Source organism: Eleutherodactylus coqui, chromosome 8 (genome assembly GCF_035609145.1).
Source record: "Eleutherodactylus coqui strain aEleCoq1 chromosome 8, aEleCoq1.hap1, whole genome shotgun sequence".
Taxonomy (NCBI): Eukaryota; Metazoa; Chordata; class Amphibia; order Anura; family Eleutherodactylidae; genus Eleutherodactylus; species Eleutherodactylus coqui.
In genome coordinates this window covers 116,667,698-116,739,525 of record NC_089844.1, presented here as the reverse complement: position 1 = coordinate 116,739,525, position 71,828 = coordinate 116,667,698, and the positions used below count along the sequence as shown (strand labels likewise).

General features: G+C 45.8%; 3 protein-coding genes across 4 annotated transcripts in view; 1 reads left to right on the top strand and 2 right to left on the bottom strand.

The window, feature by feature from the left end:
* RAC1 (Rac family small GTPase 1) overlaps positions 1–10,103 on the bottom strand; it is a 17,708-nt gene extending 7,605 nt beyond the window's left edge. Inside the window, exons 1-3 of one of the 2 annotated variants that reach the window (XM_066576267.1) lie at positions 9,807–10,103; positions 827–898; positions 13–130 (exon numbers count right to left, since the gene is read on the bottom strand). In XM_066576267.1, coding sequence (XP_066432364.1) covers positions 13–130; positions 827–898; positions 9,807–9,841 — 225 coding nt within the window. In that variant the 5' untranslated portion in view covers positions 9,842–10,103. The remainder of the gene's footprint in view (positions 1–12; positions 131–826; positions 899–9,806) is intronic. The other variant, XM_066576268.1, reaches the window with a different exon arrangement.
* An 18,324-nt stretch (positions 10,104–28,427) lies between these two features.
* SMIM10L3 (small integral membrane protein 10 like 3) lies at positions 28,428–34,160 on the top strand. Its single transcript, XM_066576266.1, has 2 exons — positions 28,428–28,725; positions 32,560–34,160. Exons 1-2 carry the CDS (start codon positions 28,543–28,545, stop codon positions 32,578–32,580), a joined length of 204 nt encoding a protein of 67 aa, XP_066432363.1. The 5' UTR covers positions 28,428–28,542; the 3' UTR covers positions 32,581–34,160.
* A 7,166-nt stretch (positions 34,161–41,326) lies between these two features.
* MCM5 (minichromosome maintenance complex component 5) lies at positions 41,327–53,391 on the bottom strand. The gene is made up of 15 exons (XM_066576265.1): positions 53,142–53,391; positions 48,980–49,106; positions 48,262–48,390; positions 47,831–48,003; positions 47,593–47,748; positions 47,321–47,487; positions 46,542–46,713; positions 45,853–45,964; positions 45,606–45,749; positions 44,688–44,930; positions 44,378–44,490; positions 44,158–44,286; positions 43,318–43,460; positions 43,099–43,226; positions 41,327–41,791 (listed from the first exon to the last, which is right to left on the bottom strand). Exons 1-15 carry the CDS (start codon positions 53,309–53,311, stop codon positions 41,690–41,692), a joined length of 2,208 nt encoding a protein of 735 aa, XP_066432362.1. The 5' UTR covers positions 53,312–53,391; the 3' UTR covers positions 41,327–41,689.
* Positions 53,392–71,828: the final 18,437 nt, after the last annotated feature.

Sequence of the window (71,828 nt, the reverse complement as noted above, 5' to 3'; positions counted from 1 at the left end):
GCTGATAGTTACCGTCTGTGGATAAGATAAAGGACGCAATCTATCGTAATCTTCTTGTCCAGCAGTATCCCATAATCCCAAGTTAACCGGTTTTCCATCCACCATTACATTGGCAGAATAGTTGTCAAATCTAAGTATCAGTGGATACATAAGAAAAGGCAGAAGTTAAAATCTTCATACTTACTACCAAAACTAACAGCTGTATAACTTGCATTAGAGTACTCTATAAAGGGGTTTTACCAGAACAAGTTATCCCGGGGTCTCACCGCTGACACCCACTGATATCAAGAACGGGACTCCTGTGTGCTGTTCCCTTGTTAGGGCATGGGTTGCCACTTCACCCGAATTGAGCTCTGGATGAGAATACACAGTCAGCGCGCCATTCATTTCAATGGGACTGCTGACATATCTAAGCAGCACCCATTCAGGCATTTTCGTCATTCCCATTGGAGTGATGTCACTGCTGAAGAAGCAACCTCTGCAGTGACAGGAGAACAGGACACAGGAGTCCCATTCTCAAGATCAGCAGGGGTCTCATTGCTGAGACCCCCACCGATCAGCAAGTTATCCCCTACCCTATGGATAGGGAATAACTTGTTATTCTAGTAAAAACCTCTTTAAGTTTACAACAGTGGTCTCTGGCTGTTGCAGCATGCTGGGAATTGTAGTTTCCTGACAAGCTGGAGACCACAGAATTAGTGTCACTAACATTTAATGATGACATTTAGATACTATTGAGAATTGCTCATTCAAAAGATATCAGAGCATATTCCTGTGAACACAGATAAGAGACATTCACTGGACATCGGGCCACGACGTTACTTACACAGTTGGGATGTATTCTCCTGGGAATGCATTTGTTGTGTAACTGATCAGCAAACAGGTTTTACCGACAGCTCTGGAATACAAGAAATACAAATCTGGATGAGCAAATACATACATTAAAGGACATTGCATATATTTCACCAATATGCCCTGGCAGACACCAACCTCTTACATTTCCCATAAAATTGTACCCTATGGCCATACTCTTAGTGGAGGACTTAAAGTTTAGGCAGGACAATACTCAACCAGTGCACCAGTAAGATAAGAAAAAAGTGGAAGAAAAAAAACTGAACTTGGAAAAAGAAAAATAGAAAAGTGGTCAAAACCGGTTTCAAAGACTATGCTCCGTAGACAAGGTACACATCCTTCCCCAGTGCACGGCACACAAGATAAGCATCACGTTGCCATCTGTACAGCCATTTCTGACTGTTTGCTCTAGTTTTGGAGGAGAGAAACTGCAATTAAAAAAAAAAAAAAAACGCAGTCCTAACGCAGGTGTGAAAGGAGCCCAGGGCTGGTCTCACTTCTGTGTAGGAGCACCCGGTCGGAGGTCCCATTGCAGCTCCGGCACAAAATCCCTAAAGAAAAAAGGTCTGCATGCAGTTTCTCTTTTGGTAAAAGGTTAGGCAGCCAAACTGTAATTGAACGGACCCACGGAGTCAATGGGATCCATTCGTCTCTGTTCGGTCCAGTCATAAGACGGAGCAGGAAAACAGAAGCACTGCCGCAGATGTGACACCACTCTAAGGCCTTATGTCCACGGGCGGATCGGATTCCGCATGCGGATTCCCAGTGTGTGACCTAGAGGAAGCCATTTGCGGGAAATCTCAGATGTAATTGTTTTTCCACTGCAGATCATCCGTGTGGAGGGAAAAAAAGAAAAACAACAAAACCCAGCAACCCCCACCTCCCCAATTGATTTTAACCTTCAAATCCACAGCGCATCCGCTATTGTATTTGCGGATGCACTGTGGATCGTCCGCACCCATTGACTTCTATTGAGCCCGTCTGCAAGGAATCCGTACTGAAATTGAGCATGATCACATTTGTTTTCCGCACCCAATGGTCCACAAATCACATCTGCATGCCTGAATTTAGTTGGATGACAATGCCTATGGGCACGTTGAATTGCAGATCTTCCGGGCGGGTCACCCACAAATCAACATCGGGCCTAAGGTTACCAATAAGCATAGAAGAACAAGGGAACAGTCTCAAATCAGATTCCAAAGTCCAATTGGTTGCAATAGGAGATCAAATTCCCGTCGCAGATTTTTCAACATATGTATTAAAAACCACACAGAATTGACCAAATTGTGAATAGCCTCAGTGAATGGGGATAATCCGTGTGCATTGCTAGCTACAGATCCATGGTAGAATTCCCAGGCTCAGCCATTTCTGCCACGGATTCTTTTGCAGATACTGTGTTCTTGTGTGAGAAAGCAGTGCCAACATACCCGGATGTTACCATGAATCCCACCTATTACCGGGGTTCTCCAGGAGCCCAAAGTTGCTGAGAACGTAGAGGACCAAATTAAGTGAGACCTGTCATTAGCGTTGGGGACAAGGGGCCACCAATACGCCTTCAGGCAGCTGAAATTTAGTTTTTTAAAGATACCCCTGTGGAAACTAGACATGTCGGGATTAGTAGAAAAAGCATGAATTCAGCTAATCGCAGAACAGACTGTTTTCGCAGGGACCTCTTTACACAGCTTAACAGCATGCTGGTGATTTAGTGGCCCCAAAACTTGTGACAGGCCCCCCTCTAAGGAAATGGATAGCTTGTACTACCAAAATAAGGTTTAATAACCTAGGAATAAAACACGCCAGTAACGACTAATCACAGGTACAAGTATATTAATGAGTACACAGGCCTGCCTACTGATCCTTTTACACCCAAGCCTGCAGTTGTGACAAGGTGGCATCATCTACATCTAGAGGAAAGAAGGTTTCACCAACATTATAGAGGGGCTTCTGTACTGTAAGAGCATTGAGAACTATCTGAAATAGTGTTGCTGGAGTTGGACCATTGATTTACCGATTTATCCTGATATATTTGGCAGGAATCCCCCACCTCAAATACACCGCAGAGCAATTAGCATCTGCTCACAGCAGATTTTTCTTCTGGATTAGCAAGGTAGGATTATAGGTTGGACATAAGGTTGAACACACACAATGCCAGTATCACACGCATGTAATACAGACGCACTTGAGCGCCCATATTAAGGCTGCAGTTCCCATCCTAACCTTGGGTCTAGTGTCCTGGCAACATCACAGACCTTTATAGGACAACACAGGCACTGCAGTCAATAACCGAGCTCAACCGGAGTGATGTGGGATACACCGAGAGGGGAGAGTATAAGCCTACTTGTTACTTTGTGGCAGAGGAGTTGGATTTCATGTAAACAATACATCTTGGAAAACCCCTTCAACACCCAGAAGTCCAACATTTCTCCAGGACAAACTTGTGCCACCATAGGGCTCTATAGTATGGCCACATACTATAGCTGCCAGCCAACAGCTATTCTCCCCGATCGCCCATACATATGCCCACTTGGGAAGGGAAGAAAGTCCCTGCGAGACACCTCTAGCGGCAGCCTCTCCCCGAGAACAAGAGGGCCAGGCAGGTTAAAAAGTCTAAATACCCAACACCTCTTTCCCCAGCATCCATCCTCGGAGGACAGTCAGAACACTGCTGCATACAGATAGTCGATCTACGCTCACTGAATGTGTATGGCCACCTTGCTTTACTAGAGTGGAAGGTCTGCTGGACATGCAACACAGTTTTGATGCTTTTTTGAGTCTAAGCCAGGAAATAAAAAGAGTATGGATGAACCACAAAAGTCTGTCCACTCCTAGCTTCAGCTTAAACCCCATAGATGTTAAATTGTGAGTGTGCCTGGTGGCGAGTGGCACTGCCAACAGAAGTCCACGGTGGCCAGATGTGCCCTTTAAAGGAAGGCTGGAGATTTATACTCCTCTCCAGTTTTCATGCTTCAAGACTTTTGGTGCCCGTCTCCATACAGACCATATTTTACTTTTGTTACCCTCTTCTCACTTTAGGCCATCCAACCAAGATCTGGTGACTTGTCTGTTGACAGACACCGGTCTTCTAATTCCCCTTCACTGGTGCTCACAGAAGCTCCAAGTATTAGGCGGGCTCACACGAGCGAGGGAGATATCCGCAGCGGAATGATCGCAGAAACAAATTGCATATGCATTCGGTTTTCCACGCGGATGGACAGCATATCGTCCGCATGGAAGACCGCAAGCAGGGAGTAACATCAGATAGTCCAACATCGCTCAGGTGTGTTCTCTGTCTCAAACTCCTGCCTTGTAGCCGGTCTTCTGCAAGCGAATTCGTGCCCGTATGCAATGTAATTGTGTATGCACCGTGGATCGCACGCATCCATAGGGATCAGTGGAGCTGATACACATGAGCTGATACACGTGGAACCCGCGGTAAAATAGAGCATGCTGCGATTTTTCCCCACTTGCGGTATCCGCAATTCCTACCAGCAAGTGTGAGTGCAACTTCGAGAGTCCATGCCTTTCAACGCCCACGTATTACCGCGTATCGTCTGTGCGAACATTGATTGTGGAATCCGCAGTTTAAATCCATTCGTGTGAGACCCCCCCCCAGCAGTGACTCGATAAAATTGCACAATTATGCTGTTTTGAAGAGCCGATTGTGTGAGAAAATATCCAGTTCCAGGCGCCATGGAAGAGATGGTTACTCTTGGAAAACACTCTTTCTAGTCCGGTATGACCCACAGTGCAGTGCCTCTCATTTTATTACAACTGGCCCAAAAATCAACGCTCTACTCTTCCAGTCCAGAGGTGCTTAATGTTTTAGGTTTTCCTGCAGTACCAGCTGGCACGGAGCTTTCTTCTTGTACTCTATTATGTGTTTTAAATACCATTACATACTTGGGCAATATCCCACCTGCGCTCCTGTAGGTTCATCCAATGTTACAGACATGTGACAGGATTAATACCACCAGTTTATGTGCAGAATTATCCAGCTTTTATGTGAAATTTGTTTCAAATCAGATTTGATAAAGAAAAAGAAAAGTTTAAAGTAAGTGAGAAAGATCCAATATTTTGCTGCAGTCCAACCTAAAATCATTCACTCTACCAATTACCGTATATACTGGCGTATAAGACGACTTTTGAACCCCGAAAAATCTGCTCTGAAGTCGCGGGTCGTCTGATACGTTGGTAATACAAAAAAAAAAAAAAAAAAAAGGGTAAAAAAAAAAATAAAAAAATTCATTACTCACCTCCCCCAGCGTTCTGCGGTGCTGCTGCAGGCTGTCGCTCCCTCCTGGTCCCTGGCAGAGCATTGCTTTCTGGACACAGGGCTTGAAATCCCCGCCTCCAGAAAGCTAATACTGTGATTAGCTAACACATGCCGTCAGCCAATCACAGCCATTCAATGACATCATTGAATGGCTGTGATTGGCTGAAGGCACGTGTGTTTTCTGGAGGCGGGGATTTCAAGCCCTGCGTCCAGAAAGCAATGCTCTGCCGGGGACCAGGAGGGAGCGACATCCTGCAGCAGCGCCGCAGAACGCCGGGGGAGGTGAGTAATTTTTGCTCCGCTGTATTCCCGGTGTATAAGGTGAAAGTTGGGGGGGGTCGTCTTATACGCCCCGTCGCCTTATACGCCGGTATATACGGTAATTGTGTGTAAAGTTATGCAAACTATTGGATCAGGTAAGAACTCCGTACAGATACATTTGATCACATCAAATGCAGAATATAAGCGGATCAGAAAACCCCGATGGACAATAGTGGGGTTTTATTTTTCCTATCCTTCTCTACTCCTGTGTCCCCATGGCAACACTTCCTGCCTTCTGCTCTACGGAGTTCAGTCTTGTCACAGCAAGGTCTACTGATGTGCTCGTACCTTACGAAAACCTACTGCACGGCCGCGATCGGATACATTTTTGCCAGATGTTACACTGCAGTGAAGGGGCTGCTCTTAGCCAGTTTTTTTAAAAGTATTTTATTAAACAAACTTAATTTGTAACACCTTTTGCACAAGACATACAATTTGCTGATTCTTGCCCCATATTTTAAAGGGAATCTGTCACTTACTTTTAGCCCTATAAGCCAAGCTTATGGCCTGAAGGTAGGTGACTTGCTGGGTCTGAGAATGCAAGTGTTACCTTCCCCATCGTTCCCCCGCTGCAGTTAGCTGAGCGGCGTGCCAAGTAGTCACCTGTTCTAACTTTATAATAGGCGGACTACTTAGCAGCGTCGGCTTTGAGCACTCACACAGGGGAAGGCAAGTATAACACTTACATCCCCGAACTCAGTGGGTCACCTGCTGTCAGCCCATAAGCTTAGTTTATAAGCTAAGAGGCGGTGATAAGAGTCTAACTGGAAAATGGTACAACTAAAAATGATTTGGGTTAAAAACCGTAAAATTGAAAAGTGCTTTTATAACCATTTGCTTATGAGAAATACCGATTCAGAGTATAAGCAAACAAGTGCTTCACCTTGTGTACATTCAACTATTTGCCACTGTGGGAAGTACTGCTGTATAAGACTAGAGCAAGTGAAAACGGAGGTAGTTACTAAGAGCAAGGACCACCCAAGTCTGTTATCTGATCTCTATGGCCATTGGCCCCAGTAGAGCTCCACTGGATACTGGACCTCATTCCTGTCCATGCCTACAGAGGTAGTGCACAGCTATGCAGATGTGTACATGACTGCTTGTACTGGCTTTGCTTACTTATGATAAGGGCTATCCCCAGATAGTTTATAACACATGACCCTATGTGCAGCCCATTGGCTAATGCTATACTGGGAAGGACCATGCACCTAACATAACTGAAGGCAGATGGCCACACAAGTCAGTCTGCATACCCAGAGCGAGCCACACACCGACCCTGATAAGAATGGCCAGGACTCGGCACAGGTTATACTGGAAGGAGATGCTACAAGTCTGGGTCACTAGATCCATGGAGTAAGAATTTGCCCAACATACACTTGGGTGAGAGTGGCCTTATTCAATGGGTGCATGATTTTTCTGATAGAACAGCAGTATTCAGTAAAACTGAGGCCATTGCAGGAGGATTGGGGTTTCAACCGCATACATTTACTGCAGTCTTAAAAGGAGGCAGTGCAGGACTGTGATATGGATGACCTATTCCAACATCTGCTCGGTAGATGTCTACTTGGGACTCCCACCAATCAGCTGTTCATTAAAGAGGCTGCGCGAGTAGGTGAAGCACTATGGCATCTTCACTGTGTACCCGACACAGAACCATACATATAGCGGCTTACTTCTATGGGACTGAGCTGCATTTTGGCCATGGCGCTCTCTCAAGCAGCTGATCGGTAGGGGGTCCCTGGCAGCAGACCCCCCACCAATCTGATATAGATGACCTATCCTGCTGACAGATCATCGATGTATTTGTTCTGGGAACCCCTTTAATGGTACGGATACAAATAATCCATCATTTAAAAGGGAAGGAGCACTTATAACCATATTCTGATTGAACATAGTCTGTGACCTGGGTAGAGCTCCGTGCCACTCTCGCCCAATGATAGAACGAAGCACCCAGAGCAGTGATCAGACCCTCCCAGAGCAGCCTACATACCTCACCCCACAACATGACTAACCCCATCAGACCGCTTTACATACATTAGTGAATATGGTAAACTCCCTCATTATTGTAATCGCAGAGGACTCCCGAAATAGAAAGATAAATTCCTCCTCACAGACTTGCAGGAGCTATAGGTGGCATGTACCCTCTAAAAGGGATAGCACCAGGCACGTCCGTATACCAGCCCCAAACTACTCCATGTAAGCTGTATACAGCCTCAACAAGCCTTCCAATCACGGCAACCGCTAATGATGTAATTCCATCATATCCCAATACTGGCGCTCCCGCCAAGACCTCCTTGTCAGCGTGGTGCGCCCCTGCCCTCAGCACCCTGATCTTAGGTGCTTTTAGACTTAACTGATTATCGTTGGGGGGGGGGGGGGGGGGGGGGGCGGAGTATAAACAAGCGAAGTGATCAAGCCAGCGACTAAACTATAATCGCTCATTTTTAATTCAACACTCATTTTCTTCAGGCGTAAAAATCCTTGTTTGCTTGTTCACTTATCGCCTGGCTTAACCAGCGCTCCTTCAGTCCTTAACACAGCAAGTGTGAGTCTGAACGAGCCAACAATGTATCTACCTGTCCGACAGGCTACTTCACACTTTCGCTGGGGAGTCTGCTTTTTTGTGCCGAGCAGAAAAGGGGAATCCCTGTGCCCGAATAGTTCCATCTCTAGACGGACCCATTAACTATAATGAGGTCCGCCCACTTTGCACCCAGCTGTCCGGTTTTAGGACAGAAGAAAAAGCGCTGCATGCAGCCCTTTTTCTTCCAGTATTTGCAGCTGAAATCTGCCAGATGTGAAGCCCCCCCCCCAAATTAACGATAAATAGGCTTGTCTAAAATAACTCTTAGGGGCAAATTCACACCTGCGTTCTTTTACCATTCCTTCCTAGCTGACCTGGGACTGACTGCGATCTGAACTAAAGCCGATGCGTCAGTTACAATGTAAATGGAGCCCTTTAAAAAGCACAGAAGTATCAGTTTGACTTCGGTTTGCAGTTATTAACCGCTGCCTTGCTGGTGGTCTTCTCCCTCTCTGTTCACCTGACATGTTTACCAGCGCTGTACGTGCATAAAAACTGATCCACTGAGAACCGAAGAAACTAAACGGATCGCTTTCTGTTTGCCATGGGCTTTGATACAAGACAGTTTTTAATTGGTTTCCTCGTTTTTTGGAGACCAGCTCCCTCCTGGTTCTGTTTTAATCAGTTTACTGCCATTTTTTCAGGGGAAGAAACAGAAGTTAATAATCGGACGCAGATGTGAATTTACCCCAAGGCCTCATCCCCACAGCCGAATGTGATGTGTGAAGCCTGAGCGCATTGCGTCCACTTCTCACATACAAGCGTTACCCTTTTTTCTACGCATTTAAAAAATAAGAAAGGAAGGTGGCGGCACATTAGGAGCCTCTTCTTTTCCGGATTTCTTTTTTCTCAAGGTGCCCAGTTACATGCATTAAAAACCAAATCGCATTATATGAGTGAAGTTTTTTTAATGCACCCCTTGACTTGAAGGGTCTAGGACTGGGCCTAGTCGGGCATGCTCAGTTTTTTTTTTACTTATACTACCCATCTAATTAAAAAAATAAATAAATTTGCTCATGTGACTAGAACCACTGAAATCTGTTCTATTTCTGTGAAGATTGTCCAACTCTCACGGTAGAATAAACCCTAAAGAGTATTTTCTAAGAAAAAAAAAAACAACTACCGATGACCCATCCTCAGGATAAGTCATCAGCAATTGACTGCCTGGGGTCCATCGCTCAGGGCCCTGGCCGATCAGCTGCCCCCTGTCAAAGCTGCAGGAGTTGAAGCAGTTGGCGCCACCCCTGGTGTAGTGGCCGGCACTTGTAACTGCACAGCCATTGATTTGAATGGGAGCTATGTCAGCAGTTAGAAGAAGCAGAGCAGCAAGATCCCCTCTGTGGCAGAGCTGACAGCAGGCACCAGATCAGCGGGGGTCCCGAGTGGCAGCCCCCAGCCAACTACTGATGCCCCATCCTAAACTCCTCAGCTACTAGTGTAACAAGTCTCCGGTCCGAGATCACTGGGATCCCCAGCAGAAGGGGATCTGGTTTGGATCCCCCTCAGGTAGAGAGATCTGGGCATGCAGCTCTCAGTGATGCCAGCTGTGCCAGGATCCGTGCCAGGCTCTGACTCACTTGTATTACTGCAGAGCTGCCGATGCATGGGGGAGCCATCAGTAGAGGATGCGTCCTCCTCCCAGCTGTGCTCCCCAGGGCCGCCATCCAGTGGGCGGAGGAGGCCACGGAGACACCATCCGGTGCCAGCTTCCTGGCCGGAGTGACATGCGGGGCACAGCCGGCATGCAGCCCCCCGTGCAGACGCTGCGGTACTCACCCGTCTCCCACCACCACACACTTGATGGCCTGCATGGCTGCTTCGCGTCGATGTGCCCGGTAGCGGGAAAGAGGAAAGAAAAAAAAAAAAAGGGCGGCGCCGAGGAGGCCGGACGGGGCGACTAGACCACCCGCTGAGCACGCTCCTGCCTCGGTGACACTGGCTGCTCCTCTGTGCACGGGGGAAGGATACAGCGAGGAACCGGAGGCTGCGGCCACCACCCAGAGCCCGGACCGAGGCACCTCAATAATAAGATACAGGAAGCGCGGCGCCCGCGTCACTACCGGCCGCGCCTCGAAACACCACGGGAGCGCGCTGGGTGCGCCCTGCAGGCCGGGAGCGCGCTCGGGGCTGACGTCATAGGGGAAAGCGCGGGCAAGGGGCGTCTCCCCTGGAACTTGTTACCTCAGGGGGCAGAGTGTGCGCCCCCTGGTGGCAGTACAGCACCGTCTGCATGTAGGAAAGCTAAATCTGCAGAAATGCACAATGAGCTGTAAATAACTGCATGTCTCTCCAACACAGGAGACACTTTAATTAAAAAAAGCGTATTTCTCATTAGGGCTCTCTCACATGAGCGTATGCTTACATGTATCACACACGGAATATCCGTTTTAATGAAAAACTTTTATCCAAGGGAACCTCTTTAAGATAATATCCTGACAATATCCGTAGTAATGCCGCTATTACCAGTTTCATAGAGTAATATTTGCCATAGCGCCAAATTACTTGTAATGCCCATAATGCCAGCTGCTGGGCTTCATCACACGGACATATTTGTGCGTGTTGCTGTGCACGGGAAATCTTCACGTGTTAAACACGGCATAGAACCCACTGATTACAGCAGGTTCATTCTCATTAACAGGTTTCACGTGTGTATTTTACACGTGAGGTAAAAAGTAGGATTTTTTCTGCGTTTAGCTCTCAGCAAAAGCCCCATAGAAGTGTATGAGAGCTGCAGAATTACTCAAGAGTGCGACCCTGTGGGGAAAAGTACACATCTGGACTTCATTAAATAGCCATTCTATCCACGGGAAGGGTGTGTCGCGTGTGAACTGGCCCTGCAGTACTATGTGCTGACACGCACACAAATCAACCTCTTCAAACCTCGTTCATGCGCGAACACGCTGCGTTGTGGTGAACTTTTTTTCGCGTGGCCTCGTATGAAGCCGCCCTTATAGTAAAGCACATTACACCTACCTCTCCTGAAATCCGTCCTTAGGGCTCTTTCACACGAGCGTATATCTGCTGCGTTTTCACGGTCGGCCGATATACGCTACCCATCTGATGCATTGGTTTCCAATGCCTCAGTTCAGATGGGCGTATTCCCGATGCGTAAAAACATCCAGCCGGCAAAGATAGCGCATTCGGTGCGCATTCCGAACGGACGTTTTCACGCTGGCCAGGAAAGGTAGTTCTGGAACTAGTTTCGGCTGGAATACGGCGGCCGCTGTCATAGACTCCTGTATGAGCTGCCGGAGAAGGGAGGTGGGAGGGAGTTTAGCAGCGCGACTGCTAAACTCCTTCCACCCCTCCGCCCCTGGCCGGCTGTCTGCAATGGGAGGGGGCAGGACGGGGCATGAGTTAGTGTGCTAAAGACCCGCACCTCGCCCTTAATGACAGCTCCCATAGGCTGGAGCTGAGAGGAGAGGGGACTAGCTCTGCTAAGCTCCTGCCCTCTTCACGTGTCGTAGGCCGGCAAGGGGCGAGAGGGGGGGAGTTTAGCTCTGCTAAACTCCCACCTTGGGCTGACAGTATCTCGGGGCCGCGGCGTATGTGCGCCACAGCCTCGGCCGCCTGAACGTGCGTTAAAAAAGGAGTTGCAGCCATGACTTGGTCCCTTGGTGGAGGTCTCAGCACCCATACTCTACTGATCAAAACTTCTGACAAATCACTATAACATGTCAGCTGCACCTCAAGAACATCGCAAAAATCTGCTCTTTTCTCACCGCAGATACGCTAAAAACACTTATTATTGCCCTCATCCACTCACGGCTTGATTATTGCACCTCGTTGCTGATCGGCCTCCCCTGCACCAGACTCTACCCTCTCCAATCCATCCTGAATGCGGCAGCCAGGCTTATCTTCTGTCCAGCCGCTACTCGGATGCCTCTGCCCTGTGCCAGTCACTGCACTGGCTGCACGTTAAATACAGAATTCAATTTAAACTTGCTACCTTCATCCACAAAGCCCTCCACAGTGCAGCGCCCCCCTATATCGCCTCCCTCATCTCAATCCATCACCCAGCCCGGGCTCTCCGCTCTGCAAACGAAACTAGACTGCGCACGCCTCTAATTCGAACTTCCCATTCCAGCCTCCAAGACTTCTCCAGAGCAGCACTGGTCCTCTGGAACGCATTACCAAAGGTTATCCGGGCAATCCAGGACTCACAGAACTTCAGGCATGCCCTAAAAATGCACTTCTTCAGGCAGTCATGCCACATCCCTTAAACAAACTCCTTTGTACGCCGTCTGATAACATGCTCCCTGACCTACTGACTGCAATCCCTGCTATCCATAATAAACCGCTCCTGCAGTCATACCGATTCTGCCGTCACACGGCCAAATGTCTGACCATTGTCTATGTGTATAGAATCCCTCACTCTCCACCTCGCCATACCGTGCACATCTCCAGCCCCTTTACCTTCTGTATCACCCTATTATCTGTAGTATGTAAGCTCGTTGGAGCAGGACCCTCACCCCTATTGTTTTCATCAACTGATTACTATGTAACCGTGGTTCTGTAATTTTTGTATTTTTTGTCCTTCTGTATTCCCCCTGTCTATGTAAGCGTTGCGGAATATGTTGGTGCTATACAAATAATGATTATCATTAGTTACACTTTAAAAGTGGCCAGTTATCTTATATGAATAGCCAGCTGTATTAGTCATATGACTACTCAGTATATGATGAAATTAAAAACAGACATTCACTTTCTCTATATTGCAGGAGGGTGGATCCAAAGATTTCCTCTGCTGAGGAACCTTAGTCCAACATTGGCAACAGGAATGCAGTAATTTGGCCTGTAGGTGATGGATATTATCATGTACACACTGTGTAATGTGTAGTCTCAGTGGGCTACAACTGCATGTGTCTTCAGTGACCTCAGTTTATGGCTGCTTCCTGGATGAGAAATGGAGGTTTCTTTATTTTAGATGTTGAATCCTGCTGGGACAGTGATGGAATGCTTTGTAGCTGCAGGGAAAGCCCAACTATCCCCTAAGGACATGTCCACAAATCACAGCCTCTGCTAACTGATCACACCCAAGTCAGTAAATTCGAATCATTGGAAAGAATGATTCAGTCTCACAAGAATGAATGCATTGTAAAATACATATAGAAATTTAAACTTCTGCACATTTAGGATAAAAATGTGAATGTGTTTGTAGATTTACTTGATTTAGGGTGGTTTCACATCTGTGTTGGGACCTCCGTTTGGAGGTTCCGTTGTAGATCCGGCACAAAAAACTGGAAGAAAAAGTGCTTTTTCTTCCAGCTAAAAGTCAGGCAACTGAGCGGAAAGCGAACGGACCTCATTATAGTCAATAGGGTCCTCCGGCGCTGTTCAGTTCTGTAATAAGATGGAGCCATTTGGCCAAAGGGATTCCCCTTTCCTGTTATCGGAATGGAGCAGGAAACCAGGACCCTGAGCACAGAAGTGAAACCACCCTTACTTCATAACCTGCGTTACAGTGCTGAGCAACTGATGGATCAGGGGTCACAGGTGGTCCTCATCCTGCAGCTCTTTCATCTGTGTGCTGTTTCTTGCGTATTGTACCTGCTCTACTATCGTACATTTATACACTACGCTGTGAGTCATGTACATACTATAATGTATCATCTTAAAAGTTTTTAATTATTAAGCCCTTGCCTTTCTTTAAAATAGGACCTCCGGTGATACCAAGAACATTGGTCTCGGCCTATCCCGTTTCCAGTAGAGAGATGGCGGCACATGCGTCGTCTCCCTTTATTGTAGTGAACAGGGGATACGGAATGAGCTGAAAGCTGCTTCCTTTGCTGTTTCCTTATTTCCTATAAACTATAATGTTTAGTATTCACCTATATGCATCTTTCTCTCCACTCCAAATATGGGACATAGAACGATATATGCCCTTAGGTGGAGTGAATGCCCCTATAAAGTGCATAATTAGCATGAAGCACAAAGCTCCATAACAGGGGTGTCCAGCCCACGGGCTACTTACCGCCGAGGATGGCTAAGACTGTGGCCCAAGGGGGAAGGGGTCTGTGCAGGCTGAATCTTTAGGAGTCAAGGCGTAGGTGGTACCTGGTAGTGGCGAGCTGTGAGCCTATACTAATACATAGGCTCATACAGATGTGGCAATGGGCGGCACTCACAGCTCAGTGACTCTTTTAGTCACTCTGGGTCTAGCGCAGCGATTCTCCTTCCTGTCCTCCCGAATCTTGACTACTCCTATCCAGTATCAAGGTGAGGATGAGAGAGTATTGGTCTTATCATGGCCAGTCAACACTGGGTGTCCCTCCTGTAGTGTCAGAAATGGATTGAGCCTGGAAATCACGTTGATTTCAATGAGAGCCGTGCCTGCAGTTACAAGTGCTGGCCACTACACAGAGATTGGCGCAGAGACTTCCTCTCCGACCTTTGTGTATTTGTGACGTTGACAACATGCGCCCACTCTGCTGATCAGTCGGGGTCCCGAGCGACGGACCCTAGCTGCTCAACTATTGAGGAGAGGACCTATCCTGAGGATAGGCCATCAGTAGTATTCTCCCTGGAAACCCCTTTAATAGCATAATCCTAAATTTTGTATTGGTATACAGTATGTTTTAGTTGTATTTATCCAAACATTATTGGATTGCAGGCGCTGTTACTGTTGGTCTGCCCATAGAATCTTGGTGGTAAAATGCTCCAAATCCTTGTAGCTGCAATAGAACAAATGGTATAATGATTATGCTGTAGGACTGTGAGGGGAAAGCTGTATAATGTGGGTTACCAAACTTTTTGGTTCAGGAAGATGCAGATTTGGACTCCATAAAGCACAGCTGGATCCGACTATCATGGCCGCTGTGGATGCATATCAACAGAAAACAAACCCTCCAGTGGGAGACATAGAGGATTACCCCACCAGAGTCCTGGCAGAGAGCACAGCTCGAGCAAAGAGGACATCACGTAGGTAGGTTGGTGCAGAGTGACACCAGCACTACACACAGTGGGGGCAATGGCAGAACGGAGGGGTGACCCGTCTGTCTCCACATGGCACTGCATCCCATGGAGAGAGGAGATCGAATGACCACCTGCGTGATTACGCGGTCATGTGCAGTACAATTTTGCAGACGTACGCATGGTCACGGCCGGGCTCACAGCTGTAATCCTCTGCAGGAGATCCGCAGAGGATTCTGCTTATGGCTTTGTGAGCCCAGCCTTGGTCAGGGCCAGGATAGAACTTAAGTCTAAGACTAAAAATATTTACGTTTTAGAGACAGTTACAGGCGTTTTTTTTTTTTTTTAAACTTGTTTTTATTGAATCAGGACAAACTTTGACATTACAGATGCATTTGCCGTTCTGACTTCATAGATAAAGTTGTCGTCCTCATTCACTTTTATATAACATTTTTGTATAACTGGGAAAGTTGGGGAGGGGTATGAGGGGTCAGGGAGTCGAAACGAAAGGAAGGGAGGAAAAGGCACTCACAATAATAAACAAAACAAAACAAAAGAAAAACGGGGGGGGGGGTGGGTGGGGGAGGAGGGGGGGGGGTCGGTCCGTCAAGAAGGGACGGGGGGGGGGGGGGGGGGGGAGGGGAGAGAACATTTGCATTAAACCAAACTTTTGACCCACTTGGTATTTATGCACTTAGTCTTTTGAACTTCGTGCTGGAGATCTTCGAAAGGTATGGAGACCCCGCGCGACCACGGCACGACCAGTGATTCACCCTATATTGGTGTATCCCCCATTGCCGCCTGCTCCTGGAACCAATAGGTGTGGTGAAAGCAATTTTTTAGTTTTTCTTTTACTCTCTGTGGCATTAATTGGATGAAACTTCCCCATGTTTCGAAGAAAGTTTGTACCATTTTCTCCTTAAATAATGAAGTTTCCGCCCAGTCCATTTGAAATAGGAATGCGAGTTTTTCCAGGAACAGTCTGAATGGGGGGCCTGTTGGTTGCACCCAGGTCTGCAGGATGGCTTTTAGGCCTGCTGCTGCTATAAAATGTAGTAACTTTCTTACTCCCCTTGCACAATGATATGTCTTGGGGTCTAGATATCCAAATACTGCCCACGCTGGTTCTTGTGGGCAGAAGTTTGTCAGGTGTGTTGTGGTGTATTCGCTTATTCGGGACCAGAAGTTTTTTATCAGTGGGCATGTCCACAGGCTGTGGTATAGATTAGTGTTTGGTTCCTGGCATTTGAAACAGTTTGGGGTGTCGTAAATTCCCATGTAAAATCCCTTAATTGGGGTGAGGTATGATCTATGGACTATCTGTAGTCTCATCTCCAAAAACCTGGCTGATGGCAGGCATTTGTGGGCTGATACTAAGGATTCCTTAATTAATGTAGGTGTGAGGTCTGGGTTGTCCCGGGACCATTTCCCAACCCCTGGATCAGTGTCCTCTTCTTCCCTCATGTTCCTTATTGCTCTGTATATTTTTGATATCATTCCCCGTGCTCCCGTTATCTTAGAGATCCAAGTGTTTCCTGCCTGTGTCCAGTCATGTTCCTGGAACTGCGGTGTAAGGCCTGCGATATAGTGTCTAACCTGTAGGTATGAGAACAGTGGAATAGGAATTTCGGGGTATTTTTGTTTTGCTTCTGCATGCGTTAGGATTCTTCTTTCCTTTTTGTGCAGTAATTTATCTATTGAGTCCAACCCGTGCGCCTTCCATTCAAAAAAGATGTTGTGGGGTTTTCCATCCTGAAAATTGGGGTTGTTTATGAATGTCAAGTGTGGGGATATGTGTGGTGACGTTTGGCTGTCTCTACGTAGTTTGTTCCATGCTTTCCACGCTGCTAATATCAGAGGGTTATGTTTGATTTGCTTTGGCAGTTCTGAGTATGGTTGGTGGAGTATATTTTGTAATTGTGTTGGCTTAGCCATTGTTTGTTCGAGTGTCGTGTTTGTAAAGTGTGACTTGGAATAAATCCAGTCATGGATAAATCTCGCTTGTGCTGCTAGGTTATAGTCCCTTATATTTGGTAGGTTGGTGCCGCCATTGTCCTTGTGTTTGTGTAGGGTTTTAAGGGCAATGCGTGGTCTTCCCCCTCCCCAGATAAATTTTCTATATAGGTAGTTGATCTTCTTTATGTCTTTCAATTTTAGAAAAATGGGGAGTGAATGCAGGATATATAGCAGTCGTGGAAATTCTACCATTTTTAAGAGGTTGATTCTCCCCAGAAAGGAGACCGTGAAGTTCTTCCATACATTTAGGGTCGTTTCTAGTTTTTTGACATATGGTTCGATATTTGTGTTATAGAGTGCAGAAGGGTTTTTTGTGAGTTGAATCCCCAGATATTGTATGGACTGTTTTTCCCATTTAAATGGGTGTTGGTTTGCCCATGTGGGTTTCGCTGGTCCTCTAAGTAGCAGTGCTTCCGTTTTGTCCAGGTTCAGGGTGTAACCTGAGAGTTTGCCTATTCTTTCTATTTCCCGTAATAGGGGTGATAGTGTTTCCCTAGGGTTGTTGACTATGAGTAAGAGGTCGTCGGCAAATGCTTCTACCTTTATCCTCGTTTCTCCGTAGCACGCCCCTGTGTAAAGCGTGGTGTGTGTTAGGAATCTGAGTAGCGGGTCAATTGATATGTTAAACAGTAATGGTGAAAGGGGGCAGCCCTGTCGAGCTCCTCTAAAAAGGTCAATGTGGGGGGTATTGTGGCCATTGACTGTGAGGATTGTGGTGGCGTTTGTTTGTGTTGTGTATATATAGTTTGCAAAGGTCTGTCCAAACCCTCTTTTTTTCAGCAGTACGTTTAGGAATGGCCAGGCCATTTTGTCAAAAGCTTTCTCAGCGTCTAGGCTGAGAAGCATTGTTATGGGGTTTTCAGGGTTTTGTGCTGCCACAGTTGCCGCTATGGCGGCCCTGATGTTTTTTAGGGCACTACGTCCTTGCGTGAAGCCTTTTTGCGATGTGTCTAGTATGGACGGTAGGATGGTTTGGAGTCTGTCTGCTAGTATTTTGGATAAGAATTTATAGTCGCAGTTTAGTAGTGCGATCGGTCTGTATGATCGCGGGTCAGTCGGGTCTTTATTTTGTTTGGGGAGTAGAATTGTTCTAGAAGTGCCAAAATCCTCTATTTGGGTATCTTCCATGTATATTGCATTGTATAGTTGGGTCAGCACTGGTACTATGTCTGTTGTTAGTATTTTATAGTATTCTGTTGTGAGACCATCCGGTCCCGGCGTCTTTCCCCCTGCTGCCGCTGCGATTACGTCCCGAACCTCCTCCTCTCGTATGTCTGCATTCAGTACTGTTTTTTGTTCCTCTGTGAGTCTCGGCAAGCTCATAGTTTCTAAGAAATTGTGGATGTCCTGTATGTTTGCTGGTTCTGCCCGGTATAGATTTTCAAAATATTCGTATAGTGTTTGGGTTATCTCTTCCTGTTTTGTCATCAGGGTATTATCGTTGGTGTCCCTTAGGGTTAATATTGGTTTATGTGGCTGTCTTTGTTTGGTTAGGTTTGCCAACAGTCGTCCCGTCTTGTTGCCCCACCTATAAAATTTATTTTTTGTTAGTTGTGTTTGCCAATGTGCATGTGTGTGTACGAATTCATTTAGCAGGTGTTTTGCTGTGAGGAATATTTGATATGAGTTATCATCTTGAGCGTCTATGTGTTCTTTTTGTGTTGCCAAGAGAGAGCTGTGTAAGGCCTCAAATTCTGTTTGGAATTTTTTCCTTTTATGGGACACGTAGCTTATGATGTGACCTCTCATCACTGCCTTCGAGGCCTGCCAGAAAAGTGCTATGTTGTCTATGTGTTCGCTGTTGTCGTCTGCGTAGTTATTCCAGTGTAGTTTTATGTATTCTCTAAAGTCTTCCGATTCCCGTAGGTAGGAGGGGAAGCGCCACAGCCGTGACAGCCTCCGAGAGGGGACCATTTGTAACGTTATTGCGATCGGTGCGTGATCGCTTAATGATATCGGATGGATTATAGATTGCCGGTGGCAATCAAATATTTTGTTTGATATTAGGAAAAAGTCTATCCGGGAAAACGAGTGATGGGCGTTGGAGCAGCATGTATATTCTCTGCTGGTTGGGTTTGAAAGTCGCCACGGGTCGCACACGTGAAGTTGGTCTATTAGTGTGATTAGCGCTTGTGTGGTTGGGGTTGGTTGGGTGGAAGGTCCTGTTCTGTCAAGTGAGTCGTCTTGTATGCCATTAAAGTCTCCCCCCAGGATTATGTGGTCGTTTAGGTAAGGTTGTAGCTGTTCAGTTAGTATTGCATAGAATTTTGGTTGGTCTGTGTTGGGGGCGTATATGTTCACCAGGCAATATGTTTGTGAGTCTATGCTGACCCTCAGCACCAGGAATCTCCCTTGTGGGTCTGCTATGGTTTGTATCATCGTGTGTGGTATGTTTTTCCTTATCAGGATGGCTACTCCTCGTGATGCTGATGTATGTGAGGCTGTGTAACATGTTTCTATCCACGGTGCTCTCAGCTCGCCTTTTCCCTCCTTTTTCCAATGTGTTTCCTGCAGGAATACAATGTCTGGTTTGTGTCTCTTCAAGTGTGTTAGTACTTTTTTTCGCTTAATAGGTGTGTTAAGACCATCTACATTCCAGGATAGAATTTGTAGTGTTTTGGGTGTGTGGTATTCTGTAGTCTCTGTGTCTATAGGCATGTTAATGTTTGTGTTTTGGTCATATTTACCGTTGTGAGTGCCTTTCTGTCGTCGCGCCCCCCGGTCCCAGCGAGCCGTGGGTGCAACTGATTAGTGGTCGTGCCGTGTCGGCGGGGTCCTTCGATCTCCCTGTTGGGTTCCCTCCTAGAATTCAAATGGGTCATAGTGAAAAACATAGAAAAACTTATATAAACATAAAACATGTATGCAGTCTTTTCTTTTGCATTAGTGCTGCCACATCCGCATTATTTGGATCAGGGTCGTGTTGGGGGATCAGGGACCCAGTTCTCTTATTCTTTCTGTCTCATCCTCGTCCGTCTTCTTCTTCCAGTTGTAGGTGTCTCCTTGCGTCTTCGGGATTATTAAATATCAGAGTTCTATTGCCTTCTTGAACCCGAAGTTTTGCGGGATACAGCAGTTGGAAACGTGTGTTTTGTTCATGTAGGGCTTGACAAATTGGGGTGAATAATTTGCGTTTTTGAGAAACTGCAGCTGAGAAGTCCTGAAATATGAGGATTTTCATTCCTTGAATTATCAGTTCCTTTCGTCGTCTGTAGGCCTGTATAACCTCCTCTTTCGTTGCCCAATGCATGTATTTGGCTATCACTGGTCGTGGTCGGGTTCTGTTGTTGCGTCCGTCTCCTGGTGGGCCAACTCTATGGGCCCTTTCAATTATTAAGGGGTCATTTGGCATGTTGAGTTGGAGGGCTTGTGGTAGGTCTGTGGTTAGATATGTTAAGAGTTGGGCGTTAGTTACCGATTCCGGGATTCCCACAAAACGCAGATTATTGCGTCGATGTCTGTTCTCTAGGTCATCTATTTTTTCCCGGAGTGCTTCGGTTTCTAATCGGCTTCTTTGTAATGAGGCTTCTAAGGTGGCTATGGATTGGTCTGTGTTTTGGGACTTTGCTTCCAACTCTGTCAGTCTTTGGGTGTTGTCCGTAATTTGCGATAGAGCTGAATTTATAGATTTGTGCAATGTCTCTAGTCTGTTGTCAAATAATGGTAGTAAGATTTTTGAGACCTCTTGCGCCACCATTGTGGCCTGTGTCATTTCTGCGCTGTTATCCATCGGTGACGTGGCGGTTTGTGGAGGCGGAGTTTCAGGGTTTTGGTCGGATGTTGTTGTAGCTCGGGGTGAGGCGTTTCTTGAGGAGGGTATGGGCTGTTGAGTATTCTTGCTCTCTTTTTCTTTTGTACTTTTGGTCGGTCTGTTTTTCTGCTTTCCCCCTGAGTTTGATTTGTCTGTATCTATCTGGCGTGTTGCTCGTGTTGTAGTGTTTGAATTGCGTTCGTTTAGGTATTTGTCCATATTTCGGTTTTCGGTTCTGGTGAGTATGCAGACTTTGTGTACAAGGAGCTGCTATTTCCCTGTATCCAAGTTCGCTTTTGTTTTGTTGCTGGTTTTTTCGGTGCGGATGCGGCTTCTCGTTTAGTTATTATTCTTCCATTTTTGTTTGAGTGGTTCTATTGGGTTTTTCTGGTGGATTTTGTTCTTGTTATGTTTACTTTTGTCTCCCCTCTCGCCTCCACTCTATTCTGCAGGGTTGGGGGGTCTCTGTTTTGCGGGTGTTTTTCTTTTCCAGATCGTTTTCTTCCCCTTTTCTACCTCCCCCCCCCCCCTCTTGGGGCGCTCTCCTTTTCTTTAGGTGTGTTACCCTTCTGTGTTCCTCCTTACTTCTTCTCCCCCTCCCCTCAGGCCTTGTTTATGCCTTTGTTGTTTTCTTGGGGCACCGCCCCGGGCCACGGCCGGGTGGGGTTTGTTCACTGTTCGTGCGGGGGCTTTTATATGACTTCTGTTTTCCCCTTACTGCTTTTCCTGTGGCCTGTTTCTAGGGAGATGTGTGGGTGGGGGCTACTCAGTCTTCTGTGGGGGGGTTCTATATCATTCCCTTTACTTGCGGTTCGCTGATGCCACCTTCAGGGCCCCGTGTCGTAGCCCCTGGGTCTCGTCGGGCCGCGGCCCACCGATAGCCCCCTCCCCGTCGGGGCCGATGATTCGGGTGCCGCCGGGCCGCGGCGCGCTTCACCCAGAGAGGCCGGTCTCCCAAGCGCCGCTCCTGCGGCCTCCGTAGTGGGCGGGGCTTATCGCGAGTGTCGCCGCCAGGAATCCAGGCCGCGGCTTCTGCCGCTGCTAGGCCGCGGCGCTCCGGTCGCTCCGCGGGCGGCCGCAGCGCTCTGGAGAGACCCCCCGGGTCGCCCGGATACCTTAGGGGGTTCCTCCCCTCACGCCGCTCTGCTTGCCGGTTGTCGCGGCCGGGGGGCCGGATCGCGGCTCCCGCCTCCGCCTGGCCTCCGCTTCTCCGCCCTCACCCCGTAGGCTTGTGGTTCCCAGCGGGTCTTCCGGGCTCCCCCTGGGGTCCCTCTCGCTCCTCTCCGACCGGGGGATTTCTCGGCCCTCGCGACCGGAAGTTCAGGCCGCGGTCTCGGGTGCCTCCCAGGCCGCGGCACCCCGGGGAATCCTCGGCGCGTCCCAGGCGGCGGTCGGTGGTCCGGCTGGTCCCTCCGCAGGTAGGATCTCGGTGCGCCGCGTGCCCCGCGTTTTCTTTCTCCTCCCGCCCGTGTCCCGTTTGGCGGTTGCTTGGGTCGCGTTGCGGGGTCTCCCGGGGACTTCCCGGGTGTCTTTTAGATGTGGGGGGCTTCTGCCTCGCAAGCAGGGGAGGTGTTCGTCCCCGGCAGCTGCTTTTGTGGGACACCAGAGGGTCCCGGTGGCTCTGGGATGCTGTGTCTGCAGGAGCTCTGTAGGACACGTCCTGCTCCCTCTGTGTCTTGGGCGGAAGTCCTACAGGCGTTTTTATTATGAATATTCTAACAAAGCGGGAAGGTACCTGTCTCATTTAATACACCTGTGAGCTGCCCATCTTTTTTTTTTTTACTTTAATCTTTTATTAAAGATTTATGAGATCACAATAATAAAGAAAACAGCTTTTGTAATAAATTTTAGTTACGTTAGTAGAAAACAAATGCAAATGATTCTTACAGAAGAGCAAGTTATAGTAAAGTCCTCTTTTAAGTCCTGGAACAATCTTGGAATTGGACTGCTATGTGAAACAATCTGAGTACTGGCGGCCTGGCGGGGGAGCTGCGCATACTTACACTCCTAGGATCAAGAACTCGGTGGGGTTGGACACTCATAATCCCTCTGAGATCTTTAAAATGTTCCAGACTTACTACTCACAACTATACGACCTCAAGGGACAGTTTGCAGATATGCATCCATCCACTTTAACAGAGCGCATCTCTGGTTATATTGCGGAGACAGCCCTACTGACAGTAGACAATGACTCGAGAAAAGCATTAGAGACAGACCTCACAGAAGAGGAAAAAGATGAAAGAATTAAATCCACCCCAGTAGGAAAACTCCAGGACCCGATGGCTTTACGACATCTTTCTATAATATATTTAAGCAACAACTTACTCCATTATTAGCTAGGCTCTGCTCTGTAGTTTCGCAGAAATTCCCCTTAATGCGTCAGGCACTCTTGGAACGCGCACTAAAAAAACTTTCTTTATACGCTCCTAGAGACCTCTGTGGTTCACCCTTTAAATGGATGTGTTACCCAAATTTTATACATTTTCCAGGCGGTTCCTATTATACCACCTACTACTTTATTGGCTCACTGAGATCGGCTTTGATCAAATTTGTGTGGGACACGAGAGCACGCTTTAGAATCCATACCCTTTTCACACCAAGACAAATGGAGGTGCCAGCTGCCGAATTTATGTCCCGTTTAGACGGGATGACAGTCGAATAAATGTCTGCACAAGGGCTGATGTAGTGACCCGGAGGGTCCTACAGGGTAGTCAAAAGGGATAATAAGTCCTAAGGACTGCGTTATGAGCCCTCAGGGGTCATAGGAGGCCCCTGCAGGAGGAAGACACTGTCTTTCCCTGCATAACGGATTAAAAACTGACCTGCCTAGCAACAGCTAAATATCTGATTGGCTGCTTGCAATTTATTTTCTGATTGGTGGAGTGGGAGGAGTTGAGTGAAGCCCGGGAAAGTGAGCTGTAGGGAAAGGAAGTGAGTCAGCAAGAGCGGAAAAACAGCCAGGAAGTGGAGGCGTTAGGCGTCAGAGCGAGAAGGGAGAGTAGCTAGAGAGCGCTGGGAGAGTACCGGAGCGGAGTTCTGTTGACCTGACATCACCAAGGGCAGGTATGGTGTCTTCTTCGACCCTGCTGGAAGGAACCGGAGTCAAGGCATACCCCGCAGAGGCTGTATGGACAGTAGTCAACACAACCGTGAGTTCGATTTATTCCCGAGTAGTCAGAAGTCAGTGGGACCACGGTAACGCCTGCACTAATCCCTCCATTCCCCCACAAATAACCACCTAACCCCACAAGTACGTAATTTAGTCTGGCAGGCTTATCCTGCAAGTGAGAGAGGCCAGGAAACGTTATCTGTTATCACATATGCATGCGAAGGTTGTTGAAGTTCCTACTGCTCGCTTAGCTGCCAAGTGTGAACGTTGTATTTAATTTGTGTTATTCAGTAAACTGTGTGCCTTCTGTTGTACTGCAACCTATTTGGACTTGACTCTTCATTTCATGATCTTAACTCATTCAAAGGCACTGGCGTCACATTTGACATTGCTCATACCAATTGCTAGTAGTTGTCGCAATGAACCCTGTTGCAATCCACCTGCTGCACGAGCCATTATTACAGGCAGAATAACCATCACCATGACAAAGTTAGAATTGGCGTAACCGCTCGAGCTACCTTCCTGCCAACTTCTGCTCGCCGCACTGACGTCACCGCTCATGCAGAGCATGTAGGCGGGCAGATCCTCGCCTGCTTCTCATTTAGTGCTTCACAGTCTATGCTAGAGGATTGCTACTTCCCTGAAGTGGTGCCAGGCGTTTTTGACACAAAAACGTCTTGCATCTGCAGGAAAATCGTACGTTCCTGAGCGCAATATCAGGCCGAGTTTCATGGTCCAGTATCACGCACACCCATGTAAAATTAGCCTAAGAGAATGGTTATGTAAATCATTACTCCTTTTGTCCACTTAATAGCTCGATATCTTATAATTGTCATTGGGAGAAACAAGTTTGTGCTGGCTCCTAGTTTCTCTATCATCTTATATCTTCCTAAATGTCCTGTTTAAGGGCTTATTCAGACGACCGTATATCGGCCGGGTATTCACGCTGGCCGATATACGGCGTCCCTCTCTGCAGGGGGAGGAGGCTGGAAAAGCCGGGAGCAGTGCCCTGAGCTTCCGCCCCCCTTTCCGCCCCTCAGCATTATTTGCAATGAGAGGGGGGGCGGAGCTAAGTGGTGGAACTTAGGACCGCCCATGTCCCCGCCCCAGCTCTTCCACCCTCCTCCCCTTGCAGAGACGGACGCTGTATATCGGTCGTTTGCCCGCGTTTAAACTGAACAATTAATATTCAGTTTCGCTCATTTCAACGATTCTCTGAAATTAATTGCTCCGTCTAAACGGGGCATTAGTTTTGATGGTTGTTTATCTTTGGCTAATTAGTAGCAATAACACTCCTGATGTTCTGGTGTAGATTACTAGAAAAATAAGTTGAGCACTTAATGAATGAGAACAATTAATATAAGAGCAGTGTTATACAGAACTTGAGTTACCTAGTGAATAACTGAGGGCGAACAGGTGCAGAATTGTACTTGGGAACAATGAAGTACAGGCCTGCTGGAGTTACAGTCTATTATGGGAAAGTCTAGTACACATCCCCTTTATTTATTTTTGGCTGTGGAGTACAAGGGACTTTTCAACTAAAATGAAAGTGACTTTTCCTGGACTTTTTTTATGTCCAGTAGGCTGGGTATTGATATGCCATATTTGACTATGAAATAATAATTTCAGCATGTATAATTATTTTTAGTGCGCAAATGCAAATATGGTGAAGCTGCCCTAAGAGATGTTGTCCAAAGGTAGATTTCTGAGCAAAAGCTGTTCTGACATGATAAATTTTGCTTTATATTGCCTCGCTCCTAAAGGTGCTTTCAGACGTGGCAGAAGATTGTGCAACAGCAAAATATGCAGATTCAGCTGCAGAATTTGCAGGTACAAAATGAGGATTTTGTGGCAGGTTTGGCCGTGGTGGAATTTTTTGCCATGTGTGAGAGCACCCAAAGAGAGGTAATTAGATGTTTTTACTAAATCACATACGGTAAGTGGGTGCTTAAAATCATGCTTAATGCAAGTTAAAGTGCCTTTCAATCTGATTGGCCAAGAGGCCACATGTAATTGTGTCTGCAACGCCTTTCAGCAGTAAAATGCTATGGCCACTACCTTGTGGTGCCTCTCTGCCAATCCATTATATACAGTGAGTATCTAACACATGCCCTTTAGTTATTTATCAATATTTAACTGATTCTGCTGCAAATCGCTGCAATGGGAATCAGCCCCAATCACAGCCATTTGACGCAACATGAAGGCCAACAACCGAAGGCGTGCCCCCCTTGCAACTCACCATTTGCCTGCAATACAGAGCTTGAGAGACCAATGTTAGGCCTCATGCCCACGGCCGTGGCGAACTCCGCCAGCTGAATATCACAGCGGAGTCTGCCACGGCGTCCCCTAAAAACCACATACTCACCTCTTTAATACACTGCATGAATTCTGTCTGCCGGCCTGGTGCATACGCAGTATAGCGCATGACGCGCCGGCAGTGGGCAATGATGCGGCCGTCGGGGACGCGTATTCACGCGATGCTTCCACTGTGCTCACAGCGGAAGTATAGCGTGACGGCCGGCTTCCATTAACTACAATGGAAGCCGGACGCGCGTATTCCCATGGCAAATAGAGCATGCCGTGGAAATATAGCTGCGGGACACGGCAGAAATCCAGCCATGGGCATTAGCCCTTAAAAACACGGTATTCTGCAATACTGAAATATTGCAGTATAGTGTAGCAGAGATCAAAGAATTGCAAGTTCCCCAAAGGGGACTAAAGAGATGTACAATTAAGTAAAAAATTAGTTCATAAATTAAAAAAAATAACAAATATGAAAGGGAAATACTATTGATGACCTATCATCAGGATAGGTCGTCAATAGTTGATCAGCCGGGGTCCGTTGCTCAGGACCCTGACTGATCAGCTGAGCGAGCGCATGCTATCAGCGCCACAAATACACAGAGGTCTAAACGGAAGCCTCCGCACCAACCTCTGTGTAGTGGCCGGCGCTTGTAACAGCAGGCACAGCTCTAATTGAAATCAATGAATGGCTGAGTGCTGCCTGTGATTGGCTGAGCGCTCAGCCAATCAAACACAACCCTTTCAGCAGGCGGGTGTTTTGAAATCCCCACCTGATGAAAGCGCTTCAGAGCAGTTCCGGGGAGCCAAGTCGCAAGATGCGCCAGTGGTGGAGAGGTGAGTATATATTTTTTCTATTTTTTACACAAGCTAGGGAGGATTTTCAGGAAAGGGCTTATATTTCAAGTCCTTCCCCGAAAATCACTGCAGTGGTTGCCTGCATCCTATTGCTTTCAATGGGGCCGCCGGCAGCAGCAATTGCCACATTGAAAGCAATGGTAGAACACTGCTTTCCTTTGCCACAGCTGTGGCAGGGGATTCTTTACTCCCTGCTGCAGTACACTCATCACTGAACACTGGGTGGAAGGTGTCACAAATCCGTAGCATGCCTGTCTATACTGCAGGTTTAGGGCTCTTTCACACGAACGTCGTTTTAATGTGACCGAGTGTTAAATCGGGTGAAGGAATAGCAGTGGCGAGCACGTCGCCGCAGCTACCCTATTAGCGACTATGTTGCTCCCCCTCCGTTTGCCGAGTGGCTCCCATAGGAGTCTATGGGAACCGCCGGTGCTATGCCGTCAAAAGATAAGACATGTCCTATCTTTTGGCGGAGAGAAATGGTTCATCTGAAAGAACCCATAGGAAACCATGGGTTCTTTTAGAGGTGGGTTTTTTTTTAAACGCACCTATTCAGAGTCAAAACGACGTTCGAAAGAGCCCTTATGCTGTGGTTTCCAATCCTTGAATAAAAGGGTTAAACACGCAGATCTGCAACAATATAATTGGCAAATCCACAGCAGTGGGCCCCTTCACACGAGCGCATGCGTATGAAGCCTGAGCGCTGTGTATTTGCAGAATGAACGATGCCTTTTTTGGGTGGAATTACAAAGCGTATCACGCATCTCCTAGTGTATTGTGTGCGCATTTGCGCCCCCCACCACTGACCTCTGAGGAGACAGACCTTTGGTGCGCAAATGCACAGGGAAGTAGAGCATGCTGCATATTCTTTTGCGCAACCAAAGTGGCAGGAAAGATACACGCTTGTAAACGAACCTATTGAAATCAATGGTTTCCATTCTCTGCGAATTGTGAGCGAAATTTTGCGTGAGCAAATACATCCCTGTGATTCTAGGCTTTAGGCCACCTTTACATAAGCTATATCCACGGCGGGCTTTCCACAGCAGATACGCAGTCGCCATAGAAGTCACTGCGGTTTGCGCAAAAGTACTGTAAAACACGTCGATACGTGCACACAAAAAAAGCATTCTGCAAAAACACAAGCGTGCACAAATATGCTTACGCTTGTCTGAAGCCGGCCTAAGGCTACACAAGGTCACCATGCAGTGCAGCAATATTGCAATCTTTGGCTAGGAAACAAGTTCTGTAGCCAAAGTGGTTTTTTAGCCCTAGCCTTTTAAGCCCCCCATGTAGAAGCACTAGTTGCCCATAGCAACCAATGACATCGTTCTTTTCATCTTCTAACTCTGCCTTGGGACATGAGACGTGTCCTGTGATTGGTTGCTACGCGCATGCAGCGCACACGAGTGCCCGCTCCCTCTCGTCATCGCAAGCTGCCGGAGCGGAGGCGGCGCTCTGGGAGGCTCTTCCGGGTCAGCAGAGGGCTGTACGTACAATGGGCTCTACTGACATGCCCGTTCCCGGCTCTCCGCGCTGTCTTGCAGTGTGAGCGGCTCGGCGGGTGTATGGCGCCCCTGTCCCAGCTGGTAGTCTGGCTCTCCCAATCTGCCGCTGTGCGCTCCTATGGGGTCTTCTCCAAAGGCCTGACCCGCACCCTGCTCATCTTCTTCAACCTGGCCTGGAGGCTGCGCATCAAGTTCCCCTACCTGTATGTCATCGCCTCCATGATGCTAAACATCAGGCTGCAGGTATGGAGCAGGGGGTGTCCTGCAGGTGAGGGGCAGCGGGGGTCACTGGACAGGGGGCGTCCTGCAGGTGAGGGGCAGCGGGGGCCACTGGACAGGCGGCGTCCTGCAGGTGAGGGGCAGCGGGGGCCACTGGACAGGGGGCGTCCTGCAGGTGAGGGGCAGCGGGGTTCATGGGGCAGGGGGCGTCCTGCAGGTGAGGGGCAGCGGGGTTCATGGAGCAGGGGGTATCCTACAGGTGAGGGGCAGCGGGGGGGGGGGTCACAGGACAGGCGGCGTCCTGCAGGTGAGGGGCAGCGGGGGTCACTGGACAGGGGGCGTCCTGCAGGTAAGGGGCAGCGGGGGTCACTGGACAGGGGGCGTCCTGCAGGTAAGGGGCAGCGGGGGTCACTGGACAGGGGGTGTCCTGCAGGTGAGGGGCAGCAGGGGGGAGGGGGGGGGGGCGGAGTGTCAGGGGGCGGCCCTACAGGCTGTGCTTGGGGTATTACTGATGCATTCTTCCTCTGTCCGTATCCTAACTACCATACAGCGTCACTGCGGTCTCCGCTAAAGATGGGCTCCATCTAGCGCCACATCATGGCTAATTGCGCTGTCACATCTGATGTTTGTTGATGGGGTCACATTGCAACCCGTGATCTTATACAACAAACAGTCCAGCGCTTCTGGTCGCTAGTTGTGTGCAGCTGCACCAGCTAACGGTCCTTTTACTTGCGCCAGTTATCGGGTCTGTGCGTTCCTCCAAAGATTTGTTTGCTTATCAGCTGATAAGTGAGCAGACCCTCCTTTGCTGGCATGGTTAGGCTGGGTTCACACAGGGAGGAATCCCGCCGGAAATCTGGTTGTTTTGGCACAGCGGAAAACTGTGAGATTTCCGCTGGGAAAGCGCCGCTTCAAAACCCGCGGCACTTAGCTGGAGCGGCTTGTCCGCATGCTTTTCCATTGCGCCCGGCGCTCCCACAGAGGAGAGCGCGGCCGCAACAGAAAAAAATATATTGACGTGCTGTGGCCGGGGATTCTGCATCGCAGCGCCGGCTTTGCCGCGACAGATTGGCAATCCCATGTGGACAAGATTTTTGACAAATCTCGTCCACGTGGCTGCCCAACCCGGGATTAGCGGCCGCAGGCAGATCTGGCGCAGTGAAATTCTGGACGGAATTTTCGCAGCAAATCCGCCCTGTGTGAACCCAGCCTTATGCTAGTGTAAAAATGGCCGCTGATCGGTGCTGCATCTCCTTGTGTGAGCAAAAAACAACACGCCAAACTGCAAAATTAAAATCGCCACCCAACAGCACATTGCACAAATGATTTTGGTTTTGCGACTTGTCTAAAACTTGCTGTTGTGCAATCCAAGTCATCATGTAGAACTACACTTAAAGGGGATGTCCAGAGAAATTCACCTTTAAAATTTAGAACCAAAACCCTCAAAACAATAAGAGAAATGGGCACTTGCCCTCCTCAGCCCCAGCGATCTGTCCCTGTGGCAGGCAGTGTCCAGCTTGCTTCTATACGTCAAATCAGAGGCGGCATCACTGCCCGTTCTCCTGGCATCACTATTCACATTTTGGGTGCTATGATACCAGGAGTTCTGAGCGCTGATGCTGTTGCCTCTGATTGGCGGGCGGCGATCACCTGACTTCCGCTGTCGATAGAGACGAGGTGAATTACAGGGCTGCGGCGCTGGACCGTTGGGGCCTAGGGGATTAAGTATCAGTTTGTTTATTGTTTTAAGTGAATTTCTAACGGGACGAACCCTTTAATATACTGAGATCACCCCACCCCCCTTTGCCTACCTGTAAGGGCTCCTTCACACTGGCGAGAAAATCGTGCAAAATTTGTGCTTTGCGAGACGTACAAATATGAAACCCATTCTTTTCAATGGGTTCATTCACACTTGTGATGTTTCCCTGCATGGCACCACGTTGCGATGCAGGAAACTCATCGCAGCTTGTCCTATCTTTTTGTGACATTGCCCATTGTGTGCAATGGGGCCGGTGGCAGCAGCGCTGGACCCATTGATATCAATGGAAGATCATCATGATCCCCTGCTGTGGCTGTGACGGCTGTGGTGGGGGATGCCTTAAGCCCCGCAGGGAATGCGAAGGGGTCGCATTCAGGGGCTTCCACATGTTTGCAATGGGGTGGCAGCAGCAGCACTGCACCCATTGAAAACAATGAGAGAACATGGCTATCTCCTGCGGCAGCTGTTAGAGCCGCAGCGGAGATGAAGGGGACCCCATAGCAATATTCTTGTGCAAGTTATCAGAAAGTCGGTACAAAGTTTAAGGTATGCATGTATAACGAGTTAGATATTTTTTTACTCCGGAGTGTGGATTATAGGGCTCTAACCGTTCGCTAAAAAGCTCCTGCTGGAAGTTGGAGTTGCACTACGGGAAAATAGGATATTTTTGTCCTAAAAGGAATTCCTTTGATACCCTTTAATATAAATGTGCTCTTTGTCTTAGAAAGTATCAGTCTATATAAACGTGAAGTGTTAGTCTGGCTTCAACCAGGCAGAAGCGCAATTGCGCGCGCCTCAGTGCAACGTTTTTGTACCATCAGAGTATTTTACTGTGCCGTTTTCTGCCCATAGGGCATGTTCGTATGCCAAGGCAAAGAAACACAAAGGTTTAGTTCCAGGTGTGTTTCCAGTGGGATTACAGTGTTGAATGCATCTCCTTGCGTAATGCGTATTGTGCACGTTTCCATTGACTTCTATGGGCACCTTTGGTGTGCAAATATGCATAAAGATAAAACATGCTCCCTTTTTTTTTTTTTTGCTGGGCTGAAATAAAAAATAAATCAATGGTTCGATTTAGGCCGCCTGCAGACGGGCGGAAATTCCGCAGCGGGATTCCCCGCAGAATTTCCGCCTGTACACGCCTGCATAGGATTGCATTACAATATGCAATCCTATGCAGACGGCCGCGGTTTGTCTGCGCGAAGTCACGTGCAGAAAACAAACCGCGGCATGCTCTAATTCGAGCCCCGCACAGAAACGTCACTCGCCGGCTCCGGTCTGCGGATGCACCGGCAGCCAGCACATGAAAGAGCCAGAGCTGCGGGAGTGGGTGAGTTCCACGCAGCTCTCTGTAGGCGCTCGGCTCCCGCTGCGAGAATTCTCGCAGCCGGATCTGACCCGCCTGTCTGCAGGCTGTCTTACTGCGACTTGCGCACGGTATCTCACGGTATATACATCCACGGTATATCCATATACAGTATCAATGCTGTAGATTCTTCTCAGCATTTTACAATAGAAGCAATGTGGACGAGATTTGAAGACCTCTCATGCTGTGGGAAAGTAAATTAAATTGCGTAAATTAACCCTCAGTGTGGATTTTCATAGGGAATTTCCAAACTGGCTGCAAATCTGCAGGATCTTCTTACCAAAGCGTGTCACAAACAGCTGTGTAATTTTGCTGTTTGTCATATGTAGAAGATCCACAGCAAGTCTGACCCAAAAAACGTTTCCAAGCATCTTGCAGTGCTATAAAATAAGCAATACTCACATTAACAACCCCATACCGCTGCTGCACTGATGCTTCCCTGCCAACCTCCGTTCACTGGACTCTAGTGATGGCGCTGGGTGCCAATACCATTGAGATGATTGCACTGGCCGGCTATTGGGCGCAGTGGTCGCGTTAAGACGACTGAGCTGGAGCCGGTTTAGCCTGCTTTATACTCTGAGGGTGTCACTACTTCCAATTTAAGAATAGCCGTTCTTAGCATTTCGAGCACTGGGGTCCTCTCAAACACACATTCCCCTTTTTTTTTAAAAAAAAAAAAGTATAAAAATTTTTTTTTTAATTTTTTTAAAATTCCGATTCAATTCTCTTTCAGGTCCACATAGAAATCCACTAGTCCCCTCCACAGTGACAGCAGAGCCAACTATGAACCGGTTATGGTCTTGTCCTTCAAGAAGCCAAGAAGACACCAGTGCCACTTGCCATGAAGCAACGGATCCGTTATTGCAAGATGTGAACCGAGACGTCCTGGAAACCTCTGCTGCATGCAAGTCGTTGGCATCTATTTCTGCCAGTTTACATAAAGACATTATTCATCTGACTCTCAGGAACGGTGAAGCCCATGCAATGCCTGATAGCTGCAGCCGCTATTCCTTACGGACACAACCTGTTGTCTTTTGGGACGTTTTAAGGGACTTGTACTTATTTATGGCTCTATTTTGCTGGACGGCCCCTGGGTATAGGGAGAAGCTGTGGTGCTTGTCCAGGGAGCTGCCGGTATTGTAGGAGATAACTTGACCTATTTAATCCCTAATTTAAGGTTGGGGCTGGTATAGGCCTTCGCCATCCTAACTTTTGTGTGTTTAGTCCGAGACCCTCGCAGAATCTCATCACTATTACGTTTTTTCAATAGGTTAAAGGAGGGACTATTGTGAAAATAACATAATTGAGTGCCAATCCAGATTTTTTGTTTTCTTTTTAACTCCTGAACTTTTATTTGTTTTTTAAGGAAAATTGCGGCATGTTAGCAAAAGTAGATGAGAATGCTAGAGCGACTATTGGTCTGATAAAGAAAACAAAATGTTTAACTCTTTTGTGCATGTGACCATTTTAAAATTTTGCAAATGAAATAATAGGGATAGTTTTTTTTTTTTTTTCCCTTTATTTATTTTTTTTAGATTTTATACCAAATCTGGTCTGAATGTTTAAGATCATCGGGCACAAATTCATTGGGGAATCATTACAAAACATCAATTTTAAAAGGATTCTTCATTAAGGACTTGCAATAAAACCATAGGGTTCTGCTATGAAACTTCTTATATTAATGCATCCTCCCTAGATACAGACATATCTCTACAAGGCACACTTGTAAAGGCATCCAATAGTTCACTTCAGAGGTCTGGAAGCCCCAATACTGGAGAACTCCTCAACAAACTGCGCTGGAATTACCAATATGAGAAAATGCTGTAACTGAATTTCGAGGTGACCCGTTGCACAGTTGCCTTGTTCTCAGGTGACCGCCAAGTTGAAGATTACCCTCACTTGGTATTTTTATGGAAAACCTGACAACTACTACTACTTTTATGCTTTTTAATTGTATAGATGCTGATCATTTCTCACTGCCACTGGATCCTGTTCAACTAGCCGTCATGAAAGGTCGAGGAAACCATTGACACCGTTCCAGTAATACGTGCGTGCGGTCATTTTAATAAGCTACTTTTCGTCTGTGAATGTCCCAATGAACAGAGGAGGTGCCTTTTTATGAGGGGAGATGGAGGTAGCTTTATAAACCAATGTGCCTGAATTGGCTCCCTCTGTCAAATGTAGTCACGGACAGCTAGGGTTCGGAAAGGGTTACAGTCGCTGCTGCTATCAATGTATGACAGAGAAACGCAGTTATGGAATCTCATGGGCTAAATACTAGCACAGCAAAAAGTTTACACCATCCAATAAATTGTTTGTTCAGTAATTACAAAACATGTGGCTTGGGTTTTATTTTTATACATTTATTCTGCTATTCATTTACATCATTGTACATCCAGAACCTTGTGTGGGGCAGAGTGTTAAGGCAGCAGAAATGTAATCTTAAGCTCTCGCTCATGACCTGAAGGTTGTGGTTTTAATCTCTGCATGGTTCAGGTAGCCAACTCAAGGTTGACTCCTCCTTCGGAGGTTGGTAAAATGAGTACCCAGCTTGCTGGGGGGGGGGGGGGGGGGTTAAAAGATGACTGGGGAAAGCAATGGCAAACCGTTCTGCAAAAAACGTCTGCCAAGAAAACGTCACAATGTAACGTCACCCAAGGAGTCCGTTATGATTTGATGCTTGCACCAGGAGACTTTACCTTTACCCTACATCCAGAATGGTGTTATATTCTATTGGGGTATTAAGGTGCCTTTACACTGGGAGATGAACGCCGGAATAATAGCTGGAAACGGTGAATTTGGGTGGTAGTTGTCCTGTGGCCACTGACATTGTACTGAGCGAGAAATGGTGTTAACTTGTCGGAGTCACTTGGTTTTTAGCTCTCCTAAAAACCAAGCGTCTATCGGACAGACCGTGTAAATAAGCAGGTGTTTCTGTCTGAGCAACTGTCTCTTTGCAGTAAATGGGGAATGGCGACTGAACAAGATCTCCGGTGCGTTCCACCTCCACGCTCTTAACTATAGCTCTTGTGTGAAAGCCCAGGAGGGAGTCTGTGGGACGGCTGCTACGTGCTTATGAAGAACTACAGTTATCCCGCGTCAAGTACCTATAGGCAGCAGTCACACTGCGTTTTCTGCGTATGTTAAATGTAAAAATTAATTTATACATCACAAAAGTGTAAAAACACTTGGAAAGGTATACTTCATTTGTAGTTTACATCTTAATTTTAAAAAAAGTTACGTCAGAAGCTGAGCCTGCGCCATCCTGCAGCAGAAGTTGGCTGTTGCTGATCTCTATCCACGCCATTGCAGAGGGAGGCCAGCTAAGAACAGTGAGCCCTGCTGTTAGCCCCCCCTACATGCCTCCATCCATGTAGATCGCATGTAAAGGGTTCACAGAGGGAGCGTGCTCCCTCTGTGATGTCATTGGCGCTCCGTGATGCACTGCATTATCATAACTGTTATGGTTCAAGTCCCCTACAGGAACATAATTTTTTTTTTTTTCTTTAGCGACTCTTTCCTTATTTGTATACAAAAAAACTCCCACATATTTGGTATCCCTGTATCCGTAATACCCTGTACAATAAATTGAACGTGCTATTTATACTGCATGGCAAAAACTGACAGAAACAAAATGCTTGTTTTGTTGGTTTTTGCCTCCCAAAAAAACACAATAAAAGTGATCAGGAATGTACCAATAAAAACTACAGCTCATCGTGTAAAAGACAAGCCGGCCATGTTGTCGCAAAAATAAGAAAGTTATGGCTTTTGAAAAGCAGAGATGAAAATCCCGCAAAAATAGACGCTTCTTTGTGTGCAAAATACAACGTGCTTTTAAGGGGTTAAATAAAGTTTTTAATGAAGAACATAGAGGAGAATCTTGGAAAATTTTCTAGTTTGTTGATTTTCCTGTCTGTTTAAATTGTATATGTGTTAGAGGGAGAAATGAATTGTAGAATACGTCAGGCTATAGGAAAACCGAAAAAAAAGTATATACAAACCCGTAGTATTTGGGCGAGATGCAATAACGTAATCGGCTACATTACATTGTACTGCAGGATAAATGAATTGGAGCGCAACCCTGTGATACACAAATGTAGACCGCAGATCAGTCTGCTTTTCCTGTAAAAGGCAGCATTCGCACTGTTTTCAGTGTATAATAAAAATACCCGTTTTACACCGTTCACTCTAAATGTATACTTTGATGTATAGAGCTTTATAGGAACGTCTATGAATATATGGTATACCGTCATCTATGGTTAACAGGTCTGCGCTGCAGTTTGTTTATACTGCATTATGCTGAAGCACGGTTGGCTCTTATTTGTCTCGCAAAAAATGTACGTTTAGGCTAGGGTCACACAGGGCGGATTTGTTGCGGTTTTGCAGTGGTTTTTCCGTTGCGGTTTTGACGCAGAAGAACTGCTTCTGCGGCAAAACCGCTTCAAAGGTTAATTTGGGTTTGCGGCTTTTGCTGCGATTTTTATTTTGGTGCGGAAAAATCCGCAAACGTTTTTTCCGCAGCGCTTTTTTACTTTTGTCGTGTATTTGGTGCGGTTTTGGCTGTGTCCATAGAGGTCTATGGACAAAAAAGCGCTGCGGAAACAACCAAAGAATGAACATGCTGCATCTTTTAAAACCGCGATGCAGTTGCATTTCCGCACTGCGGCTGTGCGGAAAAAATCCGTCCTGTGAGAAGAGCTTTTTGACAAATCTCATTTATGCTGCATTGCACTGCAAACGCAGCGGTTTTGCCGCAGTGCGGATATGCAACGGCAATCCGCGGCAAATCCGCCTTGTGTGACCCCAGCCTTACTTTCCTCCCCCCACCCCTCTACTATCTTCTATGTATTTGTTAATGTCTGTTGGACAAATTTTGCACACAGTATAATCTCACCCCGGAGAAGGTTATAGGCTAAAATAAAAAATCAGAAATGTTGCCTCAGCAACCTTCTTTGCATATTTTTGAATTTTTATGCAGGAACCCCCAAATTTGCTTTTACCACTTGATTCTATGTACTTGAGATAGATATATCTAGCTATATCTCAATCTATCGTGTGTGTGCGCGCGCGCACAATCTGTTTGTGTCGTATACAAAGCCGCAGGTCTAGTCCAATTTGAATGACATTTTGCATGAGCGTTCTTTAGCCCCAGGCGACGAATACTGGCGGGATTAAAAATCAAAAACTCACCGACTTCCCCTGTAATTTGTATTGCCAACCGCATCCAATCACAGCTCAGGCCTCCCTTACACAGGTCTATGCAAAAACGCTGTGTTTTTAATGCTGCGTTTACTGCGGTTTCAGCAAGGTTGGCATGCGTTTTCACAACAGCTGGAAACTCAGACTTGCTGGCATAGCAACCTGCGTTTAACGCTATAAAAACGCAGTATGAAGTTGTGCTGCGCTTCATTTCACTGGGAGACACACAGCTGAAAACAGGCACGAGTAGAAGATGCATTGCTGTCAAAACGCAGCGTTGGAAATGCTGCGTTTTCAGCCTTGTATGAGCAGCCCCATTGAAATGAATGGCAGTGTTGTAGAGTTTAGCGCAGCCCTCAACGCTGTACAGAAACGCCTGTGTGAGGGAGGCCTTATAATGCAGAAGTAAAATAAAAGCTGTGCGGTGATTGGTCGCTATGGGCAACAGCTTTTTAATTTGGACATCCCCCCCCATAACCATGCGGCCCTTGGCTTCTTGTTGTGGCCCACATTGTTTATTCCAGGATTACGATTCATAAAATGGCCATGTGACATATTGCTATATCTTCCAGTGTCTTCATGTAGGCTGACGTACCATACGGCGTGCCACGCTGCACTATACACTTCTCTAGAAAACTGAGACATTTTAAAAACAAGATCAATAAATAACTTTAATTTTCCAAGAATCTCTTCATAAATTTTTTGTGAAAATGTATATATACCTTTGCCTTCATTTTTCCACCTTTGTGACCTATATGAATAATGTACACAGAACCCGCAGTGTGAACGCTGCTTAATACTTCAACTCCTTCCCCAAACCCCAATATTGAGGGGACATTTTTTTTTTCAGCTACACATTCCTTGGTATTGCTGCTCAGCCACACCATCAGATGCGGCTCATAGATGGGAATGGCGCATTTCACAGGGGCTTAGTTTTACCCACAGATGTAAGACGTTTTTTCAGTGAAGTTGCAATCCTCCGGTGCTTGTTTGATGCGCACCAGAGGATTGGCAAGTGTTCACCATTGATTTTAATGGGCAGCATCGCACGCTATGGGATACATTGGACTGTCACATTGAAAATAATTGGCGATACATTCAGAGGGATGCAAAAAAAAAAAAAAGCATACACCACTTATTACCTCCCAGCATCGCTCATGTGCATAACTATTTACAAGAGAATCAAGTTGATACTCGTGCATCTTGCACCACACAAAACTCGTGTGACTGTATCCTACGACCACGCTGAGGTGAGTGGTCCCCCGCAGCACAAATAGGCACAGTAAAATGTGCAGCTACACATACAATTGTGCATACTGAATGTTTTGTGTTCGTTTTTGCACTTAGACCTGTGAGCCCTCCCCAAGTGGCTCGTTCACACGAGTGCAGTTTTAACACAGTATGTGGAAAAAATTGCGCCTATAAAGGACCGGAGCTTCATGCCCCTGAAAATTGTCCATTCACTGGAGCAGCGTACAGCAGGGATGAAGAAAAATCAAATAACAAGTCTTATCAATGATAGGGAATAGGAAACCAAGCGAAAATGCCTCACTTCCAGGGCTTTTCAGAAGGATAGCGAGGGCAATATCGAGCCTTGAATTACATCTGATATTGCTCTCGCCAGTGTGAAGGAGCTCAGAAAGCCCAACTGTCCCGCTGTAAATTCCTGTTAGTCCCTGCAGGGATTACGGGAACCCACGGGGAGTCTCCTCATCCCCACGGGGTTGTAACAGGAGTTTAAAGTAGGACATTTAAAATGTAGGTTAAAGGCCCGTTTCATGTGTGCTACAAAAACGTGTTTTTTTTACATACATAGTCAATAGGACTTTCTAATTTAAAATTGCATCGCAACCCAAGTTGTTACGTTGCGATAAAAAGGAGGCCCCATAGTGAAACATGGAGGATTTAAAAAAAAAAAAACTTCAAAATCTCACTTTGCAGAAAGATAGCACATGCTGCAATTTTCCATTCTCTCAACATCACATCAGTGAAAGCATCACAAATGGAAGGAAGCCATTGAAAATAATTGGTTTCATAATCTTTTTACGGACTCACATCACGCGACAATCGTGCGGTTTTCTCACCCCTGTGAAACCAGTCTGTCTTTTAGGCTTCTTATATAGAAGTAGCGAGAAATCAGGCCATGAAACTTGACCGAATATCGCACTCATGCGATGTACCGGTGGATACGAGGCATTTTTCTGTCAAGACCGTGTCCCATCACTTCGGGGAGGTCGCCATTGTCCGGCGCGGCTTTCAGGATTAGCAAGTGTCTCCCACTACTCTGTCTCTGACTACTTCAGATTAGGCGCTATTAAACTATAAATCACAGGTATATCCTAATAATCAGAATACTAGATACCTACACAAAATTACCCCATTTTAAAAACTACACCCCTTAGTATATTCACTGAGCGGCCAAAACACGGAGGACCCCCACAAATTACCTCATTTTGGAAACTAGACCTTAGCACATTCATCTAGGGCTGTGCTGCGTATTTTGACCCAACAGTTTTTGAATGAATCAAAGCAAAAGCAGAAGGAAAAAATTACGATTTGTTTTTTTTTAAAATCAATTAAGTGATTTAAAGTTTTTTTTTTTGCACAGCAGACATATGAATGAAGGCTTTCACCCACAAATGCATACCCCCCCGTTTGTCCCGTGTTCAGAAACATACCCATTGTGGCCCTAATCATCTGTTCGTATGCACAACTGGCCCTAACAGAAAGGAGCAGCGGGTGGTTTTCAGAACAGACATTTTGGTTGAAGGTGTTTTAGGCCCCATTGCCCACTTGTAGAGCCCTTGAGTGGCCAAAACGATAGAGCGGTGGATACCGGCGATCGCGTGACCGGGGGTGGGGTCCCGCGGCCCTGGACGACAGCTCCATGCTGTCAGCTACCTTCAGTAACCGGCAGCATGGAGCTATCACGTCCTGAGCCTGCAGGGCTTTCATTCCTAGAGGAGGCATGTTTTTATGTCCTCTAGGAATTAACCCCAGCAGGCCAGGACGTAGAAAGGCAATAGGGCCGCCACTAAGGGGTTAAAAAGAAATTTTCTTCAATTTGTTTCAGCTTTAAGTATTTTGCGGCTTCAGAGATGGATTTTGTCTGCACTGAGGTTTATATTAATCTTGTTGATGCTATACATTTGTGTGGCTTGATAAGGGCTGAAAATCCTTTGCACAGTGCATTGTGCTGGGGTTTCTCAAATACTCCCTATTTTTGCATCGTTTATATGCGCTGTTCAATGCCTATTGCTCTACTATTGTTGGAGGCAATGACTGTGGCTTATGGATATTGCACCAAGCCTCTGATATAAAAAGTAGACGTGCTACAGCTGTTAAAGGGGTTGTCTCACGCCGAAACTTTTTTTTTTTTTTTTGCATAGGCCCTCCATTCGGCGCAGGACAAACCCAAGGGATGTGTTAAAATAAAAATTACTTACCCGAATCCCCGCTCTGCGACTTCTTCCTTCTCCAAGATGGCCGCCAGGATCTTCACCCACGATGCACCACGGGTCTTCTCCCATGGTGCACCGTGGGCTCTGTGCGGTCCATTGCCGATTCCAGCCTCCTGATTGGCTGGAATCGGCCACGGGGCGGAGCTACGCAATGCGTAGAAGGGGCGGAGCCAGAACGCCGCTCGTGCCCAGGCTGACCAGAAGGGAGAAGACCCTTCTGCGCAAGCGCGTCTAAAAAAGCAAGACGACCCCGAAATCAGACGGAGCCATGGAGACGGGGACGCCAGCAACGGAGCAGGTAAGTGAATAACTTCTGTATGGCTCATATTTAATGCACGATGTACATTACAAAGTGCATTAATATGGCCATACAGAAGTGTATAACCCCACTTGCTTTCGCGAGACAACCCCTTTAAAGACCGGAGGTATACTGATGTCCCTCTGTTCCACGTATAAAAGAATAGTGGCAGCATACATATATTTGGACTTGACTGTTGAGTCTTCGGGCTCAGACTCTTTATTAGCGGCTGGCATTTTTTCACCTCTCCCTTTGGGGAATACACATTGAATGCTGCTGGGACCTTTTTTTTTTTTTTTTTTTTAACTTTGGAGTCCCTCTGTTCCACGGCCAATTTTTGGCTGTCCAAGATGGCTGACAATCTTTAGACTACCTGATCACCCACAGTGCATTGCTAGATTAGACTACAAACATTATCCACACTCTGGACAATCTCAGGGCACCAAACTAGGACAGCAGCAGAGATTATGAGTTTTGCTTTAAAACATTACCGATATAATGAAGACTGATACATGAAGTATTTATGACAGAGGAAACTGAACAAGGCAACTCATAACATTTTTATTTGCTTTTTTTCTGATCAATTAAGAACACGTTATTTAAATTGGAGTAAACATAGAAAATCCAAGCATAACTCTTACATATGTTAGAACAGGTATTATACACATAGGACAGCAATAATCTATTGTTAACTGAAAATGTAAGTTGACCACTCCTACTTCTAGCGCCATTTATATACATACATCTTTAGTGATCCCTCTGACCTAGAGACTTGTATAACTCTTGTTGGATGGCCAAATCCATTGACGCACCCCTGCAGAGGAAATGATGGCATGCAAGTCCTCCTAGCATGAAGCTCCACATCAATACTGAGAACTCCAATTGTGTCAACCTTTTCTTCTGGCTTATTTTATGCGGTATAAGACTTTCCGCTGAAGACGATGCTGAATTTCTCCGCGTCTCATCATAAGATGCAGAACCTTGTGAATCGCATGCTCTGGATATTTCTGGAAACAAGAAATCAAGACATTAATAGCATCTGACCAACCGTATATGTTAGAAAGGATTATTCAGGGGGTGGGGTAAGGGGCACACATTCCTTTCACTTAATGTGACCTGGGTGCTCCAGTCCCACAGTATGCCGCTGCCATTTGGTTCCTACTGCAGTAAGCCAGCACCACCACCAGGGACATGTGACTTTTACAGCCAAACACCAGTGGTGTACAAGTAGCAGGGGCATCAGGTGAGAAGAGTATGGCATGTTATTCCAGCACAGTTTTACACATTTTATTCCCTCTGGATATTTCCCTTCAATATTTCCTAAATGGATATAGACATATCTGGCTACTACACTGTTAGATAACTAGGATGCTTAAAGTTCAACTGACCAAACAAGCCCACAATTATGATGCAGTAGGACAGTTTAAACAACCAGAACTCCCCAAGGTGGTATTAAAACTTGTTAAGACCTCTTTAATGCTAAAAAAAAAAAAAAAAAAAGAACATTTTGCCAAGAAGCTAAAATTATAGATTTACTAAACAGAATTTTGACTCAAGTCATTCACACACACAAAAAATTTAATACAACCTTGCATATAAATAACACAGATACACATAAAAGTACATTAAGATTAAAATGAATGAGTCATCAGAAAATGATTGATCATACAAATCACATTGTGTTAAACATTTAAGAATCTTTGGGCATTTTTTTCTTAACTTTGTGACAATCTGTATTGAAAAAAAAAACAACCCACAAATCTGCATTTTTCACACTTACTACAGAGCCCAAGGGTTCCTTTTTACACGGACAGATAAGTCATTAAGATTCCCACACCCAGCGAGATTTTGAGCAATTCAGTGTAAATGCATGCGCTGACCAAGTCTGCTGGCTTCTCATTCTGCATGCATAAAATGGCGCATGTAAAGCAGAAGTTGTTCATAAACAGCCTGTTTACTGTGAATGGAGGCAGGCGAGCCAGAGTGATCCCTGGCCAGCTCCGCTCCCATTCACTCAGTGATGCTCATTCCATTGTAAAAGCATGGGAACAATCATTGCTGGGTTGATTTGTGGGGAATCTGTGCTTGACCGGTTGTCCCATGTAAAAGGGCCCCAGTATCACTTCCTGATCTCTAGAAAGCTTTTCAGCAGTCCTCTTACATCACAGGCAGGATGACACTGAGCAATAACACCCATATGTAGGCAACACAAGTCCACCATTCACAAAAGGTATGGGCTGTGACTATATACCCCCCCCCCCCCCCTACCTTCCTGCACCCCTCACATCCTGGAATTTTACTCTAACACTCTCACCTGTTTAAGGAAATCTTGGATAATGCTGTGTTCAGAAACTTGAGAGCCAATAGCAAACCTCCTCTTCAGCTGCTTCTCAATACGAGACAGCATCTCTTGGTCCTCTTGTGTGGTGAATCCTTCCACTCCTGTTGGGGGTCAAATAAAATAGTATTACGTGGCCAACGCATAATTGCAGTGTGACTACATAGTGAAGCCACTTCCTCACATTCTACCTACCAGAGAGACTTCCTGACATGGCAGCATCCAGTGTGGACACCTGGAACAACCGCAGCGCCTCCTCTACATCTGTTTCTGTGGCAAAGGGCTGTAATTTCATCTTGCTAAGAGATTCTGAAATCCGGACGATAGCTTCCAATTGTCTGCAAATCAATGACCTTTATATAAAAATCTACTCATGCATATATAGCCGGGCAAAACAAGTCACGTGTCGGGAGAGCCTGCCCAAAGTCAGAGGGGCACAGAACAATATTAGTGGTCGTCCCATAATCCGACATTTTTGTCAAAAGACCAATACCTTCCTAACAGTACATGGAATGCGACATGGGCTAAAAGTAGGTGACCCCGCTGAGCCCAGCACTCACGCCAGGGGGAACAATGCATGTGGCAAGTATAACACTTACATCCCCAGTCTCAGCGCTTCATTTATTTTTAGCCCATAAGTGTAGCATATAGTGCTAAAAGTAGGTGACCGCTTCGTTAAAAGATTTTAGATAGGACGCACTGAAAAATTAATGTAATCTTGGAAAGAACCCTATAAACATATAAAACAATGACAGTCATAGGTGTCAGGTTCTGTGTCAACTCACAGCCGATTTCTGCTGCAGGGGAGCTCGCTGGCTGGGGTTTTCTCCCTCAGCAAAAAGTATTATACATGACAGCATAAACACCAACAGAATGGGAGCTGCTCTTATAGATGGGTGCACTACTCTATAATGTTCCTATGCCCAAATAAAACTTATGAACGGGAAAGGAATGAGGAGGGGGGCGGGTGAAGGGTCCCCTTAACACAACCAACTTAAAAAGTTACAAAAAAATATTGAAGACTCCATTCCATACCTGACAGTTATAGGGATACTGGACCTCTTCTCGGACTCCCTCTCATGTTCACGCGCACCACTACGCATGAGGACATAACGATTTTTAAGCTTCTCTGCCGCTTCCACTGACAGACGAGGTCCACATTTACTGTGCAATTAAAGACAAAACCAGTAAAAATAAGGAAGCCTTAAAAACAAGGAAGCTTATATGAAATGGCAAAAGCTAGGATTTCACTTACACTCTGCAGTAAGCTATGTATTTCTTGAGGGTATTAAGTTCCACCTCTCCCTCTACAGACTGAGTTTGTGTGCGAGCGCTAAGATGTACATTCATGACGTGTTTAGCAAGAGTCTGTGGAATAGAATTAGGTTACTAACAAGAAATAAAAAGAGCAGTGATATAAATGGGAGATTCTACCAGATGCCCATAAACTCCGTTCAAGACTGTGCAATGTTCAGTCAATGCCTCCAGATGAACTGTACAGTTGGGCAGCAGGGACTAAAAATTTTTACCAAATATTACAGATTTTAGATTAAAAAGATTCTTACCATATCCCTCTGCTCATTGTGTTCATCCTTGACGATGAAGATCATGTCAAATCTTGATAGAATGGTGGGCATGAAGTCAATATTCTCCTCACCCTTGGTGTCATCCCATCTCCCATACACTGAATTGGCAGCTGCAAGCACTGAGCAGCGAGAGTTCAGGGTGGTTGTGATACCAGCTTTTGCTATAGAGATGGTCTGCTGCTCCATTGCCTCGTGGATTGCAACTCTGTCATCCTCTCGCATCTGTGGAAAGTAATTTCATCAGTTACTGAAAACACTTGATACAAAAAACAGAATACATTTATTCAAACTGAGTGCTTGCAATGCATGAATCTTTAGGAAACACACACGTATGTCTATGGGTCCTTTTACGCAGTCATCCCAGTGATAATCGCTCCTGCGGGTTCGAGGACCACTCAGTGAAGAGAAGCAGGGCAAGCTAAAGATTGCTTCTGTACGCTCCTCCATTCACAGTAATCAGGCAGTGGTTCATACTGTGTTTCCCCCAAAATAAGCCCTACCCTGATTTTTGGCTACTATGCAGGCATGGTCCAGGTCCCTCTCGCTGTTCTGCAAAATCCGAAGCCCGGTGGAGCTATGGAACTTCGCAGACTAGCGGGAAGGACCTGGACAGCGCCCACTAGGTAAATATTAATAAGACATCCCCTGAAAATAAGACAGTGTGCCTCTTTTGGGGCAAAAATTAAATATAAGACAGTCTTATTCTTGGGGAAACACGGTAAGATTTGATTTTTATGCCTGCAGAAACTGAATACCAATAAGCAAATGCATCATTCAGATTCCTGCAACCCAACGATAGCGGTAATCGTTCTGTGTAAAGGATCTAAAAATGCAGTCAACTTTTAAAACAGCATCTACTCAGCTAGTAAAATATTTTCAGTCATTTAATAAGGTTACCTTATCAAATTCATCAATGCAAACGACTCCTCCGTCTGCCAACACCATGGCACCTCCCTCCATAATAAAGTTACGGGACACGGGATCCCTCATGACAGAAGCAGTCAAACCAGCTGCACTGCTACCTTTACCAGACGTGTAAACCTGAAAACCAACACAGGTTATATTATACTTCTGTATGTACCATGCAAAATACGAGGAGGAATAAAGAATTCACTACATGCTGAGGAACTGAAATGCATCTTACCCCAATGGGCGAGCACCTCTCCACAAACTTCAGAAGTTGAGACTTGGCAGTTCCCGGGTCTCCCAACATCAGCAGGTTGATATCTCCTCTACGAGTGAGTCCATCCGGAAGCCTGAATAAAAGATTAGAACATTGCATCTGAAAACAAGCCCAGCGCAAAAATACATAAAAGGCAGAAGACGACATCCACAAGAAATGCATTTCCATTAGCGAAAAATATGCATGCGTCAAGTGCGTATTATACCACGGATTTGACTCAGCTCATTTGAAGGTCACTACACCAATTTACGCTCCTAATTTTTTCCATAAGGCACTTTAACATGGCGAGGATATTCCGCACGAATGGAGTGGAAAATACAAACTCTAGGCTACTCATGAACATGCCTTAAACTCGATACTACAATGAGCGCTGTTAGTCTTAATCAGATTTAAATCTTTATCATTCACAACCTTTATAAGGATTAGAAAAACCACTACATTTTCCCCCAAAACAGTCCCACATCTGTCCAGGGGTTGTATCCCATACTGCAGCTCAACTCCATTGATGTGAACCGGCCTAAGCTGCAATACCGCACAGCGCCTGTGGAAAGGAGTGGTGCTGTTCCTGGTAGAAAGCAGCCATGCTTTCATAATCCCAGACAACCCCCTTTAACTATAGCAGCATTTTATACATAATGCATGAAATTCACCTTTTACGGGATCCACCGAAGAGCAGACATGCAATGGCCTTTTTGATGTCACTACTGCCATAAATCGATGGGGCAATACTTTTAGCAATTGTTTCATAAATATCAGGTTTGGAAGCAAGACGTCTGAACTCCTCCTCTTCTTGAGGAGTCACAGCACCAGCTGCGCTCCTTCCTTTAAATGGGTGACAAAAAAAAATAAAAATATATATATATATATAAAAATTTGAAGACATTAACATACTGTCTAAAGGCAATTGATTGACTTGAGTCAGAGAATACCTAGAAACTGTTTTTAAAAGGAAGTAGTGACTCAAAATGTAGGGATACATAGCGGATATTCAGATAAACATCCATCCAGATCAAGTCTGCCAGAGCGAAACTTTCCAATAAGGCAATTCCCCATTTAAAACTTTCCAATGTGATACACTGTATCGTCAGTAGTATGAAGCACTGTATCAACAGCAATACAGTAACATGCTGCTCACGACCCCCTGCTGTGCGACTTCTTTCCAGATATATTGTAACCAAACCATACCTATATGGATTGTATAGGGGTCCTCATACCTGGTTCAGTATCCAACAGTAAGCAAGTCACCACTAACCGCCAGGTGGTACCTGGACCTTCCAATCGAACATGGTTACAGTGATAAGCAGCGACATGTACGGGCACCATAAGAGCGTTAATTACTGATAGCAGACATTTGCTGATCAAACTTAACTAGTGAAATGATGATTTTGCCGCTACCTGTTAAACCATTGAACAGATCAATACAACTCACCTGTGCCTTCTGTATCTACTTGTATACCGACAACACGGATATAGGAGCTTCGAATACCCACTCCTACTCTATCGCGGCCTTTATTGGACGTTTTGCCACTCTTACGAATTGAATAGATACCCATGATTGTCACTCTGTTTCCTGGAACTACTTTGTCACAGAGATACCTAGTGAGAAATTGAGATGAGTTTTTTGGTAGAGCTTGTAATTGGTGTAGTTCTATGGGGAACGAGCTCAAATGACAGTACATAATCCACAAGCTTGAACCTTACCTGTCGCAGTACAGTTGCATGTGGCGGGGCAGCTCCCCATGTGGCACAGCATCTGGAGACTCCTGAAGTTTTAGCGTCTGAAAATCCACACATTTACATTTGTCGGGTATAATGAAGTATGGATCCAGGGGACACTTGGGTCGACCTGCCTGCTCCCTGTGGGCAATGGAGAGAATGTGAGTAAAAGGACTAGTGTCTGAAGTGAGGAACTATAAGACAACTTGTTGGATGAACGTACGTGTTGCACTTCCGAGGCATGGCATAACCCTCCAAGCCAGGTCGCACCGGAATGTTCCCGATTGTGTTTCTGCAGCTGCGGCATTGGAGGGAGATTTTTATAGCTTTGGCTCTTACTGCTGTAGCCGCAATAATGATACCAGGGATCTTCACAAGTTGAGACATCTGCTCTGACTATGAAAGAAATGGGAAACTAAGACACCAATAACCAAGTCATCACCAGTGTACAGATTATACAAGTATAACGTCATATAGAAGAATCAAACATAATATCCCATGTCTTCAGAAGACGTACACTAAACCACCAAATGTCCCATTTTGCTAGAGCTGCAGTGCAGCTTGTGGTGTTCTGTACTACAGCAACGATTGAAGATGTGACTTCAAGTCATAGTTTAGCAGAACCCAAGACAAGATGTCAGCAAATGCAAATACCTTCAGACTCCGAATGTTCGCAGGATTAGCATCAGAACGCAGCATGACCTGAATTTCTTGTACCTCCTCTTCTCCTGCAGGACGTGGACGTGTGACCTCGTCTGCCACCTCCTGAGCAGCTTCCTCCAACTAGAAGATAAGAATTTAACAGCTCTCAAGATTGTAAAGCGCATTGCTTCAGTCAAAGAAAAGTTGTCAGCAGCTGCTGGTAACAATACGCCATAATGGAGTACTTAAGCCCCGTTTACACGCAGCAATTCTTGCTCAAAATAGGTTTAGACGATGGCTTTTGAGCGATAATCGTTGCGTGTAAATGCTTTCATCTTTCACCCTTTCGGCTGAACAATGATTTTTAGGCAAGCTTAAAAATCAATCGTTCAGCCTGAGAGATAGCAGGGACCGCATGGTGTTCTCCACAGGAGCAGCTGATTACATTGTATTAAGCCGATAGCCCATGCAAAGACAATGCAGCTGAGTGCAAAGTCCAGACCACATGCTAGGATTTGCAAACAGCTGCTGGAGGCTCATTTACACACAAATGAAGGTAATAAACTGCTAATGGACATTAGTGTCCACTAGCAGTTTATGCAAAAGGATCGCTAGAACTGTCAATCTCTCAATCGTTTGAAAGATTGTCTTTGTGTGTAAATGGGCCTTAAGATGTTTGATGTACATAAAGTACTATGATAACATACCAGGATACTCAAAGATAACTCACCAGCTGAAGGTGTTCTGTGGGCTGCTTATATAGATAATCTGCAAGATCCTCATCAAAACTGGCCAGATCTTCCATCTCCACCTCAATCCAGTACTCTCCAAGGTTATAGTGACGCTTGAGTTCATCTCTGAAATCAAATATCCACTTAGTAATGTGCAATTAACTAACGGAACATTTTCAACACTATATAAAGAATGGGTTTCTGAAGAACTGTGACCGCCAACCTGTAGCTCTCCACCTATTGCAAAACTACAACTCCCATTATGACGTACCAGAAGCTATATTTTAGTACCTCCAGAGCGACAGATTTAAAGTAGTACGTCACTTACTTGGAGGAAGGGCAGGGGTGTGTGCGCGCGTCTGCGAATGACCTCAAGGCCTCGTTCACACGGGCGATACGACATCGCCACGAGAGAAGGAGAGAGAAAAAAAACAAAGACAAATCGCAGCAATATCACATCGCTGGTCCGTGAAATATGACTGTGGTTTCTCGTGGTGATACAAAGTTGCGTGACTTTGTAGCGCCACGAGACGATTTTCAAAATCAGATGCTGCAGTAGTTCTGCCCCTCCATAATCTACTATTTTCCTCATACCTGATCAAAGTCAGTTGCGTACCAGAGGTCACATGACTTGTTTGGTGGGTCACATGACTTGCACCCATTACCACAGACAGACCAGTGCATGAAAGAGACTGGCCTCTGCACAGCTAAAAGAAAGGTAGGTATATTAGAAAATGGTATGATTTCCTATTGTGTAACTAAATAGAAAGCAGACCAGCCCTTTAAGGCCTTGTTTATAGTCATAATCCACGGTGCGTCATGCGCTCTACTGCGCATGCGCGCCGAAGCGTTGTGCGGGACGTCGGGCAACGGATCCAGATATATGGGGTCTCTGGGAGGGGGGGGGGGGGGGCGCTGTGACTGGCTCCGCTGTGGTATTCCCCAATTCTCACCTGCGTTAGAGCTTTCCATTTCTCTGTTTGATTTTTTAGAGCAGAGAAACAATTATAAAAAAAAATAAATAAACTTTAAACCCATTGACATCAATGGAGAGAAGACAAAAAACACAAAACCTTGATTGGTTGCTGTTTTTTAAACTGAACAAATAAAGCAAACAGAATGGGAGAAAATGGAAAACCTTATTTGGAAAACCCATTGAAATAAACGGGGTAAAAGGATCTGTTTAATTCCGTTTCTATGCCCAAAAACAGAACAGAGACCAAAAAGTGTGACTCTAGTCCTTGGAGTACTCCTATAAGTAATAGAGGGCCATTTACATGGGAGGATTATTGTGCAAATTTTGTTCAAAAGACCAAACATGCGTGCTAATCGTCACATCTGAACGCGCAGCCATTGTGTATTACTCGTTTACAGCTCATTGGTCGCTCCCCTTCAACCAGCATGAAAATCATAGCTGGATCATGGAGTGTAAACGCTCCCCGCAGCCAGTGGTCATCTGCCAGTCTAAACGCTTGTGCTAAAAAGCCAGCGGTAATGTCCACACCCGTGCAGATGTTTAGGACATTAGGCCGTATTCCAATTGAGCACATGTATTCTTGATGAATGGGTATTGAGTTTTTGGGTGTCTATCAGCATATTTTGCTGTACTTTTTGCACACGCAGTTCAAGCACAGTTGCACGTGCAAGAAAGAAGAAAAAAAAAGCACGCACGATGCCCTCAGCCATTGAAATGAGCACACAATGTTAGACTTCGCTTGTTCGCTCAGGCAGCCTATTTATATATCGCCAGCTCATTCAAACAAGAAATCGTTCATTCACTATATAAGTAAATAAGAATGACCGATCAATATTTAAACGGAAGGATTAGTAAACAAGCCAACAATTACTATTTTTATGCCTGCATAGAATGAACGAAAAGTGATCATTCGTCAGCTGCATTTACACTGAATGATCATTCACTTCTGCTCATTTGAACGATAATTGTTCCATGTAAAAGGGCCTTAAAGGGGTTGTCTCGCGAAAGTGGGGTTATGCACTTCTGTATGGCCATATTAATGCACTTTGTAATATACATCGTGCATTAAATATAAGCCATACAGAAGTTATTCACTTACCTGCTCCGTTGCTAGCGTCCCCGTCTCCGTCTAATTCCAGTGTCTAATCTCCCGATTAGACGCGCTTGCGCAGAAGGGTCTTTTGCCTTCGGCTTGGTCCGGCAGCAGCGGCGTTCTGGCTCCGCCCCTTGTACGCATCATCGCGTAGCTCCGCCCCATCACGTGTGCCGATTCCAGCCAATCAGGAGGCTGGAACGCTGCTGCTGCCAGACCGAGCCGAAGGGAAAAGACCCTTCTGTGCAAGCGCGTCTAATCGGGAGATTAGACGCTGGAATTAGACGGAGCCATGGAGACGGGGACGCCAGCAACGGAGCAGGTAAGTGAATAACTTCTGTATGGCTCATATTTAATGCACGATGTATATTACAAAGTGCATTAATATGGCCATACAGAAGTGCATAACCCCACTTGCTTTCGCGAGACAACCCCTTTAAGGCTGGCTGCACATGGGTGGATTTGCAATACGGATTCAGGAGCAGGCATGAGTGTATGGTTTCCGCAGCAACTACAGTCCATTCCATGCTATGGAAAAGCGTTCTGTCCCGCACAAGCAGAAATCAATTGCGATTTTCCGCTTGCGGAGGGGGGGGGGGGGGGGGTGATATACACCAAACAAAAGAAGCAGCATGCTCTATTTTCATGAGGTTTGTGCACGGACAGCTTCCACTGAAGCCAACAAAGACGTCCTACCCGCCGCACTTCCGCAATCATTATTGTGCAAAGGTCGCGGGATCCACATCATCTTGGCAATATCTGTGCTGCACACGTGCGCCGGCCGCACCATCGGCTGTACAGAAAAAGAAAAAAAAAAGGACGACTGACAGGTAGGCGATGGGCACACGGTTGGATTCCGCTGCGGAGTCCGACCCGGTCGTGTGCAGCCGGCCTAAATGCCTTTCGGTTTTTTCTATTTCCACAACATTAAGCCAATTTACCTCCACTAATAACAGAGCAGACAATCAGTTGTTGATTAGATGGAGAATGTTGTGACATCAATATCACTTCCATAACCCAAAGACAGTCATCAGATCCTTAGCAGATATCCCACTGCAGCAGATCAGCCGCGGGATGCCTGCCTCCATACATGCACCATTTAATGCAGGTTTTATTGCGAATTCCTGTGCGGAATTCACCCCCTCATTGAGCGAGTTCCGCAGCAGAGACATAGCTGACATATTGTGGCTTTGAATTCCACAAAGCAAGTCAGTTTCTGCGCGGGTTATTTCTGAAGTATGTAAACAAGACTTTCAAAATCTCGTCCACTTTGCTGATACTGTTAGGCCTTATGTCCCCGGGCAGGTCGGATTTTGCATGCGGGAGCCCGCAGCAGAATCCGACCCTGCCTGCAGCTGAAAACAATTGTGCATGTTAAATTCCACAAAGCAAGTCAGTTTCCGCACGGGTTATTTCTGATACTGTTAGGCCTTATGTCCCCGGGCAGGTCGGATTTTGCATGCGAGAGCCCGCAGCAGAATCCGTCCCAGCCTGCAGCTGAGAACAATTGCGCATGTTAAATTCCATTGCAGACGTGCATGGTTCTCTATGGATGGCTTGAACTACGGATCTTCCGCAATTCAAATCCCCCCGTAGACATTGGGCCTACATGTATCGGAATTTCCAAGCGGAAGGTCTGTACAGAAATTCCATGGCAATGTGTGAACAATATACAGAAGAATATAACCCATGGATTTCAATAGGTTGGGTTCATTCACATCTCCATATTATGCTCGCACGGAAAAAATATGACCCGCTCTGTATTTTTTTTGTGCACATTTGCGCACCAAGGGCCCAATAGAAGTCTATGCGAGCTGCACAATTCCATGAAAAACAAACACACAACTAGACCTCATTTGGCTATAACGCCTTTTAAATCACAGCAGTTGCTGTCACTCATAGTACAATGTGCCAATATGTGCACAAGTCTACCCAATTCGCAGTGCTAATATGCAAGTGTGCGCAATTGTGCAAACAGTCATCTGGAGACGCCATAAAGAAGACGTGCTCCAATTATGTACACATCAGATCGGTCTACAACCATTACAGCTGTCACTACTGCCTGCACGTTCACGGAGGGCTCCGTTCAGACCTGTATTTATAGGTGAAGCCGGTGCGGTCCGTGCCGTAGCGATACTGCCGCAGGAATTCCTTAAAGCGCTTCTTCAGCTGGGACTTCTTGGCATGTCCGTCATCTCCCGTCTGCTGATCGCCTCCAAAACTGTCGCTGTAAAAGATACCGGGATCGTCAAAACCGGACATGACTGACGGTAAGGAGCAGAAAACAGCGAGAGCAGAATGGCGACTTCTCCACTAAGCAAAAGCGCGCGAAAAGACTACTTTCCCGCCAGAACAGAAACCGCGCCACTGACAGAGCACCGCCCACTCTCGTTTTCTATTGGTTAATAAGCCTGGCGTTCTGGGGGAGAAAAAAAATCATTGTAGGCGAGGTATATGAAAACTAAAATACGCATGCGTGAATAGTCTGCGCTTGCTAGAGAGTGAACGTATGGTAAATGTACGTCTCATGTGTGGAGCCATTTTGTTGGAGACCATTGCGTTTCCTAACCTGTAGTATACGAGAAGATGGTGCTGTCTGTTAGACTTTATTATGTTAGCTTGATTTTAATTGTGCAAATTCACGTTGTAGTGTATTAATAAAAAAATATTTTTTTTTAAAGTTACAGCAGATCTGCCCTTATTTGAAAATCGGCAGAAGCCAAAAGGATGCACAGGAACTATGAAGAACATGTAGAAACTAGAGCTTCTAAAATCAGATTATAATTTAAAGGGGCTGCGTGCAGAAGACAGTCACTTTCTAATAGAGCGGGATACCTCACTCATGCCCCTCCGCTACAGCCAGGTCACTCTGCCACGGCTTCTTCACATCTGCGCTAGCGTTTCCCATATGAATGTTGTCTGTGTCGTTTTTGGAGCAGAAAAACTGGATTTAGCTTGCCTCTGCTCTGTTCTGTTACCTTTTTTCTATGGCGCAGTGCTGCCGACTGGAAGCAAACAGCGTTCTGTATTTTTAAAAACCCATTTAATTAACAAGGAAAAAACCCCAATATTGCTTATTTCCGTTTGAATTCCGATTTTCTGCTTCAAAAATGGAATATACAGACAGAATTCATAGAAATTACGTAAATGGGTTTTCAAGGCAGAGCTGGTTGTCAGTGCCGGGCTACATTGGAGCGGAAGCCGCTGCACCGACCCTGTGTAGTGGCCAGTGCTTGCAATTGCAGACGCAGCTCTCATTGAAATCAGGAGTCAGATTTTTGTGTGTTGCTGGCACTTGAGAGGAAGAAACAGCTGAATTGCGGGTGCGGATGAGTATAAAAAGTACTGCACCCAACTCCCTGTTATGTCCCCTAACAGCACCATAACTTAAGGACTTTTTACGCAGAATGAATATTGTTCAAAAAATCGAATGCGCAAAAATGAATAATAATCGTTCCGCAAGATAGACGATAAATAGTTTGATTTTCATTCATTCTTCTTTTTCTGCATGCATAAAAATCATCATTAGCTCTCTCACTTATCGTTTGATTTCACCCCTTAATGACAGAGGACATAAGGTTACGTCCTACATGTTCGCACTGGCTGTTTCTTACAGTCGACACCTGGCGTCAACTGCTCCAATAAGTCACACGGCTCATCGGAGCTGTTAACCCTTTAAATGTCACAGTCAATTTTGACAGCGGCATTTAAATCCCACGATTGATGTTCCGGGGTCCCGGATGAGATCGTAGGGAGCCGTGCGGGTGTCATGGCAGCCAAAGGCATTCTGAAATGCCCCAGGGCTCTCATGGCAGAATGCCTATTAAGCTATGCCCGTGGGGTGTCTTGATAGAATGCCTGTTAGAACGCGGTATGATGTAATGCTAAGGCATTACATTATACTGCAGGAGCGATGAACACTTTGTAAATTGTTGCCCCCTCTGGGGACTAAAAAAGAATGTAAAATCAAGATCAATAAAGTTTTACTAAGTATTTTTAAAAAAGTTAAAAAAAAACAATAGTAGAAATTGGTCATGGTCGTCACACACCAACACAACACTGGCTGCCAGGAAGACAGCTAAGAACGGTGGGACAATGAATGCAGCAGTCCAAGGGAGCCAAAGAAGTGAGTATAGTAATTTTGTTATTTTCCTAAACCAGCAAAGGGAACCTAAAAACTGCAAAATCAGCAAAAGGGGACCTAATAACTGTGCTGAAAGAATAGGGGGACCTAATAACTGTAAAACAACAAAAGGGATCTTTTAACTGTGGGGTCACAAAGGGGGAATAAATTGTTGTGAGGGCTACAAAGGGGAACTAGTTATTGTGGGGCTATAAAGGGGGCATTATTATTTTGTGGTAACTTTTACTGTGTAGGGGGCACTAAAAGGAGATTTGAGGGTAGCAGCATGATGGGGAGAGTGAGTAGAGATGAGTCATGGCTGGAAGAAATCTTTATGGTGGTCTGGACCTGGCTAGAGAAGAAAAGATCATTTCACGTGGCACAATATGTTATTATTCATTTCAGGGAGCACAGTGTACTGTATTGTTATTTATTTCAGGGCACAGTGTAGATCATATTTTATTTCTGGGACATAGTAAGCACTGCCATGTTTAGGCGACACGGTGTGTGGTACTGTTATTTTCAGAGAAGTCAAAGATGTCTGGGCTACAAAGTCTACAGAGTCAAGGATTAGCTGGAGAATGAAAACAAAGGTTTGGTACCATGTTAGCCAGTAGAGCATAATGTGATTGTTCTCAGCAAGAAAAACCAAGTAATCTTGTAGATATGATACCTTTTAATGGCTAACAAAAATACATGATGTTACAGTGAGCTTGCGAACCTCTCAGGCTCTTTGGCAGGCGAAGAGCCCAAGAGGTTTGCAAGTTCGCATGTAAAAATACGCTTTGAAGTTCTTTCTTTTCTCAAAATAACTAAACTACCCTAAATTTAGGTCGAAGAAAATGAATGTGACCTTTTGTTTAGGAGGCCTAAGGCCCAATGTCCACATCCGCACGAGTCTCATGCAGATGTGATTTTTTTTCCCAGCGTTCAGATCGCACACGCGGGAAGAAATTTCAGCATGCTCCATTTTTCCGCGGATCCCGCGGAATAGCTTCCATTTAAGTCAATGGAAGCCGTTCGATCCGCGGCGCAGCCACAGCTGTAACTATGGATGCTCTGCGGGAAAGCAGATAAAAAAAAGCACTTTGCATGTGTCCGGCACGTCGCCGGCGCGTCCAGGCGCATCCACTGTGCAAAAGAAAAAAGATCCGGCCAGCATGGAGGAGACCCGCACTGGAGCTGGACAGGTAAGAAAATGTATTTCTCTGTCCAAGTCTGCAGGCACAACTGGATTCCGCTGTGGGATTCAGCAGTTGAATCCGTGCGTGCACGTGGACATGAGGCCTAAATCTGTTTTTAGTTATACACTAACTTCAAATAAAAGGGCTTAATCACATTAACGGATTCTCTTTCCTAGTCGCTTGTACCCCTTTTCTGTGGCCTCTCTTGGCACTGTCCAACAGTGGTCTGCAAGCAGAGAAGCGTTTCATTTTCCCTGATACCTTCGTTCCATTTTCGATACTCTCACCTTATAAGCTATCTCTCAGAAAACGCTTTTCTCGACCCCCTACAGTCCAGCTTCCTCCCTCTACACTCAACAGAAACCACCCTGACTAAAGTGTCAAACGACCTCCTGACAGCCAAATCGAGGGGCGACTACTCCCTACTGATCCCCCTCGATCTCTCTGCAGCATTTGACACTGTTGACCATAAACTCCTCCTCGCTATGCTTCGCTTCATCGGCCTAAAGGACACTGCTCTCTCCTAGTTCTCCTCCTATCTATCTGATCACTCCTTCAGTGTCTCCTTTTCTGGCTCCACCTCTTCCCCTTTCTGTTGGGATTCCCCAGGGTTCGGTCCTCGACCCTCTCCTCTTTTCCATCTACACAGCCCCTATTGGACAAACCATCAAGAGATATGGCTTTCAGTACCATCTCTCTGCTGACGACACCCTGTTATACACCTCTTCCCATGACATCACAGCACCGTTCCTCCAGAACACCATTGACTGTCTGTATGCTGTCCCTAACACTTTGTCCTCTCTTTAACTAAAACGGAACCTCTCAAAAACTGACCTACCATTGTTTTCGCTCTCTACTAACTGACCTCATCCTGACATCTCCATCTCAGTGTATGGCACCACCATAACTTCCATACAACACATCCGCTGTATTGGGGTTATACTCGACTCCGATCTCTCCTTTACCCCCTACATTGAACCTCTGGCCCAAACATGTCAGCTGCGCCTCAGGAACATCGCAAGAATCCACCCTTTTCAAACTGTGGACATGCTTAAAACACTCACTGTTGCCCTCATGCACTCTCGTCTCAATTATTGCAACTCGCTGCAGATCGGCCTCCCCTTTACCAGACATTTCTCCTCTCCAATCCATCCTGAATGCAGCAGCCAGGCTCATCTTCCTGTCCAGCAGCTACTCGGACACCTCTGCCCTGTGCCGGTCACTGCACTGGCTGCCCGTCAAATACTGAATTCAATTTAAACTCACCACCCTCATCCACAAAGCCCTCCACAGTAGAGATGAGCGAACGTACTCGGATAGGCACTACTCGTCCGACTAATGTGCCTTATCCGAGTACCGCTGTACTCGTGCTGAAAGATTCGGGACGCGCTGCTCAGCGGGGAGCTGCAGGGGAGAGCGGGGAGGAACGGAGGGGAGATCTTTCTCTCCTTCTCTCCCGCCCGCTCTGCCCCGCTCCCCGCTGCGACTCACCTGTAAGCAGCGGAGCGCCCCGAATCTTTCAGCACGAGTACAGCGGTACTCGGATAAGGCACATTACTCGGACGAGTAGTGCTTATCCGAGTACGTTCGCTCATCTCTACTCCACAGCACCACGCTGCCCTACATTGCCTCCCTCATCTCAATCCACCACCCAGCTCGTGCTCTCCACTCTGCTAACGAAATTAGATTAAAGGGGTTGTCCCGCGAAAGCAAGTGGGGTTATACACTTCTGTATGGCCATATTAATGCACTTTGTAATATACATCGTGCATTAATTATGAGCCATACAGAAGTTATTCACTTACCTGCTCCGTTGCTGGCGTCCCCGTCTCCATGGTGCCGTCTAATTTCAGCGTCTAATCGCCCGATTAGACGCGCTTGCGTAGTCCGGTCTTCTCCCTTCTGAATGGGGCCGCTCGTGCTGGAGAGCTGCTCCTCGTAGCTCCGCCCCGTCACGTGTGCCGATTCCAGCCAATCAGGAGGCTGGAATCGGCAATGGAACGCACAGAGCCCACGGTGCACCATGGGAGAAGACCTGCGGTCCACCGTGGGTGAAGATCCCGGCGGCCCTCTTCGCAAGGTAAGTAAGAAGTCACCGGAGCGCGGGGATTCGGGTAAGTACTATCCGTTTTTTTTTTAAACCCCTGCATCGGGTTTGTCTCGCGCCGAACGAGGGGGCTATTGAAAAAAAAAAAAAAAACGTTTCGGCGCGGGACAACCCCTTTAAGTGATCCTTTAATTCGAACCTCTCATTCCCGCCTCCAAGACTTCTCCAGAGCAGCATCAGTCCCCAGGAACGCGCTACCAAAGGCTATCCAGGCAATCACTGACACACTAAACTTCAGGCGTGCCCTAAAAACACACCTCTTCAAGGAGTCATACCACATCCCCTAAATCAAACCCCTCTTTACTCCGACTGATAACATGCTACCTGTCCTACCAACTGCAATCCCTGCTAGCCGCAACCAACCGGCACCTGCAGTCATACCGATTTAGCTACTGTATGGCCCAATTTTACTATTGTCTATGTGTATAGCATCCCTCACTCTCCATCCCGCCATACCGTGCACATCTCCAGCCCTTTACCTTCTGTATCATCCCATTATCTGTAGTATGTAAGCTCTGTGGAGCAGGACCCTCACCCCTACTGTCTCCATCAATTGATTATAACATGTAACTGTGGTCTTGTTTTTATTTCCCCTGTTTTGTAAGTGCTGTGATATATGTTGGCGCTATATAAATAAAGATTATTATTATATCCTGATGGAATTGGTCTCCATGGTCATCGCTCACAGCACCGCAGTTGTCAGGGAAGATGTCCAGGTGAGTATGTAGGAAATGGATTTTGAGTGACATGTTGCAACCTAATCGATGGTACTTTTCTAGAAGTTTATTCACAATCTCAACATAGTTGTCAACTCTTCGATTTCCCAGGAAGCCATGCGCAACATCTTCAAATGCCTCCCAAGCTGCTTTCTCATGACCCTGAAGAACTTGCTCAAAGTTTTTATCTCTAAGAAGATGCCTTCTTTAATTTTAGCATCACTGAGCTGTTGGAATTGTTTTCTGAGGTTCTGAAAAGCTTCTCCACCCTGGTTCATCCCCTTTACAAAGTCCTTTATGAATTCAATGTAAATGGGCTACATTTCAGAGCCAAGAGCTAACTCAAAGTATTCAATGTCATTTTCATTTCTTCCATGATGAAATTATTAAGAAATACCTATTTTTAAGTCGGAAAGATTTTCACTGTTGACCAGTGTAATCTCCTTTATTAATATAGTGCATGCATATTATGGAGCAATTTACTTCACCCGATATTGGGTACACCAAAGTATTATTGACATTCCAAGTATACAATACAACTAAAGCACAATCTCTTTCGTATACTATCATTCTCACTCTCTATTTTTTACATTTTCTCCTTTTTTCGTTCTCTCTCTCTCTCTTTGGCCGGGTTCATATCAGTGCTGGAACCTCAATTCGAAGGTTCCATTGCACATCCGGCAAAAAATACCGGAAAAATAACGCTGGGTCGAGCGCTTTTTCTTACGGTAAAATGAGGGTCAGCTGAGCGGAAATCAAACAGACCCCATTATCGTCAATAGGGTCCATTCGGTGCTGTTCGGTTCCATCATAAGACGGACCTGTAACGGTCAGTGGTTCCCCTTGTCTATTCTCATAACGAAGAAGGAAAACGGAACCCCCGCAGCAGATGTGAAAGTACCGTATTACCCTGTGAAAAGGTCTGCCAGCACATCAACTTCAAGAGCCAAAATTGTTGAACACCAGCAGCACAGAGCTGTAATTCAAGATCCAAATGGAACACCTTTATTCCACTCTAGTAAAAAAGCGGCAGATAGCTGCGGCGTTTCGACCTCAAACTTCAAGAGCTGATGGTTCACCTAATACAACTGTGAGCATCTATTTACGGTGACAGATATTAGGTCAAAATGTGATTGTTCCCAGCAAGAGAAACCAAGCAATCTTGTAGATATGATACCTTTTAATGGCTAACAAAAATACATGATGTTACTGCGAGCTTTCCAACCTCTCAGGGTCCTTCCTCGGGCATAATGAGCTTCTCATCAGCCTTAGGATTGTAAACAATAATGTATACATTCATTAACAGCAAACATAGGGCTTGAAAACGCTGAAGAATTCATTTACAAAGTAAATTTCTAATCCAATCCATTTTTCACTTTCCATTATCATAATTTGTAAACGCTGATTAGATCACAAAAAGCTCTGCAAGAAATTTTCATAGTGTGTGAACAATTATTTATGTCCTGATAACATTAATTTCAGTCGTTGATGTAAGTTTTAATCAAATTTTAGTTATTTAAATGAATTACACTTCAGCAGTGAATACACTCTGATCATTGGACTAATATTTCTTTCATCCACTAGGTGGCACTCTTCCTCAATTCAGAATAATATTGCATTAATCTGTAGATTACTGACTGAATTTGCTCTCCTTGAGGAAATGTGAAGCTAACTATCTGTATAAGGAAGTGCTTGGAGAGGCAGAATTCTCCTAAATATTGAGCTTACTGACATATCTTCTCCTTCAAGAGGAACATTACTATGGTTTCTTGTTTTATGGAGAGCAAACTGACCAAGAGAACATTTTGTCTGTGTATTAGACAAATATTAATGCTCATTCACATCAGTACCTGGGATTCTGATTTCCTACTCCGTTTAAGGAAAATAGCGCCCCTGGCCAAATGGATCCGTCTTAAGACGAAACCAAACAGTGCCAAGCAGACCCCATTGATTATAATGGGGTCTGTTCAGTTTCCAGCCAGGCTTCTGCCTATTTACAAGATGAAGTAGTATAGCATGTTGTGCTATATTGTCTTCTTTTCGAAAAAGAATTTAACGATAGTGGTTCCAAAGGTATTAGTGTATCTTGACGCCACCGGAAGCTAAGAGTTTGACAGGGAGAACGTCCCTGTCACACCCCCAGCTCCCGATAGGGTCAATACACTAAGGTCCTCGCAGCACAGTGTGCATTGTAGACTGGCTGCCCTGCTGCCTTAGGCTGATGGTGACTTCAATGTTACCAGTCTAAGCTGGGACCATAAACATGTTATAATGTACACCTAAGAACAGAATTAACCGTCAGGTGAAAGAAGCAGGGCAGCCAGTCATCAATGCAAACGCTGCAGCGATGAGTGTGAGCGGAGCGGCCGTCCCCGCCTTCCAGGCGTCCGATGCCTGACTGCAGAGTTGCGGAAGCCGACGCAGCCGCTCTGTTTTATGACTGCCGCTCACCAGCTCATCCCCCATGTTGCCGCTGGCTGCGCATCGGTTCCGCTGGCAGGTCGGCCTGCCGGCCGCCGGCTAAGTTCTCTGCTTCCTGACGCCCGATCCACCGCCATCACCACTGCAAAAGGTATATGCTGCCCACGCATCTGCTTATCTGCCGGTCGGACAGGCGGGCGGACGGCCCTTCACTACTTTGTCCCTCCCGCCGCCGCAGCCTCAGTTTTCCCTGCATCCCGCTCCCATGCACATGTGCTGCGCCACCGCCGGGACAGCCGCCGAGTCATGTCTCCTACCTCCCGCCTGTCATCCTCGCGAACTGCTTACTGTCCTTCCAGGACCTGCAGGCCAAGCTGATAAGCAGCCAATCAATGACAGGGGGCGTTACCCCACTGTCAATCTTGACTCCACCAGGGCTTCCTGGTGGCGTCAAGATACACTAATACCGGTTCCAAATGGAACCTCCTATGCCAAAGTGAATGAGCCTGTGCAACCTTGTGCTTTAAAACATTACACTCACATATACTGTAGCTGTACGAGTTCCATACGACACTCAACCAGGACTGTTAGTACATGCTTCTTCATGGAAACAATTTGGCAACATGTTTCACTGTCATACCAACAGGTTCCAAGGCCGGAATAGAGAAAACAACCAAAGGAGGCTTTTATGCACACAGGTCAAAGGTTGCAGACGCTGTCAGTGCACTCTCATCCTGATATACCACAGTGGGTACAGAAGACCTTCATGTAACCATTAGTGGTAAGCATGGATCCAGATTATCTTGGCATAATAGGACTCAGGATGATGGTTGTCAACCTGATTATTCTTTTTTTCTGGAAAACAAAAAATCACAGACAAACATCATTTTATGTTTAATATGTTTTTATTAAAACGTTTATGCAATTTTACACAATAATAACAGAACAACTAGCTGATCTCACAGGACTGCAACATTGATACAGGGGCTAGGAAAATGAAAAATCACAAATGCTAAATACCTGACAGGTACCCCTACTGTATTTATGCTTGCGCAATGAATCATTTGGAAACCAAGCCCACTGACATAGCTGGCCCTTTAAATCATAAAAAAACCCAACCTTTAAACAACTGGATCCTTAGAGAAAGACAAACAGACAAGTAGAAATCTTAAAACCTAAGGCACAGAAAAAGCGAGGGGGGGGGGGAGAGAAAGGAGCATCAGATGAGTAGGAGGATAAACCCTCTAATAGCAAACAAAATAGATATAGGGACGCTCAAAACCAACCCATCAGTATTCTCGGTAGCTGACCTGTGCCAGAACCCCATATGGGGATGCTTGTAAATCATTAAATGATGGAAGACCCCCAGAACTTGCTATCTGGCAGCACCATATATCCTCCTCCTCTCCAACAAAGGAAGCTCTGCTTCTCCTGACCCGGGGAGAATGCAGGGTTGCTGAATAAGGAGGATAGAGCCCCTCTACGGATCACAACATCACCTCTAGCCGTCAACCTATCCCATACATCAAGACAGTTCAGGGTCAGGGGAGTGTGAGGGAAAGCTGCGGGTCTGTTCTCCGGAGATCTACGGCAGTAGGCGTATATGAGGCCACTCCAGCGCTGTCTCCAGACCCACCCATTGTTTCGAGCCGGCGTGGTAATGCCAGTCCAGTAGCCTAGTGAGAACCGTGGCTGAGTAGTAGATTTTAAGGTCAGGTAGACTCACTCCCTCCTTGTGTTTTGTATGAGACATGGTCTGGTAACTGATACAACTATCCCCCCCCCCCCCCCCCCCCCACACACACACACACACACTCAGAAAAATCTACAAAACACCTGTTGAGTCTGTTTAAAAAACTGCACGGGGAGCTTAATTGGCTAGGTCTGGAAGAGGTATCAGATTTTGGGGCCACATGCATTTTTAAGACTCGTCCGAACCAGCTCAATTGTTTAACAGCATAACTGTCCAGGTCGCGAGTCACTTTCTCTAATACAGGAACATAGTTGAGATGGTATAGGGAAGAAACGTCCGTCGCAATAAGCACCACTAGGTATTGGATTAAAGCTGCTCGCCATTTAAAATCAAATTGGTCAGCTAAGTGAGCCACCTCACCAGCCAAGAAGGAGACATTCATGGCTTCGGATTGTGGAGGTTTACTCTGAAATTTCTTAGACGCCCAAATTTAGAGAATTCCTGAAGAAATCGCTGGAAACGAAATGTGTGGCTAAATATCAAAAGGTCGACTGCATATAAACCGGCCTTGCAAATCTATTTCCCAATATGCAGATTGTGTACATCAGAATTGTTTTTCAGTGCCATAGCCAGATGCTCCATAACAATTGTGTAGAGAAGGGGGGACAACGGGCAGCCCTGTCTCGTCCTGTTCCGTATAGGAACTGGGTCGGACAGGAGACCGCTCACACGAATCCATGCCAACAGATTCCGGTACAATTCAAGGACTTGGACCCCAACCGCGTCAGGAGGAACGCAGAAAGTCCCAACTAACGCAATCGAAGGCCTTCTCTGCATCCATTGAGAGGACACAAAATGTCTGCGACAACTGCTTTGCTTGACTGATCAACAGAAGGGTCTTATTAGTATTGTCTTTAGCTTCCTGACCCATTACGAATCCCACTTGATCATTATGTAAATGGATCGGCAGAATGGGAGTCCGCCTGTACGCTGGAATTTTGGAGAACAACTTTTATATTAAACCCTTAAGGACCAGGTTGTTTTGTACCTTAAGGACCAGACACTTTTTAGGGATTTTACCCATGTGGCGATTTTACTGCTCCATTTTTTTTCCTTTAGCTACTAAAATTATTTTTGCTGCGTTTTTTTTCCCGTGACATATTGGACTATTTTTTTAATATCTTTTTCACTGACTTTTTTTTCCATTTTTTAGTTTTATTGGGGGTAAAATGCTAAAAAAAATGATTTTTTTAACATTTATAGTTTTTTTAAAAATTATTTTTATATTTACACTAAAATAAAGTATGGAAATGGGTTCCTCTATTTATTTCGGACGTTTTGATATATAGTATGTATGGTTTTGGTTTACAGGGCGCATACGGCGACGGTTTTTGTTGGCGTCTGCTTTGTGTTCGCTTTCTTTTGTATGTATTGTTGTTTTATTCTGTTATTTTGTTTTACTGATGTATGTAATTGTGTTTTTTACTATCTGTGTCCCCTATGACGTCATATAAGACCTCTGGGGGACACTCACTTTTTTTTTTTTTTAAACTTTATTTGACATTTTCCCACAGTAGCTGGGCAGTCCATAGGACCCTCAGTTACAGGGGAAAGCAACCCCTGTGGTGACATTAGTCACCTGCAGAGCTGCCAGGGTCTAAGTCTGACCCTCCAGCTCTGCAGTAGCAGGGAATCCCGGGAGGTCACATGACCCCCCGAGGCTCCCGTAGTGAAAGAACTTCTTACTTTCACTTTGCCCCGACAGCTGTACATCGGGGAAGCAGAAGGCAGGAAGGGTTAAAAACCCCTCCTGCCATCTGCTTCGGGTTATCAGCTGTCACTAACAGCTGATAACCCGTACCTGTCTCTGACTGATTGCAGAGGCAGGAGACTTAGAGCACCGCCGTATTTTTACGATCGATCGGTGGTCCTGAAAGCCCAGCACCAGCCGCCGTATATATACAGTGGCTGGTCCTTAATGGGTTAAGATTAATGAAAGGGCTATAGCTGGGGTACAGCCCTGGATCTTTCCCTGGCTTGAGGTGCACCGTAATATGGGCCATAAGTGACTGTGAAGGGAATTGGGCCAAGGGCGAAATTTGGTTAAACGTATCTTTCAGTACAGGGGTAAGGATTTCACGGAACCCCAACCCCGAGATATATTCGTCAATCGTGTTCTTCCGGCTGTCAGGGGGCATATCAGCAAGCTGACCTAATAATAATAATAATAATCTTTATTTGTATAGCGCCAACTTATTCCGCAGCGCTTATATTGTTATATTGTAGAGTCCGTTGTAGTAAGCACGGAATGCCTCCGTGATCTCTTTGGGGTCATGTCTCTTGTGGCCTGTACTGTCTAATATGTGGGGAACATATGTGAGATTCGCCCTACTGCGGAGACAATACACCAGAGAGCATCCACATTTATTGGCATGCTCATAGGAGTAGCGCTTCAAGCAATCGTAAAAACGCAAGTTTTTTTGATCAAGGACATGTCTCAGCTCTTTTCCTGTATTCAGGAGCTTGTTCTGGCTGGTTAAAGTGCCTTACTGGCGGAACATTGTCTTTAGGGACTTAATCTTGGCCAGCAGGGAAACAACTGTGGTGGCCTTCTCACGCTTAAGGCGCCCCTGTGTTTAATGAGTCACCCTCCAGACATCCAATAGTTGCAGCTGTCTAAAGGCCTTGAGAAACATATAGAGTCGCATGGCTGAGACTGTTACTGCCCAGAAGTACTGTCTATTTCAGGGTCCAAGGAGGTAAGTTAAAGTCGCCCCCCAGTACCACTACACCCTCTGCAAAGTTCACCAGCTTGCTATGTAATGTTCTACCCATTTGCACAGGACTCTGATTGGGAAGGTACCACGCTGCAAGAGTGAAGAGTTTGCCCCACATTCTGACCTTTATGAAGACAAAGCGCCTCTCCGGATGAGTTACCATGTCCAGGACCTCATGAGGTACCGCTCTGTGGATAGCTATCGACACTCCCCTGGACTTAGTTGTCAGGTTTGTGCTGTGGACCCATGCTGTAAAGTGCCTATCTCTCAGAGCCAGAACATGCCCTGCATGCAAGTGTGTCTCCTGGAGAAATAAAACATGAGATTTTAATTTATGTAACTGGTACAGAACCTGACTCCTCTTCTGCGTCTTCGAAAACTATAATGAGCCATAAAGGTTATAAGTAATATATGTCTATAGCTCAGATACTAATATCAAGACATTACTATTGTTCAAGGGGTTATCCAAGGAGAAAAAAAAATAACAACTTCGTTTTGGCAAAGTATAAAAAAGCCATACCTCATCTGATATCCCGCCACTCCCGATCCCCTTTTGGTCGTCACTTTGGCTGCAGTGAGTCAGCAATGACATTACGACTCCAGAGACCTATGACTGCTGCAGCCTATTACTCACTCATTTCGGCCAGTGATTAATGGGGTAGTCCAGGAATTCAACCAAATACCCACCAGATGGCAGACATTTTTTTGAATCTCTGGTCAGCCCCTTTGCAGCGATCACATGTCCTTGTGTTGGGACTTCATCACTACTCCAGCCAGAAGTGAGTATCTGAGAGAGACCAGGCAGCAGTGGAACAGGACTGACGGGGAATCTGATGGGGTGAATAATATTTTGTCATCACTTTCAGCTGGTTTTATTTTTTTCTCCCTGGATAAATCCTTTTGCTCGGAACTATAAAATGCTATTAATTACAGTCACAATAAAAATAGATAAAAGTGCCCATTTTTACGTGTTGCTGTTGTATTTGCAGATGTTTGGCAACCTTGTTCAGGACATGAGTCGAATCTAAACTGTATATAGTGGCCAGAGAACCACAGTAATGACGCCAATGTGAAGTAATGATCAATAATAATTGGCACTGGTGTCTCTATGGTGGCATTAGATGTAAACAAAGGAATCAGGAGTGGGCACACCGTAGTTGGGCTGGAACGAAATATGGCTCGGATCACATTCCTTTTTCCTTATTTAAGGTATATGCATACAGTGAACATATAGCCCCGACATATGCAAATCTTGTAGGATTGGGAATTCTGGGAGACCAGAAGAATTACAGCCTCCAGAAGTATTGGGAATCTATCCAAAAAATAATGGATTTTTTTCTTTTCTGCTTTGCAAACCACGGGCTCCCATGCGATTAGCTGCGGAGAAAGCGAAGCATTATTTGTACCATCCAGGAGAACAGCTTTAATTTAATACTTTAGATTTCTATCTCTGGACTATGGAGAGGGTAAATTTATTGAACTTACCTGCTGCTTCTGTTTATCCTTATCTACTAAGGAAATGAGCCTCCCTTTGCATGATATTACTTTTAGATAATCCTGATATAGTTGTGATAGACATGATAATTATTTAATATAAAATGTCTATTGATGTTGTAATGACTTTCAGCTCTGTGGAGTCTAAAGGACACACACAATCTAATCATGGTATTTGCTAGCCAATGGATGGGTGATGTATTTGCTCTAAGTACATAAGAAGTTGCTCAACCAGTTTATGTGTAGATCTGTGTCCTATACTGAGTGTTTATCTAGCCCCCCTTCCACTCCCATCCTGAAACTTCTACAACAAAGGAATTGCTTCAGCCTGAGCACATGTTGATAAGGTTGTCTGCATGCTAAAGAATACAAAGTCCATACTATGGCGGACGTGAGAGAGGGTGGGCAGAGAGGTGGGCAGAGAGGTGGGGGATTCTGTATGATCCGACAAATGAGAATCCTATATGTTACTGATGTAACCTGTTGCACGCCCATTGTGTGTCTGTACAATAAAAGGCCCTGTCTGGCTGTTTCTGGACGGAGAGCCATTTTTAACATGAGATTCATACCTTGTGTTTGACTTGGTCAGTGTGCGCATACTGCTTCCACACAATTAGGAAAGCGACAAAATACCCCAAAGCCTGCTGGAGAAAACCGTAATCCAGCACAATTGGAGTCCCTGGGTGAGCGAGTGGATCTGTGAGGTCACAGCCTGGAACGTACAGAGATCGGCAGATGGCACGCAGAACTCAGGGGCCCGAAAATCTACAGAACACGGTAAGATTGCTTTATCTACCTGTGTCAAAGCTGGGTTCTGACTGCTTTTCTGCCTGTTCCTGAGCCAGACTGGACCTTCACTGAAAGACAGGTAATAACTCTAGTTCTGTCCACTCGGGAAAATCACCACGTTACCTGTCTAGGGGTATTTTGTACGCTGTGTATGCTGTTATGTCTGAGACGGTTAAAAATTGTGTATACAAGACCAAGAGATAAATTCTGTGAGGGTTAATGTGTCGGGAGGGCGGACTCGGCTGTTTAAGTCTGAGGGAACACGCCAGTGACACGTGCTCCTAGGTAAAACTAGTGTGAGGTTAGGAAGATTTATGATACGTATACTTAACTTTATGATTGAGCGTGTTATGTTCTCATATGTGGAAAGGTATATACGTATGAAGTATAGTCGTGCTTTGTGACGGCTGATTTCTCCAGAATATTATTGAGGTTTTGGTCATTGAAAATAATCGTCAGTCTCTGTGTATAGCTAAAATGTCCTGTCTAGGACGTGTACAGGAAGTGCTCTTCGGGATTGCTAGTATACCTTGGGTTGATATAAAGGTGGATGAGATATATATATACCTTGAGCCGTTGTGGGTATTCTCCAGTAATCCCGTCTGTCTGGTATTATAGAAAGAATGTGCAGTGTTTATTGTTGGGGGGAGGGCTGCTGATAAGAGTGAACTAAAAGCTTTTTCCAATTAACCCTTTCTGTTTACTTTGTCGTTCCCTGTGTTTTGTAGAATTAATGTGCATTGTAATCTGAGTGGGAAAGAGGTTATATGGGAAGGATTTGAAGAAAGCAGATTTTACAAGAGAAACAGTACTGTGTGCAGAAACTTTGAATAGAATAGAATAAGCAGGTAGCATAGAGTTGAGCAAAGTGAGCAAGGACAAAGGTCATAGAGCTTGTGATCTGGTTGCTGAAGGGAGCAGAGTTTACTGAACAATGGGAAAGGACCAGGAAAAGTTGCAGAAAGAAATGTTAGGTCATGGACAGATAAGCAGAAATGAGTATGGACAGGTAAGATAGACTGTAGAAAGTTTTCAGAAGATGAGCAGGAAGCCTAGCAGAAAGAAAGGTGTTTTTTTAGATTGCTAGGAGGAGGTATAATGTAGTTAAGAGATTGAAGAGGGGAAAGCATGTAGGGGGGGTATGTGTATTGCTAATGAACAATGTAATGTCTTTGTGTTGACTGCGGCCCCTCCCTGTAATGGCGGCCGTGCTTGCAATGTTTACAATCCAACATAGTGTGACTCTGCAGTAAATGTAGTGAGGCCTGCCCCCACCCTGAAGTTACTTCCCCCCATGTGCTCACTTTCAGGGTCTGTGATGTTACTTCCGGTCCCTCCCCATCCGGGACAGGACCTGGCCCCGCCCCTTCCTCCTCCAGCAGCCATTTTGCCTCACCTGGGAGTGCTGCTGCCCCTGGCCCCGCCCGTTCCTCCGGCAGCCATTTTGCCTCACGTGGGAGATTTGTAGCCCCGCCCCTTTCTGCCTCTGGCGGCCATTTTGCTGCATTTGGGAGGCCTATATTCCCCAATGCCACTGTATCCAGTGCTAACATCATGATTGTCTGAACAAAGGTTTTGTTTGACCAGACTTTGTTACGCTCCAAGATGTGGCCACTTTGGATGTGTGATAAGTTCAGGGAAACAAACCTTTGTGGAGATGCAGCTTGGGACATAGTAGATGACTAAGCTGGTTTATAGTGCATGGAAGATTGGAGTTGATGCATGGGGGACAGAGGCCAGGAATACATGACAGGGGACGCTCTCTCATGTTCCCAGGGGCTCTGTTTTCCACTGCCCGCTTCTCCAATGGATGCTCAGACAGATGATGTTATGGAAGGCTCCTACAGATGGAATAATTTCACTATAGTCACCCAGCAAACTTTTTCATGCAATTTGGTGAAGTAATTTGACTTTTTATGTGAAGAAAGAGGGACTGAATTGCCCAGAGTAGGATGTTAATTCATCCGTATTCTTTAGTTTTTTCTTTAAGTCTTTTGTATATTCTAGTGTCAGTCTACACTGAAGCTATAATTATATTCCGACAGGAGAGTAAAAGCTAAACGCTGGCCATACCCTGAAATACTATTACACTGGGTGACGTAAAATTTGAATCGTGTGGCGCCCCCTTGTGTTAAAAAATGCTAACTGCGACCTGAAGGAAAAAAAAAAAAAAAAAAAAAATTTTTGTAAGGAGATTTTCGCTCAGACTTCGCTGCATACAATGTCACCTTGACCTACAAAGTGCTTGTTTTTGTGCCTCTTGGTTTACTAGTTTGAACGCAATGACTCTTTTTCCATTGAGTATTGCGGTTCAAAAGGGGGGAGGCATAGGTGATCTGGGTCATAGATGATCTAGGTGTTGTAGATCAGCTATTGGGTTTGAAAAAAAATAAATAAATGATTTTGTGCTACAAGATTCCGAGCCATGTGAAATAGAACATCAGCACGATTATTTAGTACTAATACAGTAAGAAACTGCAGATATGCAAACAGTTACCAGAACCCCTGTTGATAATGCATATGTTGAGCTTTTTGCAGATGGTACCAGGGTGAGGATTGATGACTCCACATCGGATATGCAGTGGTCACACAACAAGATGTCCTAGAAGCAGAAGCTCTGCCTCCGCATGTCACAGTACAATAAGCGGAATGGAAGGCCCTCACTGAGGCGTGTAGAGTGGCGAGAGGTAAGACCGGCAATCCTTTACACTGACTCCTGGTATGCATTTGGCATAGCTCATGATTACGGCCCAATATGGAAGGCCAGACAGTTTTTTACCTTAGCAGGACAACCAATTGAGAATGGTGCAACGGTACAGAGTCGCATGGAGGCCCTACTTCTACCTGACAAAGTTGAGAGTTCGCACCGATTCCTACACTGGAGAGGCGAGAGACGACACCCTCGCTGACAGCGCAGCAAAGGCAGCGGCCCTCAAGCCGTGGAAGAAAGAAGAAAGGTACTGACAGCATGAGTCAGTGGTAAAAAAACTTTGGACATTGACAAAAATTTGGACTTTGATATGCTAAAGACTTTTACAGTTACCAGCCAGCAAGGAAGGAAAGAATAAATGGACTAATATGGGAGCAGCAGAAACAGGACAGCGTGTGGTGAACAGTCAACAGCACTTGCCCACCACAGTTCCTGTATCCCATGATGGCCCAGCTGATGGACGCAAAGACCCACCTAGTAAAGCAGTAATGACGAGGACGCTTGAAAGAGGTTGGGCGACTTCTAGGTTCTCTGTAGCTGCTGCATCATTTGTCCGGTTTAGCATGATCTATGCCATGGGTAAGTCAGGGCAGAAGTAAATTTGCCACACCACACTTGCCGGGACCACTCTACCCATTTCAGGGATTGCAAATTGACTACGTTCAGCTCCCACTTGTTGGGAAGTATGAATACGTGCTTGTTGTTGATGTCTTTGCAGGTTGGAGGCCGACCCTGTTACCAAGGTAAACAAGTAGGTAACCGCAA

Coding starts and splice junctions, on each gene's coding strand:
- SMIM10L3 (XM_066576266.1), top strand. CDS start 28,543: ATGGCGCCCCTGTCCCAGCTGGTAGTCTGGCTCTCCCAATCTGCCGCT. Junction 28,726..32,559: donor TGCTAAACATCAGGCTGCAG/GTATGGAGCAGG, acceptor ATTCTCTTTCAG/GTCCACATAGAAATCCACTA.
- MCM5 (XM_066576265.1), bottom strand. CDS start 53,311: ATGTCCGGTTTTGACGATCCCGGTATCTTTTACAGCGACAGTTTTGGA. Junction 44,931..45,605: donor GCATTGATGAATTTGATAAG/GTAACCTTATTA, acceptor TACTTTCCACAG/ATGCGAGAGGATGACAGAGT. Junction 43,227..43,317: donor CATGTCAGGAAGTCTCTCTG/GTAGGTAGAATG, acceptor GACCCCCAACAG/GAGTGGAAGGATTCACCACA.